This window comes from Megalobrama amblycephala, linkage group LG1 (genome assembly GCF_018812025.1).
Source record: "Megalobrama amblycephala isolate DHTTF-2021 linkage group LG1, ASM1881202v1, whole genome shotgun sequence".
NCBI lineage: Eukaryota > Metazoa > Chordata > Actinopteri > Cypriniformes > Xenocyprididae > Megalobrama > Megalobrama amblycephala.
The window spans coordinates 64868858-64940946 of NC_063044.1; the positions used below are offsets into that span (position 1 = coordinate 64868858).

At 37.6% G+C, this 72089-nt stretch overlaps 3 protein-coding genes across 4 annotated transcripts; all 3 read right to left on the reverse strand.

Annotated features, from left to right (window-relative positions):
• Window positions 1–7264: 7264 nt before the first annotated feature.
• LOC125279723 (apolipoprotein B-100-like) lies at window positions 7265–25393 on the reverse strand. Its single transcript, XM_048209708.1, has 26 exons — window positions 25205–25393; window positions 24899–24937; window positions 24191–24303; window positions 23938–24083; window positions 23460–23604; window positions 22556–22708; window positions 22354–22478; window positions 22159–22244; window positions 21611–22061; window positions 21076–21193; window positions 20844–20990; window positions 20523–20734; window positions 20178–20406; window positions 18837–19016; window positions 18523–18726; window positions 18180–18344; window positions 15505–15710; window positions 15177–15350; window positions 14949–15079; window positions 14614–14815; window positions 14321–14493; window positions 14027–14202; window positions 13816–13931; window positions 13340–13713; window positions 8804–13221; window positions 7265–8642 (listed from the first exon to the last, which is right to left on the reverse strand). Exons 1-26 carry the CDS (start codon window positions 25257–25259, stop codon window positions 7479–7481), a joined length of 9702 nt encoding a protein of 3233 aa, XP_048065665.1. The 5' UTR covers window positions 25260–25393; the 3' UTR covers window positions 7265–7478.
• A 12255-nt stretch (window positions 25394–37648) lies between these two features.
• On the reverse strand, window positions 37649–39084 carry LOC125250367 (proline-rich protein 29-like). Of its 2 annotated transcripts, none has more exons than XM_048162889.1 (4): window positions 38629–39084; window positions 38395–38482; window positions 38050–38156; window positions 37649–37926 (listed from the first exon to the last, which is right to left on the reverse strand). In XM_048162889.1, exons 1-4 carry the CDS (start codon window positions 38713–38715, stop codon window positions 37666–37668), a joined length of 543 nt encoding a protein of 180 aa, XP_048018846.1. In that variant the 5' UTR covers window positions 38716–39084; the 3' UTR covers window positions 37649–37665. The 2 variants fall into 2 exon arrangements, with proteins under 2 accessions (XP_048018846.1, XP_048018855.1); XM_048162898.1 differs by having other exon boundaries at window positions 37649–37923; window positions 38629–39007.
• Window positions 39085–40122: 1038 nt separating this feature from the next.
• LOC125272822 (transmembrane protease serine 9-like) lies at window positions 40123–59104 on the reverse strand. The gene is made up of 12 exons (XM_048198005.1): window positions 58994–59104; window positions 47091–47111; window positions 46819–46987; window positions 46170–46438; window positions 45952–46094; window positions 44570–44875; window positions 42866–42935; window positions 41641–41661; window positions 41291–41459; window positions 40944–41212; window positions 40707–40846; window positions 40123–40607 (listed from the first exon to the last, which is right to left on the reverse strand). Exons 1-12 carry the CDS (start codon window positions 59046–59048, stop codon window positions 40323–40325), a joined length of 1917 nt encoding a protein of 638 aa, XP_048053962.1. The 5' UTR covers window positions 59049–59104; the 3' UTR covers window positions 40123–40322.
• Between the last annotated feature and the right edge of the window lie 12985 nt (window positions 59105–72089).

The window sequence follows — 72089 nt, forward strand, 5'->3', positions numbered from 1 at the left end:
ACTCGCAATCTAGAACGCAAATGGAGACAAACTCGTTTAGAGGTCTTCAGAATCGCGTGGAAAGAAAGTTCGTCTCGTTATAAAAAGACTCTAAAAGCAGCCAGGGCCGAGCATCTCCGCATACTCATAAAAAATAATCAAAACAATCCACGGTTCTTGTTTAGTACAGTGGCTAGATTAACAAATAAACAGACATCACCAGAACAAAACATTTCATTACAATTTAGTAGTGATGACTTTATGAATTTCTTTACTGAGAAAATCAAAAGTATCAGAAATACAATTGTAAATGTACAACCTTTAACAGATTTTTATGATTCAGCCTCAATTATCGCCCCTCAAGAACAGTTGCAGTGCTTTACAACTATAGGACAGGAAGAGCTAAATAAACTCATCACTGCGTCAAAAACAACAACATTTTTTACTAGATCCAATACCCACTAAACTACTGAAAGAATTGTTACCTGTAGCAGAAGAGCCTCTTCTCAATATTATCAACTCGTCTTTATCGCTAGGTCATGTCCCACGACCGTTCAAGCTAGCAGTTATTAAGCCTCTCATTAAGAAACCACAATTAGATCCAAACGTATTAGCAAATTACAGACCCATCTCAAATCTTCCATTTATGTCTAAAATACTAGAAAAAGTAGTGTCGGTCCAATTATGCTTCTTCTTGCAAAAAAACGCTATCTATGAAAAATTTCAGTCAGGATTCAGATTTCATCATAACACAGAAACTGCGCTCGTTAAAATTACAAACGACTTACTTCTAGCTTCTGACCAGGGCTGTGTCTCAATACTAGTGTTACTTGATCTCAGTGCTGCGTTCAACACTATAGATCATAAAATACTCCTAGATCGACTACAAAATTACACTGGTATTCAGGGCCAGGCATTGCGGTGATTTAGATCGTACCTATCAGACCGACACAATTTTGTTTATATAAACGGGGAAAAATCTAAGATCATGATAGTAAACTATGGAGTGCCGCAAGGATCAGTGTTAGGCCCTCTGCTATTTTCAATCTACATGCTACCACTCGGCAACATTATAAGAAAACATGGAATTAGTTTCCACTGCTATGCCGATGATACTCAGTTATATATTTCAACACAACCAGATGAAATCTCTAAATTATCCAATCTGACAGAATGTATTAAAGAAGTAAAACATTGGATGACTAGTAATTTTCTTCTATTAAATTCAGATAAGACTGAAGTATTACTTATTGGGCCAAAAACCTGTACACAGAATCTCGCAGACTACAATCTGCATTTAGAAGGATGTACTGTTACTCCATCCTCGACAGTTAAAGACCTGGGTGTTATATTAGACAGCAACTTGTCCTTTGAAAATCATATTTCATATGTTACAAAAACAGCCTTCTTCCACCTCAGAAACATTGCTAAGATTAGGAATATGTTATCTATTTCTGATGCAGAAAAGTTAGTTCATGCTTTCATGACGTCTCGACTAGATTACTGTAATGCATTATTAGCTGGTTGTCCTGCTTCCTCAATAAATAAGCTACAATTAGTACAAAATGCAGCTGCTAGAGTTCTTACCAGGTCAAGAAAATATGATCATATAACACCAATTTTATCATCTCTACACTGGTTACCTATTAAGTTCCGTATCGATTATAAAGTATTGCTAATGACCTATAAGGCTCTAAATGGTTTAGCTCCTGTGTACTTAACCGATCTTCTATCACCCTACAATCCTTCACGCTCTTTAAGATCACAAAACTCTGGACTTCTGGTTGTACCTAGGATAGCTAAGTCCAGTAAAGGAGGGAGAGCATTTTCACATTTGGCTCCGAAACTCTGGAATAGCCTTCCTGATAATGTTCGGGGCTCAGACTCGCTCACCCAGTTTAAATCTAGATTAAAGACGCATCTCTTTAGCCAAGCATTCACATAATGCATCTCATATCAGATCAATTGCACATGACTATCTTTGCTTAATGTTATGAACAGCAGCTACGCTAATTATTCTCCATTTGCTTTTCTGTTTTGCCTCGGGACACCCGTCCCGAGGTGACTAGAGAGGACTTCAGCTTCAGTTTGGATCCAGCCTCTTAAGAAGACCTCAGATGACCAACACCTATGAAGAGACGGCGCCAACTCCTGCGAGGACTTCAGAAGACGCAATCATCTGGATCAACATACACATTGCACAATTTCTACATCCTAATTATTGTTAATATGTAATTCATTTTTCCAGGAACTCATTGCTTCTACGTTCAGTTAAACTGCTAACAGTGATTGTAAATTAATTGCCTAAATTATTACATTATTTGCTAACTGCATTCTTTAAATTGTAATGTTGACATGCATTCTCTGTAAAGCTGCTTTGAAATGATATGTATCATGAAAAGCGCTATACAAATAAATGTGAACTTAATTGAATTGAATTGAATTTCCTGTATCGCTTATCCGCCATATTCGTGTCTTAATATATATTATATATGTGTGGTGTACTGCAACTCTTGTCCTCAGATGAAGAGATTTGTCTTTCTGAATAATAAGGAGACAAACAACACCAAATAAGACACACAAGATAACATAGAGCGCTTTGTTGAAGACACAGAAGCTGGCGTGCTCTGCATCCGGGTATACTTTATAGTTTCCTGGTCCGTGACGTCACCCGTCTCTGATGTCTCGCTACGCGATTGGTTAGATACATGAGTGCTTCAGTGACGACATCACGCAGAAGGTTCCCAATGCGTTACCACGCAGCGCCGATAGTTCCCACGAAAGGGAACTGGGCGTGTTACGTCTTGGTAGACCCCACCTCCTTAAAAACCCCGAGGAAAAGGATTTAACACCGGAATATTTAAAGAATAAAACTATGTTGGCTTTTCAAAATAAAAATAAGATAAAAAAATAAAAAAAACAATTGCATAGGTTCATCCGTCTTTAAATAGATGCGTTACAATTTTTAATAATTATAAAACCGTGTACATCTATTATTTACCTAGAAAGTTTACTGTTTTTGTTCAAAGGATGAGATTTAACAAAAACCTTTAAAATAACACATCCAATTTGCCTATTGTATTTAGGGAAGCTTATAAAAAGTTCTTTTATTGATTCTCCTTTTCCTGGGGGCAAAGGATATTTTTGTATAGATATAAGTAGACATCAGTAGACCTTGCGTCTGCAACATTGATGTTAACAAATATTAAAACACATTCTAACAGACATACTGGCTGCATCACAGCAGGTAATTGATAAGAGAAACTAAGTTTCTGGTGCTCATCCCTGCTGAGGTCTCAATCTAAAAATGCAAACATGAAAATGCAGACATCTTGCTTCCTCAGCATGATTTAAGATAAGAGAGAGCTCTGTACTGCTTCTCTATAAAGTCAATACTTTAGATGAAACAACACTTGATTTTCACTCCGAGGTGTGAAATTTGCTAGGGTGACTTTCACCCCACAATCAAAGGAAAAGATGGCCACCATCAGCTCCCAACAGACTGAAAGGAGCCAGATACCCAGGATTCACTAAAATGTCATAAAAATGCCAAATCTGGGCTGAGATACAACCTCCATAAATTTACCCATATATCTAACTATAAATCCAACTTACACTATATCTCATTGACACTCTTGACCTGCCAATCAGGGGACAACAGCCATAAATTCAGCCATAAAAAACAGCCATTGACAACCACTGACCTGCCAATCAAGGCTCACAGCCCTTAGCCATAAATTACGGTAATAAATCATCATTCTGACACAAGGTGTATGATACTCTACTAGCTTGGTTTCCTTTAGCTCTAGTTGAGCTAAGTAGCTACCTTGTTTGTTACTTGGTTCTATTTTGCTCCTAGAACTTTAGTGGCTGCTAGCTGACACCGCATGCGACGGGTAGGCCTTAAGGGCCTCCTTTGGGAGCATGCTGGCATTTACCTTTCTTGAGGTTTTTTCTTGAGGACTATTTTACTGAAACAGTAAAGGGATTTGTGTCGCTGGCTGGCCAGGGCTCGGGCTGACTGATTACCTCCTTTGTAGTTGGTCTGTTTCGCCTGAACCTTGATAACACTACCACGAGCTGATGCCACATGTCTGCTGAGGTTATAGGCCCATGGGGCCTTCTTTAGCACGTGATGGCGTATGCTGTACTCCTCTTGCTTAAAGAGTAGAAAGGTGCTTTTACCAAGTACACTGCTCGTTGGATTGTGTTGGACGGGCTGTTTCGCAGGCACTCACAGCTACCTAATTACTTGGTTGGTCATGCGCTCAGCATGCTATGTTTTCAGTCGAATGGCCTTTTGGGCCATCCTGAATACCACCATATGGATTGGGTTCTTGTTGTGATATTAGTTCATTTATAAGAACTTTAGTTATTGTAGCGAAAATTAACTCAAAGGGGAAATATTAATAATTATTCATAACTCATTATGATTATTAATTATGATTAATTATGAATATGCAAATCCGTTAATCAGATTAACTGGACGTAGCTACATATAAAATTAACATTACAATCAGTTAACCTGTTCGTCCAGTGAACGCTCAGTGTTGATTGTTTATTAATTCTAAGAAATGTCAATTTCCAAGTTATGGAAAAATAATATTTCTTATTGTACTGTACTACTCAGAGCACGTAGTCCGGATCTATCACTTAAGAGGCAATTCATTAGCAGACGGAGTCAGAACCAAACGTGTATTGTGCACAATCTTTATTAACTAACTCACAAACACATAACTAAACTAACAAACACATAACATAACATACATAAAGGGTCACACACACACACACGCACGCAAGTCAGAATGAGTAATGATAGAGTTGAACCGGAAGAGATGCTGTTACTAGAGCTACATGAAATGTCAAAGGCAATCTGGAAAGGAATCATCAGTTTCTTCAGCAATAGCAAGGTAAGTCTTACAAATTAATACTAACTCGCTGTTTAGTGTTAAAATGCACGATACTTGCAAGATGCCCTTAGGCTGAGGAGCATCGGCTCTGCCATCTGAGGAGAGATCTTGGGTGATTCAGTCCGAAGTTATTGCCAGTCTTTTCCATGTGGGATGAGGAGCACATGGCTCGTTTGTAGGCCGAGGCCTACAGGCCTTGCAGGCCTGGCCTAGGCCGGCCGCAAGGAGATCGATTCGGTCGTTCAGAAGCAAGGAGAAAAAGAAGGAGTGGCACTGTTCGCTGGTTTTTAACCTCTGGTCAAAGTCACACCTCTCAGTTGTTGACCGGACCAATGAAGATGTTGTAATTCTGGGTGGCAACACCCCTCCTGTCAGGGCTTTTACGACCCAGAAAGATTAACAAGCTGAGTTCTTGAATCAGAACTATTAAATATTCTTTTAATACTGATGTGTTGCACAGGTATGGATGTACCGCATACACAAGCATTTAAATCTTCCCGCTACGAACGTATAGACACTAAACATGGCATGATTGAAGTTACCGTGCAGGTCATAACATTTAACAATCATCAAACATGTAAATACAATGAGTACAATACAACATCAGTAATAATGGATACCATTTCCTGAGAAGGATTCATTTATAGCACAGTCTGTCTATACATTAATGCCATAGACTCTGTGTTCTGTATGGAAAATGCAGGGAAGATGCAGATTTTCTGTGTCTCTACTCTGTTCTCCATGCGGCAACCACATTCCTCAGCGCAATAAACTTGTAACTGAAAACTTCCCGGGGGATGGGGACAGACTCCAGAGTGAGCTTAAAACTATTGGTTAACTAACCAATAATTGTGTCTGATTTGCCTCAGTCATTACATTATGTTGTAGACCCCTTCTGGTCGGCCTCCATGACTTCGTGCCTACGGTATGGTCTGTCTGTTAGATTGAGCTTTGTACTTCCCTTCGGGTTGACTGTGTAATTGTGCTTAGCTCCCTAAGCTGGTCATTGGTTGTAGACTTCTATGAAGTCTCCCGTTCAGACTAGCCCCAGACTGGTTTGTGCTCCCCTGTACCAGGGTTTTTCTAGCGCACAGCCTCCTCAGCGCTCAGCCTCCTCAGTGCTTTAATCAGAAGCTGATCCTAGGATGAGTGGTTTATACTCCCCTCAATACGAGGGTTTATAGCGCTCAGCTGAGTTCCGCTCTCCAGGATGCCCATCTCTGCGCGTGGGTTCGAGTTGCCTTTTCACAGGCGCTCTTATCTGCTCTCCTCTTTTGGAGTTTGCGCCTTGGAGATTCTGTATGTCAGACAGGGTTGGCCTAGACTATGTTTGTCTTTCGCTAGATTAGTACGGCCTCCTTGTTGGCGTTGGGGGTGATTTTATCCCCTCTAGTGACTGGCCGGGATTCCTTTTGGTCTCCTAGCCACATTCCCTTTAAGGGACCACTTTCCACGGGTTGTTGGTCCCAGATGCCTTAAGCAGCCTTGGCAGGCCTTTCACAGAAGGCCTCTTTTAGGTTCAGCTTGGGCTGTTGGCCATAGGGAATGCTGTCACTAACAGCCTTGGAGAGTTGCTCCAGGTTTTTCCCTGGAACTGCCGGACGTTTGTCCAGACATTTTGGGCCTGTACTCTCCTCTAGCATGGCGGCGTGGGTATATCATTCCCCAATGCGATTGAACACAGAGTTGAAATTCCCTTTCGAAAGGGAACGTCTCAGGTTATGCATGTAACCATGGTTCCCTGAGAACAGGGAACGAGACTCTGCGTTGCCCTGCCATGCTTCGGGATGCCTGCTGAACAGTCCCTCAAAGACGAAAAGGTGTTGACTGCTTCCTCAGGCGCTCCCTTTATACATCACGGTTCACTCCGTATGACATCATAGGCTGTCGCCGGCCAATAGGATTGGAGTGTTGTGATTCTTGGCATTTCGAACACCTGTCACGAGTGACGGTTCCCCAGTGCGATTGAACGCAGAGTCTCGTTCCCTGTTCTCAGGGAACCATGGTTATATGCGTAACCTGAGACGTTTTCTTACATTTCGATTTTTAATATTTCTAATATTTCTTTCTTTATTATTATTCAGTGTATCAGTTTACTATCAGACTAGAATCTGAGGAATTTCTGATCAGTGTTACCCTGTCTCCTACATTTAAATGAAGTGTATCTTAAATCTTGTCTGTGTTTTCCCCTGCTGTATTTAGTGGCACACAGTGGTGAGTTTATGGTCAACCTATGAAATACAGAAAATGAAGATGTACATAGTACAAAAGAATGAATAAAGAAAACAATAACTGTATATAAGAAAATGCAATGCAAGTGTGTTAAAGTATAAGTGGACATCAGTAGTTGATTATATACAACACAGAACACCTTATGCAGTACAAATGTTTTTTATTGATACTTTACCATCATTGCTTATTAAATAAAATAAGAGAGATTATAACATTCCGCTATTTACTTTAAAGAACACTATTCTAAATTAATCATTTACAAAACAAAAAGAGAGAACCAAAGCAACATAGGGTAAATATTTTGAGGGCATAACACTTTTAATGAAGCAATCTTGATCATTTCTCTTGTTTAAGAGTTTAGCTAATTAGTGTCTTGATACAAGGATAAGAAATCATTCTACTGAAGAAATCCCATATGAATGGAAGAGGAATGTCAATGTCCATCGCTGTGTCACTTACTCTGACATAAAACTGGATGTTCTTGATGGCATCTTTGAGGGTCTCAGTAATTTGGTTCATGAGAACTTCCAGCCGGTTTATTATAGATTCAACCCAAGCTTGGATGTCTTCAATCAGTTGCTCAATGGTCATCTCAGCAAAAATGTCCTGGGCCTTGGCTTTGACAGTTTTATAGTAGTCTTTAATAATTGTCCTGGACTTCTCAGCTTGCTTATTTATTTCATTAAGGATACTGGAATTGACAGCATCAGAAAAGACTTTAGAGATCCAGGATGAAAGCTTGTCGAGGTTTTGAAATTTGATCGTGTTAAGGAGCTCCTCTGCTTTCTCCACACTTAATTTCAGGATTTCAGACAGCTTCTGCACAATGGTTTCAAAGCTAACATCTCTTAGACCCTTCACAATGGTGATCATTTGGCTTTGGATCTTCTGAAATGCAACATGGAAGTCATCCAACATATCTCTTCCAGTGATAATATGGGTAGACCCAGGAATTGTGACTTCTACTTCTCTAATATGTTCAATGACAGCTTTAGTATATGAGGTAAAGATCTCTGGCACCCTTGTGATGGCCTCCTCAATGACATCAAAAATGAAGACACTGATTTTATTGTAGACCTCAAGTCCAGAGAGTTTCTCAAAGTGTCCAGGAAGCTGGAACTGGGTGTCCCTCATAAATGAAATGGCTGCTTCCAGCAGGGCTTGAATATTCTTCTGGTATGCTCTTAGGATCATTACAATGTTGTCTGAAATCTTACTGCTGATTCCTGCGAGGTCAGCAGCAGCAATCTTTTCAGCTGCTCTCTTGTACATGACTTTACCTTGATCCTTGATGTGATCAATGGTACTCTCTAGCTTCTCATACTTCTTGCTGATGCCATTGTAAACTGCAGTAATGTAATATGTTATTGTGTCTTTCAAATCCTTTAATGAAGCAACTTTCTCCTTCAGCCACAAAAGAATCTGACTAGGGAGCTCCTGGTTCCACTGTGTCTGGAAGCTCAGTCTGTTAGACTTCTTTATCACAAAGTCAACCTTCAGAATGTCCACATTATCCTCAGACTGTAATAAAGAAACAGAAAATATTATAATCATGTCAACTTGTAATAGAACGTTACAAAGTATTATTAAGGTATCAACAATTGATTGATACGTAAGATACACTAAATGTATTTTGTAATGTATGTAATTATAATATTCTAAAATGATAAACAAATTCTTACTGGGTTTGCACCAAAAAGTCTTCCTGTATGGTGGGATAAGTTCTTGCTCTGTAGCTGAAGACCAAGGAGTCCAGCAGATGGGGAAGATACAGAGACAGTAAAACCTTCTTCTGAATTTCCAGTGAATTTGTGGTAAAGCATAAATTTCACATCTGGCAGATTTACTTTGGCAGTATTTGAAATAACAGCCTTTGAGACTCCTGTGTTGGCTTCAAGAAGTCCATTATAGTTGTTCTCAAAATATGTATGCTCCACAATCAGATTGGTAAACAATTTCATCCCTGACTTCATGTTAAAGGTGGCAGAGCCACTGGTTTTGCCATTAAAAACACCAAACTCAGACGTAGCCTGAGTTTCAAACTGGGCAGCAAGTTCATCCTGATTAAGGATCTTAGCCTTGGTATTCATGGTGATCATAGCAGTTTTCACAGAAAAGTCATAGGTCAGGTCTCCCATGACAGGGATCATAATTGATTTCTTTATACTGGGAAGAGGGATCTTGGCCAAATAAGGACATTCGTATATATCAGATGAGATTTTGGCAGTTGCAAAAATGGGTATTTTAATTTTCCCAATAACAGAATTGAGGACTGGCTGAATGTTGAACATCTCATTGTTCTTCACATACTTAAGCTTTGCATCCATATCAAAAGTCTGCTGAGGTGTGATCAAGATTGTTTTAAGGCCTGTGTCCTCCCATAAAGAAAATTTCTCTACATACGGTGTTTCCTTGTTGATGAATGGGATAGTCAATTTAGGAATGTTAATTGGCAAGGTCAGCACATTAAAGTCAGCCTCACCATTGACTGATGCAGAGATCTGAATTTCCTTCTCGCCATTAGCCATACTCATATAATGAGAGTATTTATATTGATTGAACCTAGCAAGAACGGTCCAGCTGGCCTGTTGCCCAGAGGGACTCAGAGTTAATGTCATATCGTTTTGCAAATCAACTTTACTGGACAACTTAAAGGGAAGCATCAGCTTTGTGTTTTTCTTGTTCTTGGTGTCAAAGATAATTTCAAAAGGCACAGCCTTGAAGTTAATTGAATTGGTAATGGTGCCTTCAACCTTGCCAATCAGTTCAGCATCATGAAACCCACTCAGCTCAAAAATTAGTTGCTTCAAACAAATCTGCCCTTTCACTGCTGCAATGCTTCTCTTGATGAAGGGAGTTTCTGTCTCTGAATGCACATTAAACTTAATCTGAGTCAAACCACTGGACTCCGCATCCACTTTCTGCTTCATCTTGAGAAGACTACTCTCAGTATAACCATCAAAGATGAGTTTTATGGACTCCACATTCATCACAGTCTCCAAGTTACTCTTATGAGTTCCTTCATCAGAATAATCAAGGATAGTGTATTTTCCTTTGGCATCATTTCCAAGGGTGAGAGTGAATATGCCAGATTCCAGCTGAGCAGCAGCTTTTTGGGTCATTGTAGCTTCACTGAAGATGTTGGCCACTGGCATGTTTACACCGTGGTTGTAAGAGGTCTCCAAAGTACATGAGAAGCCATTCTCTGTGCTCAGAAATGCATTGTTCACTAAGTCAGCAGTGTATGGTTCTGTGGTTGCCTTAGCTGTGGTCTTGGAAGATACCTGGGCAAAAACACCATTGATGGACATTATTCCATGGTGATCAAGAGAGAAAGCCATGTGATTGGCTTTCACTGTCTCAGTCAGGGACAGCTCTTTTATTTTAGGGATGTTAAGGTGAGCAGTGGCATCAAAAGTATAGGCCAGGAGATCAATGGGAGTCTGAAACTGAGAATTCAGGTTAGCAGTGATCTTGTCTGTTGAGTTCTTGAGTTCAGCATTGGCCTTCAGAGTGTGCTCGGAGGATTTTATCTCAATCTCACCGTGCAGCATTCCAAAGCAGGGGACTCTAATTAGGTCAGTGGCTATCTGCTTTACTTCAGCAGCCAAAGTGTGAAAATCATAAGCAATCATTTCATTGATTTTGGTATTTACTTTGGTATTTAGTTGTTTTGTCAGCTCATTAATGTGTCTGAAGATTCTTTCAAATACTGGTTTTATGTCAAGAGAGTTTAGGTAATTTGCAGCTGATTGCATTGTTTCCCTTAGCTCGTATTGTTTCATTAAATCCACAGCATCATCAATGATTTTCTCAACCATTGCCTCAATCTCATATTCTGCCAAAAACTTGTCAATTTTGCTGAAGATTTCATTTATCTTGATGATAATGCCAGTTCTTTGGTCCAAACTGTCGATCAAGTTCCTTACAGATTGCAGATTTTTGCCCATTTCCGTTACTACAGCTGTCATGTAGGAGGCGAAAAGTCTCACATCATCCAAGAACATATCTACATCAAAATTTTCAATTACCTGTGAAAGTTCAGTTCCTTTGGTGTTAAGAGTGGCTGTAATATCATATTTATCATCAATGCCATGAAGCAGTTCAATGCTACGATCTTTCATGGTGAGCATTGAACTTTTAACCTCCCTTATGAGAACAGGCAGCTTCTCAATGAAAGGCAGGTAAATAAAATCACTGTTCTTCTCATATTGCAGAGCACTTGTGATGGCAAATTCCTGATTATCATTTACTTTGTTCAAGAGGTTGGTGGACAAGGTGCCTTTCAGTGCAATACCTATGTTCTTTGGAGTGTTGAAGATTTCCAGGGAGTGGTCAAAGGCATGGTCATTCAGTGTAGATTTCATATTCATGTTAAAATTTTGCTGCTGAGGGGTTATAGCGCTGGTTATTTTATGCTCTAAGTTAGTTTCAATCGAGTTTCCATTGTTCAACTGGTGAGAGGTTGAGGCCTTGCATTCATGCTTGTGTGAGTAAGACTTAGATTCAGCTTGAATGAGCAGCATGCTTTTCACCTGGCCACTGTGTTTTCCATACAGGTTGAGCACTCCATCAGAGCTGAAGGAGCTCACAACATTCATACTAAAAGGTTCTGCTTTAGTGAGGATGTTGCTCTCCAGTCGGAGAGAGGGAGAGATGAAGCGCACCTCATTGTTGAACTTTGTGGAAAATCCAACAATCTCAAACGCAGAGTTCTGAGTCATTTGAGTGCCCAAGAGTTTTCCATTGGTGCTGCACTTTGCAGTGGCTGTCTGGTCAACATAGGTAATCTCATATGTATGTCTCAGTTCCTCTTCACCAAATGCCCCTTTCAGATTTCCAGTAACTTCCATTTTGTAGGGCTCTGCCATCATCTGGGCATCACTGTTAAAGTTGACACCAATGACTTTAAGTTCATTTTTGACATTTAAAGATGCTATAAAATCATGTAAGTCCACTGCAATGTTGTGCTTGTAGAAGTTGTTCTCATTCAGAAAGTTGTCAGACTTAGAGCTGATGACCAGAGATTTGAGGTTAAGTATCAGAGAGTCTGTGTTTTCTATTTTCATCTCCTGATGTGATGCAATCAAGTTGTTAGAGAGGTTCAGGCCATCTTCATTCAATTTGAAATGTATCCTGTTTCTAGTGATAACGTTGAAAATGTCACCCTCATACATACTTTTTAGGTATACCTCTGAACTTGCAAGTCTTCCCTCAACTTTGAGTTCAGCACTGTTCTCGTGGACTGTTCCCTTGGTAGAGACAGACATTGTAGCACCAGTGGTTGTAATGCCACCATGGAAAATGTTTTCAAAGGTCAGTGAGCTGGCCTGAGCAGTGGTGGTACAGCTAGTGGTCAGGCCATCTTTGGTGAATGACAGGGTGCCCTTGTTGGAGGCATGGTTGGCAGTGAAGCTGATAGTGGTCTCAGTATTGAGCTCCAGTCCCTGGGTGTTCAGCGATCCGGCAAGCTGGGAGAAACCTCGGTTTGTGTCTTCATCAGCCTGAGACTCAATCCTGAGAGTGACTTCCTTCATTGTTGCAGTGAAGTCTACCTGGTTTTGAAGCTTTCGCTTATTAGCTTTGGTGACAGAATCAGACTTAATGGTTAACTGAGCTTCTTTCAGTTCAATGTTGAACTTGGTGGTGTGCTGGACTGGGTCATTCACTATGTCAGTGTTTGACTCAAATGAAAGTTCTCCATTGGCCGCTGCAGCTTTCATCTTGTTTACAATTTGGAGAATGGGACATCTGACTCTGAAAGTGGATTCAGCTTTTGCCTCTCTGGTTTTGGGTTGAAGTATAAAGGTTTGGGTAGCAGTGGTGCTAGCTGACATTGATCCTACTTTTAGTGATCCATCTAAACTTCCATCACCTGTGATTTCAGAAGAGACTAAAGCCTGGGTTGTGTACATCATGGACATCTGCATACCCAGAGGGCTGAAGGCTTCAATCTTGTACTTTCCTGTTGTTTTCACTGCATCTGTGATTTGGGCTGTTTCCATTAGGCTGAAATTTGCATCTAAAAGCTTATGCTTCAGGTAAGAAATTATGTCGAACTTCACAGTGTCCTCTGAGATGCGAGCAGTTTGTGCAGTTCCTGTATGTAACAGATGTGGAAATTACAGAAATTACAGAAAAAATATAAAATCTAAAAAATCATGTAAACTAAAACTAAAATCATGTATCATGTATACTGAATGTATGCATGTGTTTACCTTCCACAGTAAAGGCAAGAAGTTCCAAAGGGCTGTTAGCAACAACTTTGTAGCCTGCAATGTAGCTGGACTCATTGACAGTGTTGTTGCCACCAGAGAAAACCGCCTCTATATCATAAAAGTTAGTGCTCACTTTTGCAGATACCTCTACCATTCCTAGAAGAGGTATTGAGAGATCATAGCTGGAGGGGATGGAGAAGGCGGGTAGACTGAACTGTTTAGAGGGCAGCATTAGACCAATTTGAGGCATAGTTAGGTCAGGGGTGGCCATGGTGGGAGGGATTTTCAGGTCCTCAGATGTCTTTCCACCAAGAGGCAAAGGAATGGTGAAAGTGATACGATCTTTGTTGAACTTGTATTTGAACATGCTCTCACTGTAAAGAGAATAAAAATTATTTGGAAGTGAGTGGACATGCACCTTTGTAGTTGGATTGTTTAGATAAAAAAAAAAAAAAACTAGCTAGCATTAATCTTACGTGTTCATGAACACCCTCTCAGGCATAGATGGAATAACCAACTCAGGAATGTTCTCTCTTAGTGTCTGAAGGTAGGGCACATCAGAAGCAATCTTATCCATCCAAATGTGGTAAGCCTATAAAATTAATGAACACACTGGTATGAAAATCATAAAATGTTTTATGTATGTATTGAATACTGTTTCAAATTGAAATTTCATATCAATCATACCTCCCAGAGTTTTGCATAAATGTGACGGAGCTTCATGTCAGTCTTGACAATTTTATGTTCCATGATGTCATCAAAGACCTGATCCAGGTGACTCTGAAGAGGTGTTGCATTAGGCATCAGCTTCTGTATCTCAGACTCTATGTCAGACTTCATCTCCATCTTCATCTCATCTTTAGCTGTTATATAAGCAAGAAAAATATTTACTCATTGATGATTGATTAATTTAATACAATAAAGATTTTAAATGAATAATTAAGGGTTTGCAAAAACAGTGATAAGAAAAGGATCCAATACCATATTGGAAGGTAATCCTCTGCACAGAGTTGGTCTCTGGGAGCTTGATGTTACTCTTGAGTTCCAAGGTCAAATCTTCAACACAGTTCAGAGTGGCAGTAAGAGTACCCTCAGTGTTAAGTGAAGGCACAATCAACTGAGCTTCCAGCAAACCATCTTTCATGGTCTCAAGCCTGTTATTAGCAGAAATAAATAAGAAATAAATATATTTTGATAATAAGAATAATAAAGGATCTTCTTTAATAAGAATTTTGGTTGTCCATCGACAAAAAGTTATCTGTATCTATACTTACTTTGCACGACCAATGAGAGAAAACTGGTGAATATTTTTGTTGGAGATATCAATGGTGATCTTCTTTCCCTTGGCAATGCTGTCAGTGACACCAACTTTGATTCCAGCCTCAATATCATAGTCTGGAATCGCAATGCTGGTGGTGAGAATATTCTTGTTCCTGTTGTACTTAATAGTAGCAGATGCCTCTGTGTGCTTATCACCTTATGATTAGAAAAGAAAAATTAATTAACCTAAAACCCATTAAAAATCTCCACATTTGAACAGTTTAGAGATGTGGTTTATTTAATCTAGTGAATTTAAAATTTAAAATTCACTGTGGTTAATTATACATGCCTTCTGCTTTCAAAATCATTTTCAGAGAATCAACTTTCTGGCGGCCTTCCTTGCCCTCATTCAAGAGTTCGTAGGCAATAGTTGCAGTGTACTCAGTGATGTCACCGGTGGGCTGGATACCCAAAACAAAACTGTGGGAAAGTAATAATTTTAGTATAACGGGAGTTGAAAAAGGAAGTAGATGAATTATTAAGTATGTTATTTGCATGGGAAAAGTTTGATTCTTACTTGGACTCTCCATTGAGAGGAAAGTATGGAGAATTTCTTTCAGCTCTAGAGTTAAGTATGGTGGTGCAGTAATTGATCCCAGAGATAAGGGGGCTGCAGTGCACTCTGGCAGTCCTGTCGCCTGTGTCAGGAACAAGTGTGACCGTGGTTTTGGACACCATCACCAGCTTGTTGCTATTTGTGAAAAAATGACAAGAGGTTTCCTATTATGTCTTTGTAAAACAGCTGACTCTACCAGATTTGTTGAAAGCTGATGCTATTTTTTTCTGTATATTTTCTTTATTTGTATAAAGAGTATACATTTAAAATAAAGCATTATAAAAGCTACCTGACTCTGAAGATTTCGGTAGTACCCTTAGGTGCCGGGATAGACAGCTTTATTTGACCATCGCCTTTAGTGATTTTGGCATTAAAAGAGCTTTCATGGAACATATTAGTGTGCATTTCCACAGCAGAGACAACAAACTTGGGGATATGGACTCCCATACGGGTGACAAATTCTACTGCCATGGAAGGTGAAAAGGACAGTTCATGCTGTGAAAAGAAAAGGGAAACATTTGTAATGCTAATAAACAGACAGTAATAAGATGAAGCATAATTTGTAGCATTTTTTATACATTAACCATAGGGGTGTGACGAGACAGGTAGCTCACGAGACAAGATGAGACTCGAGTTCACGAGAACGAGACGAGACAAAATTTTACACACTTTTTTTAAGAAATCCTCAATGGCGAAATACATGACTAGAAAAAATATTCTGCAGGTGCATTTGAAATGTTTTAACTAATCATCTTGTAATGAATGTCATTTCAGTTTTACTTTCTGAGTATGAATTATCATATGCAGTAAAAGACAACAATACTCAAATACTGTAAAAGGTTTTGCCACTAACTCAACTGACTGGCTTCTCTTCTGTATGATTTCAGTCTCTTCAGGCCTTACTGTACATGATTTATGAGCTTCTACAACAGGCACGTGCACACATAGACAAAAAAGGGGCTTGAGCACCTGCCCTTTTTCTTCCTCGAGAGAAAGTGCCCTTTTTTCTGGGGTGTTTTTTTTTTTAAATAAATGAATATATATTCCTGTTTGCGCACAGCTTCCCTGTCAAACAAATATATTTACTGAATAAAACAAATTAAAAAATACTATATCATGTCGGCTTTGTCGAGTTCAGCAGCCCTCCCTCCGTGACACGCCAATCATTCCCGCATGTGCGCACGCCCCGCCCCACCTCATGTTTGCTGCTGGCTGAAAACTTGTGACAACTATTCCTGGGAAAATACAACTGCTGTCTGGTGATGAGAGGCGAAAAACATAAAAGCCCCAGATGGATCCATCCCATGCATTTCTTTCAGGTAGACTAGGCTATGCTCACAAACCTGAAAGTTTTGTTTGATGACCAAAGCATTTCTATCAAAAAAAAAATTATTAATATAATGGCCGATTATTATAATTTAACTAATAATATATTTTTAATTATGGTGGTTGGGTTTAATCATGGATTTGATCGTGCTGTGCTATGTAACAACAAAAATCAGCACGCTTTTGGCGCCCTCTGCAAGCATTTGTTATAATATATAATGTAATTATAACATTTCAGGGGAAAAACTCTTGATGTGTTTAAATATGCAGATTAGCTTGCTTTGGTTAATTTAAAATAAATCTACAGATGCAAACAGACAGATGGTAGTAAGCTTAAAACAAACACCATCTAAATGTGTAGGGTTAGGGTTAAGTTCTTTCCATTAGAGTAAAAGAAGACATTAAAGCAAAAATAGACCAAAATCTTAAAATTGTCCACTACATGAAAGAAGTATTCCAATAACCAAAAGAATTAAAACAATTTATTGATTTGTGCAAAATAAACAAATTATTAGTGAAACTATGTCGCTCTCCACGGTGCAGTAATTTATTCTAAATATATAGCTACTTGAAAGTTGCTGTTGCCTTCTCTTGTGATAAACCTAGTGAATACTAAAGAAGATCAAGGTCTCTGTGTGAACTGATTATTTTGTAGAAATCTGTGGAGTATAAAACAATTGCGTGAGTGTAAGGGAAGTCAGAGTTGTCTTAATATATTTAAGGGTTAATTATTTTTTTAAATAAATAATTATGAGAAGTGCCCTTTTTTCACTTGAGTCCCTGCCCCCCAAAATGTCTGTGCACGGCCCTGTTCTACAACATAGAAATAAAAACAGTATAAGTAAAAATGGTAACACTTTACAATAAAGTCTCATTTATTAACATTAATGTATTAACCAACATCAACTAACAATGAGCAATATATTTGCTACAGTATTTATTAATCTTTGTTTATGTTAGTTAATAAAAAATAGTCATTTGTTGTTAGTTCATGATAGTTTCTGGTGTGCAGTTTCTGGTGTGCATTTCATGACAGTGCATTAACTAATGTTAACAAATGAAACCTTACTGTTTGTACTTAATAAGATTAAGAGAAAACTGTTATTAATTTTTATGGTAACACTTTACAATAAGTGCAACCATAATCGCACTCTCTCAATATTCAAAATGCAAATAAGACCAAATTTTTCGTTGATACAGACCTAAGAGATGGTTACAACTACACTGCCCAGCCTAAAATAACTTTCATATTAAGAGATATTTGCATGCATCAGTGAGCCGCTTTCAAAATGCGGGGTATTGAAATCGCGTTTGAATGTGCGCTTGCGTATACTTTCACTTTCGCGATTGCGCGTACTCTGTAAATATGGAGCGTTGGCAACCGTTATCCAACTGAATTAAATGTTTTTTTATTTAAATACAAAGCAAAACGACAGTGGAGGCGTAATGTAAAGGTAGCGGTGGTATATTCTTTCCTAATCATCCTAACCACTCTGTCAAGGCAACATCATGAGACTACTTGACGAGAAATCTCGTCACATTTTAGTATCGCAAGATCGCGTGACACGAGATCTCGTCACACCCCTAATTAACCATATAGCTATTGAACAAATAGTAATCAGGGGTAATATTTATTACCCTGCCAGGCTCCATGCGCAGACCACCCTCAACACCAGGTGCAAAAGTCCCAGACAGAGCAAACTTCAGGGGGAATCCAGAGGCAGTTGGAAGGAAGAACTCATTATCCATAAAGATGTAGTGAGCAAAGATGCTTTGATCTCCAGACATTAATACCTTTGTAATCTATTGAAACAAGAATAATATGTATGATTTTGTACCACCTTTTGTTGCGTTTGTAGCACCTGAAAAGCAACCATTCTTAAAGTTTCACAAAGCAAATCTTGACAATATGTTGTCCACTATATGAACTAATACAGACATATGATATGTATGTAAAATGCAACATATTGTATATACATACCCAAGCAGGTGAGTACTTGAGGGCCTGAATATATGTGGCCATCCTATCAACAATAGCTGACAGTTCATTGGTACTCTTGATGTATCCCAATTCATTCCCCATGATCCTTAAGTAAGCCATGGCCTCTGGGGAGTCCTGGTTGTACAGGTCCTTTGCAAGCTTGTTAAAATTGCGCACCATCTCCCTTATAATGTTCTCAGAAACCTGTCAAAGAGAAGGTCCTGATATTATCTAGCCTTTGACACATGCAGCAAAAACTCAATCACGTAAATAATCACATTGTTAGGATTGGAATAAGCAATGGATATTAGTACCTGTCTCTTAGTTTTTTCTGTTCTCAGAGGGTCAACCCATTCTTGCAGAACCTCATTGATTTTGTTTGGCATTTTGTCCCCAACCCAGTACATTGCCTTGGAAATTGTATCAGGGAAGAAGCCATTGCTTCCAAAGAGAGTCTCAACAGTTGGCTCAAATCCTTTGCCATCCATGCCAAACTTGGTGACCAAAAAATAATAATAATTTTAAATTCTAAAATTTACATCCAGGTAACACTTTATAATAACTGCACACTATGAAGCATTAGTTAAGCATTAGTTAATAGTTAATTAATCACTTATAAAGCATTAATAGACATTAGTAAGTCGTTTATAAATACAGCTATAATTGCTTTATTCTTGATTTATAAACATATCTATAATGTGTTTAATAATTGTATTTTCATACTTTATTAATTATCAATTTATCATTTCTAAATTAAGTATTACATTATTTACAAACCAGTTGTTTACGAGTTGTCAGTAGTTCATTTAGGAAGTGTAAGTAAATGATTAATAAATTATTTAAACATTCATTTATACATCTTATTATTTAGACACATAGTAATAGTTACTTAGTGTGTTAGTAAATGTTTTATTAACACATTCCTACTGTAATTCATGATTAATTCAGATAATTATAAAACATTTAGAAGCAGTCAGTTAACTATTTTTGTGAGCTCATCTAAAGTGAGGACTGTTTATGCTTTGTAAAGCTTTTATAAATGAGATTTAAAGGTTCAGTGATCTTCTGCACTGCTGTTCTTTAATGTTTTAAAGTTAGTACTGAGGTAGTTTTGACACTGGGAATATGTTTTAATAAAGAATTTAATAACACACTAAGTAACTAATACTATATGTCTAAATAATAAGATGCATAAATGTACATTTAAATATTTTATTAATCATTTACTTACACTTCCTAAATGACCTTATGAACCACTGACAACTCCTAAATAACTGGTTTGTGAATAATGTAATACATAATTTAGAAATTATATATTGATCATTAATAAAGTATGAAAATACAATTATTAAACTCATTATAGATATGATTAGAAATCAAGAACAAAGCATTTATATCTGTATTTATAAACGGCTTACTAATGTCTATTATTGTTTTATAAATGATGAATTGACTATTTACTAATGCTTAACTAATGCTTCATAGCATGAGATTCTAAAGTGTTACCCATCCATATGCAACAAGTACAAAAACAACAACAACAACAACAAATCAAAAATAGGTACAAACAATTACTAATACTTATTAGTAAAACATATAACAATAGAGTTTCACAATTAACTAATTACAAGTACATAACGCAAGAAGATTCCTACCTCCATAAATTCAAGGTTGTAACTGAAGGCTTTTAGGGTTGTCTCAAGCATAACCTCTCTGGGCAGCTGGCTGCTGGGATCAAAGATGATGCTTCCCTGCGTGCTGGAGCCCATGACATCCTTTCCTGGCATAAATATGTCCATCTTATAGTTACGGGAAAGCAGAGTGTAGTTTGAGTGGGTAAGCACCTCATCATCCTGCATGACCTCAACTATCCTTTTGCCCAACCTGGGAAGGAAAAAGGATTGTGTTAAGAAAAGGATAAAGGGCAAATTGAAATGGTAGACAGCAGATGTTATGTTTTGAATGCAGTCTAAATAAAGCTAACAAACTGAGTAACATACTCTTGAATTTCAGGATCCCTGGAATGAATAATGTTGTAGACATGAGAAGCCACAAAGGACTTGACTTGCACATTCTGGTCCTGGGTAAGGATCTTCTTCACAACCTCCAGGTCGCTTGACTCTGGCTTTTTCATCAAGAGAAGATATGCAGCAAGTCTCTTCTGAACAGCACCTTTGGCATAAAGGGCCACTCTCTGAATGTTGGAACGGACCTGAGCATAAAAAAGATTGAAGTGTGAAGTTGGTTAGTCTTAGTATGTTAGTTCCACACAATTGGTTCTTAAGAAATATAAATAGTTGAACAAATCCAGCAATACTTACCTCAGGAGTCACAGACATACGTCTAAAAGCCTGGATGGCAGACATCTGGACGGATAGGGTGGTGGCAGGCTGTCTCATGCACTTAAGCAGAGTGGTCTTAATGTTGGGATCAGCTGCTTCCATAGCCTCGCCCATGTTTCCAATCACCTAAAGAGAGCAGGTTATAATAAAATAAGATAATTTGTTTTCCCAGAGTGAAAATGTCCAGGAATATAGATGTTCAAACACACACCCTTAAGGTCAAGTAGGTCAGATCTTTCTCGCCAGCACAGTCAGCACCAAGGATGGAGGTAATGAAGTTATACACCTCAAGAATCTCAGAAGTGAGCTGGCCCTCAGTTTGGAAGTGCCTGAAGGGATGTATTATACATTGTCAGTTACAGTGGACACATCCTGACAGAAACATTTTGGATTGTTGAAAGAAGCAGTATAGCTGGTCACCAGCATATGTTGTATTTTAGATTCTGGTGTACAGATGTTCCCATCCAGCTTAATTAAGTAGCTTATAGTGCATGATTACTTCACTAGACTACTTCACTACTGCTTCACTAGAAAGACCATACAGGTAACAATTTTCACCAACTATGTTTTGCAGCTGACATCATGGTGATGCTGGCAACATTTAATTAGAATGAACAAGCCTGGACAAGCATGGAAAATCATGCTTTATGTTGGAAATTCATGTTCTGTGCTGGTCTTTTAAGCAGGGAAGTGAAAGATTTGATAATAATGTAAATTGTCTAGAAAAGGAAAAAGAGTTTACTTACCGCCTTACAGCATTGCTGAGAGCATACATTATTGGCTTGCTCTGCTTGGTGTGGGCAATCTCCAATATGTCTTTCACCAAGAGGCCAGTAGGGCTGTGCATCATTCCTAGAGCATAGACAGCAGCATCTACTTCGATGGCATCAGTGTCAAAGGTCTTCAGGATACTGAACATGGCACTACCACACTCTGGGGTGCCACACTGAGTCAAAGCCTGCCAGGTCAAGAGTTTGTCCTCCTCTACCATCTGAGTAATGGTCTGCTGCAAAACCTCATGCTCAAGTCCACGGAGTTCAGACACCAAACTCTGGAACTTGCTGGCCCTCAGCTGGCGATCTGGTTTTTCATTCATGGATTTCAGCTCCCTGAAGATGAAGAGCAGAGCCTCAGAGGTCTGGATTGGGGCTTTATCCTCTATTGCTTCTAGAGCCAAGTCCTTGGGGTAAGCAGATCCTGTATTGTAGAGAGCAGAATGATACGTGAGTGAAAGGCTACATAGTTAGAATCCAAGATATATTTTCAGATATACAGTGAAACTAGGAATACTCACGGTAATCGAAAACTCTGTCATTGATCTTGCTGGTTTCCTGAAGAGTTAGGATTTGTTTCACAAGAGAAGAGATACCATACTTATTCCTGCAAAGGAAATGAAATACATTTGAATGAATCAGAATATGATGTTCCACTTATGCATGCACATTGCATTAGGAAATGTAGCTAGTGATATGATTTCAGTGTCACTCACTGGTAAGAGAAGGGAAGGAATATGTGCTTCTCTGTGCACGTAGCAGAGGTCATGTGCTTCTTCTGGTTGTCAAACTTATAGTTGCAGGTCTGGGTACTGCCAATCAGCTTGGACAGAGGGTATTGCTGTTGACAAACAAATATAAATTTAAGTACATTATCTTTTTAGGCAGAGGGTATTATAAAAAACCTGATTGTCTCACCAAACCAGTGATGATGGCAATAGGGCTGGTGTGGCTTCTTTGGGTTTTGAAAGTATCACATCCTGACAGGTCCCTAGTGATGGTGACATCAGTGCTCATATCTTCCTTGGTATTGACCTTGACATCAGTGGCACAGATTCCATGGACAGTAACCTAGATGAAGTAAGGAAATCTAAATCAGTGCGAATAAATGTTTGTGCATAAGCTTACAACAAACTTTTACAGATCCCCACTTCATTCACTGTTTGCAATTTTGTTATGACAGGATTCACTCACATATATACAGACAATGTACTCAAGTGATATTCCACTGTTATAAGTAATTATTATTTCCCTCCTCATATTATTTTGATTAATTTACTGTGCCATATGGCCAAAGGTTATGTAAAACTAATATTTTAATTACAATTTTCATTTAATTTTATTACTACTAATAAGTAAAGTCAAACTACTCTAAGATTAAATACAGTAATGGTGTAGTGGAGATTGTGGGCTCTGTTAGAGAAAGGATATTGTTTAATTACTGCCTTTGTTTTATATAAAATTATAATAATAATTGTAATAAGCAAATATGCAAAAGCTAGCCTCAATACTTTTCACCAAATCCTGAGATTACTAATATAATTGTTTTAAACCTGTCATAAAGATATTGATGATGTAGAGATAATGTAATGGATATGATCAAATTATCTCCTAGCACCTACGTACTTAGGTCAAGTACTTTGTTCATTGGAATTTATTATTCCAAATAAGGAAATGCAGTGCTTCTCTGCTTAGCTGTTAAGTGGGTGTCCATAACAACACTTCTTAAATTAAATTAATCTAACAAGTTCAACATATAATAAAAGCAATTAATACCTTTACAGATAAGGACCTTAAGGAAGAAGTAAACATGTTTATGTACCATGTCTTTGCTCTCCTCCTTCTCCATGACAGGCACAATCAGAGCAGAGATGATACCCCTCTTGAAGTTCAAAATGTTGGTTTCATCACCCTCAGGATAGAGTGTCACACCAGTTTCACCCTCAACTACAAACTTCAGTACATTCCTGTTCAAAGAGAATTAATGGCTGTTGAATTACTTGTTGAGTTTCTGGTAAATTTTAAAATCAATTTATTATAAACTGGAGACCAAAGCCTAGTTCACAATGCCTCAACAAACACAAACTTCAATTGTTGTTGGGTCCAAAGGCAACTTTAAAATATTTAAAATGTTACTGTTTGTCTGGGCAGTTTAAACCAGTCTTTCAATGTATAGTTTTGGAGGATTTTTTGTTTTGTTTTGTTTTCCATAGGCTGTTTGTATAATTTAGCTAAACTGGCTGTGCTTATTTTGAATATTTCTGAACTTTAATATTTGAGTCAGTTTCTCTTAAACATACTTTTCCATGGCAGATTGGAAGGCTTGGGCTTCAGCAGCAGGTGAATAGATGGGCGCCCCATTTGCATCTGTTCCAACCACCTCAGTTAGGGAGCACTCACTTGTCTGGAGCTCAAAGCTGCATGCCACAGGCACATCAATTTCGACCTATGAATGGAAGGGTGTTAATAACTTTAAGGAATGAAAAAAAAAAACCCAGAAAGACATACTGAGAAACTGTATAGTTAGATATGATTTCTCAAACTTCGATGTACCTTGCAGGACAATTTGGGGCCGTTCATGAGGGGAGAGGTCCCAGTCACCCTGTTTTGGATTTCTGCTTCATACCGATATGTATATTTTTTGTAGATCTTAAATCTTTTAGATACTGTAAATAAAGTAAATACAAGGACAGTTCAAAAAATTATATATTTGAAACAATAATCACACACTGATAAACAATCATATTTTGGTAACATTTTACAATAAGGTTTGTAAACATTAGTTAACTACATTAGTTAACATGAACTAAGAATGAACAATAATTCTACAGCATGTTCTAGGCTTAGTTATTGTTAATTTCAACCTTTACTAATTCAGATATTGTCTATATATATATATATATATATATATATATATATATATATATATATATATATTAGCAGTTTATCAGATCATTATTTAAAATATTACTTATTATATTGCAATACATTGTATTGTTTTATCTAATCAAGATGAGCAATAAGAAATATGGACTCTGACATCCTGACTAAAGAACTGTCTGTTGTTGATAAAGAGTACATGGTAGGCCAGGTTACAATGGTGATCTCATTTATTGAGGGTTCAAAGTAAGTGACAACAATAGGTACAAGGTCTGGATAAATTATAGGGAACATTAACACATGTGAGTCATAAACAACTCAAATACAAATTCAAATAAAATTTTATCAAAGGATTAGAAATAAAGAAAGAAAAATACTTACAGTGACATCCTGGATGAGAACTGGACTCAATTTCTTGCTCTGGTGAGAAAGTCATTATGTAATTACATTAAACATTAAAAGATAATGTATTTAGAAATTTTTAAAGAATTAAAAAAAAAAAAAAAAAATTAAGATGAATTTAACCATTTAAACATCATTAATAAAATTAATAGCCTTGAAAGTATAAAAAATGCTAAAAACAGGATATAGGATACATAGGATGAAGTAAAATTAAAAAAAAAAGAATTTCAGTGCATGTACACTGTATCATTAATGCACCAGAATGCAAAGGAACTTTATACTCACGGGCTATGGCATAGGTGCCAAGCAGCAGCAATAGGTAGAGCTTCATACTCCCCATTCTGGGTCAGAAGAAGCTCAGAAGTCCTGAAACTAAAGCGAGTCTTCCTCCAAATGGAGACTGACGGTGATCCTCTGGCATGCATCTTTTATACTCTGATCTATTCAGTCCACTGTTAATCAAGGGTTGCAACAGGTCCAAAGTTCCAACAGCCAGTGTGGCAGGCCAAAGGCAAAGGCTGTTTCATAAACACCACCCAAGACTTGCCCGTCAGCAATAGAACTGATGGAACTCACTGATTGCGTCAGTCAATCAACCACAGCTTTTAAACCTTGATTGATTTTCTGTTCTTTCATTTGAAAATTTTGCATAGGCCACAGGTTGTTGCTGGGGGCCATGATGTTTTGTTTATGACTGATGTTTTGTTTATTTTTGAAAAGTTTTGTTTATGGATAATATATGAATAATCTTTCAATGTAATTTAAATGTAAGACTAAATCATTAGCAATACAAGGACTAAAGGGCTTTAAAGGAAATAAGCTTTCATGAAAATGGTAAATAGTTATCTTCTATACAGCCTCTAATTGATTTACTGTAGATTTAAGATGATCAGGTCATATCCCTCATAGCTTTTACTATATATTGTAATTTAGCATGGCAAGAATATTGTATCGACTAATCATTCAGCATCCAGGACTGGGAATATAAATTTTATGATTTTTTTTTTTAAATTATCATAGCAGAATTATTGGAGCAGAAACCCTGATTCAAATCACACCCAAATAGTTAGCTACTACTAAATACCATTCTCTGTGGTGACATGTGAGTCATGTCCTAATCATAGTTATTTTCAAAGAACATGCCCTTTCCCAATTTACAACTCTTATCTTTGAAACCAAGTCAGTGTGCAAAAGTTCAGAGAGCCTTTCAACCATTCAGGATAACTAATGGACTGTGCTCGGAATTATATATCCTGAATTATCAACAGCATCATTAGCACAAGATCTGAATATTATAGAAAAGAAAGAAACTACATGCATTTTTTTTTATATTTTATCATGCTTAACTTCTCATGTTTCAAAAACTACCTTTAAAATCAGAATGTTGTTGGGGGTTAACTTATGGTTTGTTGACTTAGAACATGAAGAGATAACTTAATCAGAGAGAAGCACATCAAGATAAGTTGCATAAGTTATTCCTTGCCACTGTTGTTTTTGGTTTGCTCACTGGTATATATTCAAACCAGGAAAGTGGAGTTCCAGTGATGCCCAGTGATGAGAGGATGGACAGAAGGATCCGATAATTAACAATGTCCAAAGCTGCAGATACTGTAGATCTAGTAGAATGAGAACTAATGATTTGGAATTAGTGGCTGCATAAACTGACTAGTCTTACAAGATAATCTTTTTTTTTCTTCAAGACTGGCCATAACTAAAGTCAGTTACATAAAAGATTGGTCTAATTTGAATTTGAAAAAAGAAAGACTGATTACCCCTTGGTTAACTGCTAGTTAGTCAAACTAGTTCTTAAGACACAGTCCCAGCTGGCCCCAGCTGCTCTTGCAATCTGCAGAGCCTTCGTAACCAACAGCAAGCCAGTATCGGTTGAGTGGCCACTTTTAAAGCCTGATTATAATCCAGCTGGTTGTTCTGTGAAAGGAAAGATGATACCTGGTTGAAAACAACTCGCTCAATGAGAGAGAAAGGTCTGTAACTTTCTATAAGTTAAGTGTTTAATGTATATTTTTTTAAGCAGTGGGGTTACCAGGGCCTGCTTGAAGGTAATGGGGAAAATACCTGAGAGGATAGATGTGTTAATGATGTGTGTGAGTGATGGAAGAAGTATGAGAGAATAAAATATAAATAAAATAGTGGGTGGTGATGTATGGGGGCAGAAGAGAGAATTAAACTTTTTGAAGAGTTTGAGTGTGTCAGAAGTACTGTTGATCTTTTTATGATATTAGTTATGAAGTTTTGGTAGTGTGAACCTTGACAGAATAAGATGAAAGCAAAGACAATATATAAATTAGAATACATATAAAATACAAATAAACAGTAAATGAATTAATCCTTCCTATGGCAGCAAATAATAATCTAAGCGAGAGAAACAGAAACTGGGTCTTACGTGCTAATCACTTCTCCTGTAAATGGAGTATACAAATAAGTGGAATACACAAAACAAAGAATATTTACATTCTGAAGCCGAAACAGAATGTATATCTGAAATGGAAAAAGAGGTGTCAAATGAGAAGTTGTTAATTTGTAAACCTTTTACATAGACAGTAAATCGATTATAAGCATAATTAGATTAGTTTAGCTATAATTCGATCAAATGTGTGTGAGTGATGGAAGAAGTATGAGAGAATGGTAACACTTTATAATAACTGCACACTATGAAGCATTAGTTAAGCATTAGTTAACAGTTAATTAATCACTTATAAAGCATTAATAGACATTAGTAAGTCGTTTATAAATACAGCTATAATTGCTTTATTCTTGATTTATAAGCATATCTATAATGTGTTTAATAATTGTATTTTCATACTTTATTAATTATCAATTTATCATTTCTAAATTAAGTATTACATTATTTACAAACCAGTTGTTTACGAGTTGTCAGTAGTTCATTTAGGAAGTGTAAGTAAATGATTAATAAACCATTTAAACATTCATTTATACATCGTATTATTTAGACACATAGTAATAGTTACTTAGTGTGTTAGTAAATGTTTTATTAACACATATTCATACTGCAATTCATGATTAATTCAGGTAATTATAAAACATTTAGAAGTGGTCAGTTAACTATTTTTGTGAGCTCATCTAAAGTGAGGACTGTTTATGCTTTGTAAAGTTTTTATAAATGAGATTTAAACGTTCAGTGATCTTCTGCACTGCTGTTCTCTAATGTTTTAAAGTTAGTGCTGAGGTAGTTTTGACACTGGGAATATGTATTAATAAAGCATTTAATAACACACAAAGTAACTAATACTATATGTCTAAATAATAAGATGCATAAATGTACATTTAAATATTTTATTAATCATTTACTTACACTTCCTAAATGATCTTATGAACCACTGACAACTCCTAAATAACTGTTTTGTGAATAATGTAATACATAATTTAGAAATGATAAATTGATCATTAATAAAGTATGAAAATATTATTACAATTATTAAACTCATTATAGATATGCTTATAAATCAAGAACAAAGCATTTATATCTGTATTTATAAACGGCTTACTAATGTCTATTAATGTTTTATAAATAATGAATTGACTATTTACTAATGCTTAACTAATGCTTCATAGCGTGAGTTATTATAAAGTGTTACCTGTTCTTTTTTTTTTTTTTTATTAATTTATTTATTTTTTGTGTCTATGCTGGAGTGTATTTTGGTGTTTCCAATAAAACTGCTATGTAAAAGCTTTTTGTACTAAAATCATCTTGACTGCTGGTTTATTCCATACATGATATAGGCCTACCTGTAAGCTCATTATGTGGGCAAGGTTACAATCGGAACGTTGCAAAGAGCCAATTGGCTGTGAGGAAGAGCGGACTATTATTATTAACACTGGAATAGTAACTGCATTATTTGTAAATCACGGGCTTGTTTTGCAATGTCAATGAACCGTTTTCTAAGGTAATATAGTTGTCAGAGATAGCGCTGGAATTATACTATCTCATTAGCCCTATAATAATTTACGTTTATGTTTTTCATTTTGTCGTAATGTTGATAAATTGTAATATCAAAGTGATATATCAGGCAGAAGTTATCTGGTGTAGGCAATTTTTTAGATTTTAAATGTTTAGGGAGGCGGGGAGGAACTCTGGGTGGTGCTGAAGGAAATATAGTTTCACGTCAAGCAACAGCGGATTCGACTAGGAGCAAGTACAATTCAGATATCTTAAAATATAATTGTGACTAGTCGAAACCAAATTAGAGAAATCTCTAATTACCTTTGCAGATAAATGACGTGTCTTTTAAAGATATCTATGACATCATTACAGATATCTTAAAGGTCCCGTTCTTCGTGATCCCATGTTTCAAACTTTAGTTAGTGTGTAATGTTGTTGTTAGAGTATAAATAAAATCTGTAAAATTTTAAAGCTCAAAGTTCAATGCCAAGCGAGATATTTTATTTAACAGAAGTCGCCTACATCGAACGGCCAGTTTGGACTACATCCCTCTACTTCCTTCTTTAATGACGTCACTAAAACAGTTTTTTGACTAACCTCCGCCCACAGGAATACACAAGAGTCGCGTTTGTAGAGTGTGTTTGTCGCCATGTCGTCGAAACGCTGTTATTTTCATCCCGCAGTCCAATCACCGGGTCTGATTCCAGCTCAAATTGATAGGGTAAAATTAAAGACATGTTTACAATAACACTGAGCCCATGCATCTCCACGTTATGGTAAGAGGCGTGACTTTTCCGGGCACGGTGCGCTCAGAGCTGTTGAATCACAACACAGGAACCGCTGGCACAATCAGAACTCGTTACGTATTTCTGAAGGAGGGACTTCATAGAACAAGGAAGTCATCAGCCCGTTTTTATGACAGTGGAAACAGCGGTATACAGATAAGTAAATTATGTGAAAAATACTGTGTTTTTTTTACACGCGAAACATGAACACATGTTATATTGCACACTAAACACAATCAAAGCTTCAAAAAACCACGAAAAACGGGACCTTTAAATTGAGTTTTGACTAGTCAAACTATATATTACAGATATCTCAAATCGGATTTCTTATTTATTATCACTCGTCAAAATACAATTGTTACTATCTTTAAATATATTTATAGATAGTCAGAACAAAGGTTTAAATGCTAAAACGGCTTGCCATACTCTCCCTCACAGCCAGTCATCACAGTGCAGTGATCTTTGAGTCGCGCCACCATTGTGTGCAATGTATCGGAAGCCAAACGCACCAAAAGTGGGTTGAGTATGGTGTTCCGAAGGGCTCAAATATTTGACTTTGTATGGAGTTCCGCTGGTTTAATTAATTTAACGGCTGTTACAATCACTCGTCTCACTGAACGTGACGTCTGCGTCTGTTGCAAGGGTTTCCAACACATTCCATACACTTATTCGTGCTTTATTATACCTGTTTATTTTCTATTATTATTTTCTCTCATCCTCAATTATGTTTAATTAGCAATTAAGTGCTTTTTACCTTTCTTATGTATAGATTTATTCCAAATGGTAAATATTTATACAGATGATATAAATTATGTATGCCATTGCTTCATATCCACAGATACCCACATGAAAAAAGTACACTCTAAAAACTAATTCAGGGGACCTTTAGTCATTACTTAAATATATATATTGTTGTGAAATAAAAAATCAAGTTCTGAAATGCTGTTAGACTTTTTTACTTGTAATTGTTATTTTATTGAGCTTGGATGACACACAAATTATGCCTATTGATTCGATATACTATCACGACTTGTCATAGTTTAACATTTTCAGTTAATCAAAAATGTATTTAATTTTAAGTTCTGTTAATGTAAAATACAATCTGATGACGTGTAAACGTGATTCATTGTTTTGAGTTGTATGAACACTTCTTTTAATTTAGACGAACTTAAGTTAAGTGAAACTGGGCTGGGATTTATATTTCCCATCATGCTTTGCCCATGGCACTTGAAAGGGAGAGTAAATGCTAAAATTAAGTGTTATACAATGTTTTTTTTGCACAAGATTAATGGTAAGGGAGATTTAGCAGTTTTTAGCAAATTTTGTTATGCTAATTAGGGGCCAAGCCCCAAAGGGGCTGTAGCCCCTATTGTAATTGAGTTTCCCTTTTATTAGGGGCCAAGCCCCGAAGGGGCTTAGCCCCTATGTAATTGTACGTTTTCCCTTTTATTATTATTATTCTTCCTCCCGAATGGGAGTTTGGCAGCCCTATCAACGGAACATGAGAAAATGATGAAATTTGGCACCTTGTATGATGGTCATGTCTAGAAATCTGACAATTTTGGAGTCTCTAGGACCAACTCTATAGCGCCACCACCAGTTCAAATATTCAACATTCTAAAGTTTATAACTTTTGAACCATTTGCTCTAAAAAATACAATTTAGTACATCTGATTCGTTCTTCATGCTGATTCTATTCAAATTCTTACATTAAGCTCCGCCCATTACAGTAGCGGCCATTTTGAAAAGTACAGTATTCCGTTTTTTCGTCCCTCCTTCAAAATTTGTCCAATTTTGCCAAACTTTGTCAGGTTCTTTGGTCTGACCGCACAGAAATGACTACAGATTTTTTTTATTCATCTTTGTTCAAAAGTTATGATGTCACGAAGTTAACGAGGTGACCCAAAATTGCTATAGAGGCTGTATCTCGGCCAAACTTTGAGCAATCAAAACTAAAATTGGTATACTTGATCAAGACCATGATCTGAGGTTCCATGCCAAATTTGGGAACAGCGCCACCTACAGGTCATGAGATCTGAAAAATGGCTATTTTGGCCAATAACTTTTGAACACTTTATTAGAAAATCAAGATCTTGGTGTCTATGGATTCCCTGTGCCATGCCGAATCCGAGGATATCGAATTCGTCAACATCGGATGAACCACGTGTCCGCCATTTTGAATTTTGTCATAAATTGCAATAACTTTTAAACAATTTGACATATCTTCACACAAATTGGTATGTATGACCTTAGAAGGTCCTGAAGGTACCTGAGAAGTTTCAACACAGCGCCACCTACTGTTCCACAGATGTAATGATTATTGCAAAACCACTTATAACTTTTGAAAACACTTTCCAAAATGTGTATGCTTTATGTCATTTTATTCCCTGGCTTATGCCGATTCCGACGATGTGTCATTTGTCATTTTCCTTAAATGTACCTGTCCGCCATATTGAAATAAATGGAAAACAGTTTTTTCGCTACTCCTCCTACAATTTTTGTCCAATTTTGTCCAAAATCAGCTCAGGTGATCTTTGGACCGAGCCGCACAGAAATGACTGAATGGATTTTTGATATTCGCTACCATTCCCAAGATATTCATCTCTGAATGTGACCTTGCTTGTGTTTGTTGTCTTATGCTAGTTAGCTTAGCATGCTAATTGCTTAGCATGCTAACCAGTTGTCATTCTCTTTAATGTGGCTCTTCAGTTATCAAGTTAACCATGAGCTTCATTAGCATTAAGTTAGCTTAGCATGCTAATATGGTTAGCATGCTAAGTAATGCTTTTTTTGTGAATTCTTTGTTAGACTAAAAGGTTTCTTCCACAGTCTGTTGAATGTGCATCCTCAAGTAGCTCAATGTGTAAAGCCAGTTATCTGAAGAGCCCTGTATCCGAAGTTAGTGGGTTCGAATCCCAGGTGGAGCGGTTTTATAAAATAGTGTGTTTTGATTCCTTTACTGCCTCTTGGATTAGAAATAAATGCTTTTTGTTTCATGCTGTGTTCATTTTCATCTAAGCTTATGTACATTCTGAGTTCATTCTTGCCCGTAATTCTGAACCAGCTGTTTCATGTTTGTTCATTTTCTGCTGTTTTTCCTCTTCCTGCTCTGTATTGCACTACAGCATGATGAGCTGCAGAATGATCTAAAGTGCAGCTTTATAAGAATTCTTCATTTTGAGTTCATTTTCACATGAACTAATAAACTTCGGCAGGTGTGGAAACATTCACTTGCACAGTGGTGCAATGAGATGAGAAATGGACCTTGGACCCGGAGGTCGTGGATTCGAATCTCGTGTGGGGTTCCTTTATACAATTGTGTGTAATGAGTCATTTTGATACCTTTTTTATCCAAATAAGGATTGTGCTAATCTTTATTCCTCTTCAATGAGATACAAGTATTTTAGTTCATTCCGTGTTCGTTCTCTGAACTTCTATTGATTTTCATTTCATTTCCACCTGTCCTTCTGAACCAGATGTTTTGCATGTACATTCAATTTCTGCTGTTTTTGCTCTTCCTGCTCCGTATTGCGCTACTGCCCCTACTGGGGCTTGGCCCCGAATTGCTGCTTGCAGCTATATTTTAGAAGAGTTTCTGTTAATGTGGGTTTTTGGAGATTTACCATCATGGTGACAAGCGGTGTTTGGTAAGTTCATGTTACAAATGCGTTTTATTGTGTCCAAAAAGCGTCTTCACCTTACTTAAAACATTATGTTGGATCAACTTAAATAGTTACATTCATGTTGACAATTATTAAGTTCATGTTACTTAGAAATGTGTTTTTTTTGTGGCAAAAAAACATCTTCACCTTACTTAAAACATTATGTTGGATCAACTCAAAATATTGCTTTGAATTAATGTAATTCTCCCAATTGGCTTAAGTTAGAAATTCTAGTGGAAAATGTTAACATATTTTTTTTGTTGAACCAATGTTTTATTTTTTAGAGTGTACTATAGTAATTTATACTATAGTAAAGTGTATTATACTGTATATATTATAGTATTTACAATACTTTGTTAATGAATACTACTGCATACTGTAGTACTATTAACAACAGTGAACTGATAATAAATACTGTACTTTAGTTTTTACTACAGTATTGTAGTGTATTGTAGTATAATATACCCTTTAGTTGTAGAATATGCAGTACAGCATTGGATAAAGTAATTTTATATTACTGTAGTTGTTCTATTATCAAAGAAACTATAGAATTACCACAACAAATTAATTCAAGTACTTCAATTCAAGTATAGTATGGTTCAAAAACACTATTTACTAGAAATTTTTTTCTCATAAAAAAGTTGTTCTAGCATGTATACACCACTAGGAGTCTCTATAACACAAAAGAACGCATTTTTAAACATTGCTATAAACAATATTCGTAATTTCTAATTTTAGAGTTGTAATATTTAGTTTTAGAGTTTCGCCAAAGTTTAATTGACAGGCAATCTGACAGAATTATACTAAAAGACATTTACACCTCAAAAGACAAAGGCGAGGACACTTTATTATTATTATTATTATTATTATTATTATTATTATTACTTATTTATTTTAATTTTAACTAAATGTTTTTGCAGTGTCTCCTTAACCTTTGGAGCAACTGTAAGATAAAAAGTAAAAGCTTTATATCTTACCGAGGGTTCAACATCTCCCTGAAAATAGCACTGATAATCTCCTGTGTATAAATTATTTTATAAATAAGTTGGTTAATATACACTTACTATTGAAAAGATCAATATTACATATTTTTTAAAAAAAGGAATAGAAACGACGGGCCTAGACAACGGATCAGAAAAACTGCAGGCCTACTTTACATTTTCCCAGGACCTCCCATGATCATTAAGGGACGCCCCCCCCCCCCCCAACACCCCCAAAAATGCCTTGAATATACTAAAATATAATTGAAACATGAAACTAGTGAAAAAGAAAATTAAATGAAAAAATTCGATTGCTAATTGCATGTATTACTGTTTTTACTGACTGCGCGAGAGTGTGTTCTTTCACTGCATGGTTCAGTCTCATAAAATGCATTTAGCATGCTCACAAAATTCAAGATATGTGGACAGAAAATGTAAGCCTATATACTTATTTCATAATATCACAAAGACTGCACAAATGTGATATTGATTTTATACAACAGTTAAATAAACAAGAAGTTAATATTAACAGACTTACGTTTTTGACACCATATTATTGCCTATTTTTGCTCTGTTTCGCCAATAAAAATAGCTAATTCCAAACAGAGCCCCAACGCTGAATATTTTATAGCTAGGAAGATGCTCTTCCACTGGGGGATCCTCACATATCGTTGCTCACACAGTCTCTACGCATACAAATAGTTTGAATGCATGGGAGAGACTATACAAGCGGAACATAAATTCCTCCATTATCTTGACACCTCAATATGGAGACATAGAAGGAATAAAAGGCTCACAAACAAGCCTGCACTGGCCCTTTAAGGGCCCACTTAGGGCAAGCTGCCGGTGCAGGGCTCCTGAGAATTTGCTCATTGGCAAAACGTTGGCTCCTTAGCACTGGCCCTGCAATTTTGTTCTGCTTTAATATTTTGAACATTTTTAAGTCATTATGCAGAAATTATTTGGACAGGATCATGTAGACACACACAGACATCAAGATTCAGCGTATGAACTTCAACAATGGTGACAACATTTTCAGCTCAACAGATCAACTCTGAACATCACAAAACAAGCCAATAAAGTCACAAAAAAGCTTTTTGTTGATTGTCACCATTGTTGAGGTTCATACGCTGATTCTTGATGTGTGAGTCTAAAAGACAAACCGGAGAACACGTTCTATATAATGAATAAAAAACTCAAAATATCTGATTTATTTATTTATTTTTCTATGATAATTTCATATCACAGGGCTGTTGTAAAGCTGCAAAACTAACAGCTAATTGACTCAGTGATCAAACTCTGGATGAGATCAATGAATCATGAATAAATAATCAACCTCATCTGACCAGAATTTCTCTAACATTTTTTGCTATAATAGATGTGTTTCAGAAACACTTACCTCCAGAACGGTGACTTTAAACTTTATTATTTTCAATAAAACATCACATCTAAAAATTTTGTATGAAATAAAGTCAAACTGGATTGTAATAAGTGAAGATGCAGAGAGCTAAACAGATCTGTTAGTGTTTAATGTTCTGTTGATCAGTCATGTGACAGTGTTTTCAGCTTCCTTAAAAAGGAGATTTTACTTTAATTTTATGTTTTTTGTTTGGCAGCCGTTGCTGCCAGTCATTTGACCATTTTATCATCTAACAGTTTTGTTATATTTTGTACAGATTATTTTTGTAATTTTACATACATTTGTATGTAATTTAAGTAAATAGAAAACTACAGTATAAAAATGTGAATTACTGTAATTTGTCATTAATTTGTATTCCATCTGTGCAGAGTTATAAATTGAAGGTCTTATTGAATTTCACATTAAATTTTAAAAAGCAGTCAAACGGAGCATGGGAAATGAAAGTGGGCTGCCTACACAAAACTTGCATGGGCCGAAAGGTACAAAAGTTGCTCTGGATCCAAATGTGGGGAGTCCACTAGTGTGGGCTGCTCACAGAGAGCCCGCAGTGAGCTCAAAGCTGTGGGCCTCGCCTGGGCAAGCCCGCACTGGGCCTGTTTAGGTTTGGTGGGGGCTGGCCCTAGCCCACTGTGCCTGCAAAAAGCCAGCATGTTTGCAGGGAGAGGATCCGGATTATTAATAACATCCATCTTAACTCTCTCTGTATCTAATTCCTCAGAATTAGACACATCACATTCATCAGTCAGGTCAGAAGCAGCCACAGAGCAGCTTCCTGAACCAACATGAAAACGATATAGCAAGAGAAGCCCAAAATGAAAACTCCCTTCAGGCTCCTCTCTATGCTTTGCCTACAACCTACGTTCCAATGCTCGACTCTCATTCCTCAAGAGAAAGTCAAGCATGGTTGGAGCTTCCCACAGCAGATACATCACAATGAATGCATTCAGCTTCCTCGAGAACCTCAAGATCTGACGCTCCGTGCAGACGCCAAAATCGAGCAAGTTCTTACCGCTATGCAATGCAATAGCCGCTTTTCCACTGTCGGGCCAGTGCGAGCCAGGGCTAACAGCGTGCCGGGCTGGGCCTATGGCCACAGACCTTAGGCACCGAGGCCAAAATCAAGCTGCGTTTCCACTGTCGGTCCGCTAGCTCCGCAGCGCTGATCTAAAAACCACCCTTAAACACACCTTCCTTGATCAAACGTCACACAACCCAACCCATTTCAGCATGTAGATCATCACCTGACTACGATTAGCTCCGCCTTTCACCTCGACCGCGCCTCAAGCCCCAGCTGGCCCGCTTTGGACCAAGGTTTTCGGCGGGCCGAAAAACCCGTGCCTTTGGCACCGAGGAAGCACCGAAGAGGCACGATCAAGCCCTGGAAGTGACAGTGGAAACGTGACCGGCCCTGGCACGCACTAGCACGCCCGCCTTTGGCCCGGCAGTGGAAACGCGGCTATTGAGTGCCTCTCTAGCTCCCTCGAGAGCTGAACGCTCCAACTGACTCTTGTCTTACCCGCGCATACAAACAAGCGGCTGCTGAAGACAAAAAAAGCTGATGACGTGTAAATCAGGCGCCCTTTTATGCTCCGCTTTTGACGTCATGGACTGCCATCTGACAATGACTTTTGGATTTCGTTTAACCGTGCCTGATGCCGTTCCCCACTTCAAAAGGGAACGTCTCAGGTTACGACTGTAACCATAGTTCTCTGAGAAGGGGAACTTCAACACTGTGTCAATACCAAGATGCAGTGTTGAAGTTCCACTTCGAAAGGGAAAATTCTGTCCCACAATGGTTTAGTCTGTACAACAAATAGCCTACTACCATGATGTATACTTATAATTGTACTTTACAATTTAAATAATACATTGTTTTGTTTTATTCACTCATTGTCTTAAATATAGGCTTCATTTCTTTTTACAAAATATAATTTTGAAAAAAAAAATTCTTGGGGTGAAATATGACCCAGACATTTCTCAGCGTTTTTTTATATATTCACCCAGATGTTTTAATGTTATTTTAAATAGTAATTTGTATCTGTCTAACCTGCATTTTGTGTGAACTGGCTGTGCATGTCGTGGTGGTTCCTGGATGTTCTGGAGAACAGGAGGTGGGGCCTGGATCAGTTGCTGGGGTAAAGGCACGCAACCTGGGTAACAGAAGCCAGGCCCAGGTGGGTAATAATGGTGGTAAATGTCAGGTTCTTCCTCTAAAACCATATTGATTCTTGCATTCTGCTGAAAAATGAATAGCACAAACGTATATACATTAGATGGTGAACATGGAAACATTCACATTTTACATGAAACAAGTATCTTTCTGCTTATTCACAGTGTTGTATGTGTATGTGAACACATCACCTCTGGTGTGTGTGTATAGTTGAAGGTGTTGAGTGCAGACATGCTCATACTATTCATGATGATTTGATGCATCTGTGCATTCTGTATCATCATCAGTTCCACAAGGTCTAAAAACACACATACAAACACAAAGAGACCAAAAAGACCCTGACCTTGCATATAAAACAAACTCTTTATGATGTGTGAAGGTGCCATAATGAAAACTCTTGCTAGGATATTCCTCAAAACATCACCTTCCATTGAAGAAAGAAAGTCAGGTTTGGAATGACATGGGGGTGAGTAAATGATTACAGAATTTTCATTTTAGGTGAACTATTCCTTAAACCTCTCTTTGGCATATCTTACCCCCTCTAATGTGTCCTGGACGCACAGGGGCAAAAGGTGACGCCACTGCTGCTGAGAACTGCTGGAAAATAGTGGTAGGCTGAGGAGCCTGTGAAGGACAAGGAGATGGTTACAGAGGGATGGACAGAGTCATTCTTTTGAGATCAGTCACATATTGTTGTTAATTCAGTAAGTTGATGAAGAGAGAGATTTTTCACTAATAACAAAACATTGTAAAACACAAAGAGAACTCACAGGTGGTTGGAGGATCTGTACGTTGGATGGGTCCTCTGGTATCTGCAGACTTTGTTTTTCATTTGAGACTGTCCACGACATCATCATCGGCTCTTATCATAATATAGAGTTAAAAGGATAAGAACATGAGGACACACAATATGAAGACGCTGTTGCAAATGACACACCTGTGTTGGTGTGTTTCCATGACACTGATACACAAACTGTCCTCTGAACTGCATTCCCGATGCCAGATAACAGAAGCCATGTAGATTTATAGTGGGACATGATTTCTTTGGTTTTCGTCTCACATCACATGTCTCATGTTTTATCTCAATCATGCTATTTACTCACATTAATGTCTCCTTGGTGACCAAGAACACTTAGCTAAAAATTACATTTTTAGGGAAAAACCTGTTGGTCAAGGTGGATATTTTGCCACGAAGTGGTAATTCTTGTGAAAATTAATATAAATCACAAAATAAACACTGAAATGGTTTCTGAAGAAACATCTAGAAGTAAAGCAAAGTGAAAGTAAAAAGTGAAATAATAAAAACTAAAGCAACAAAATATTTTCATTTGGTCATAAATCACATTCTCTTAAAAAATTATGACTCCATTATGTGTTTAAAATATATTTAGAAGATCCAGCTCTTCTCTGCTGCTTTTAATTCTCCTTAGCTACATAAGGTTTGCTTATTGTTTTGTTGTGCTTCTTGGTGTGTATGTGTATATGTTTTGTAATTTTGGGTCTGTAAAGCACTAACTGGTGAACCCAAATTAACAATAGATTGAAATCATTTGTTTTAATTTCCCATTTTAGACGGCATTTTATTTATTTACTGTGTATGTACTGTTTAGATATCTTGTACCAGTCCAAACGAAAACCCTGCATGCAATTTGCTTCTTAACTCATAATTCAAACATTTTCCCTCATGTATTCTGTTGATTTAACATGGAACTGGATCAAATCAAGTGCAAGTTTTCAGAAAAATTATAGCCTACATCTGGGACCAGTGTGTGTGTGTGTAAGTTACAACGCTTCCCTGTTTGTTTCAGAACACAATTTGGCTGTTTTGAGTTTTCAAAATTAAGGACAGAGACAAAATAGGCTATTAGGTTATTGCACACAGTTCTTCAAAACTTTATTTAGATACAGAAATGGCTTTAGTGCATTTGAATTGCTTCATGTTAATTGAGGTTATCTAGTCGTTCACAGTAAAGTGTAGCTTATACACTGCTGTTCAAAAGTTTGGTATCAGTGAGATTGTTTTAAAATGATTAAGAAGTCTCATCAAGGCTACATTTATTTGATCAAAAACACAGTAAACCAGTAAAATTGTGAAATATCATTACAATTTAAAATAATTGTTTTCTATTTAATAATTTAAAATGTAATTTATTCCTGTGATGTCAAAGCTGAATTCTCAGCATCATTACTCCAGTCTTCAGTGTCACACAATCCTTCAGAAATCATTCTAATATACTGATTTAGTGCTCTAGAAACATTTCTTATTACTATCAATACTGAAAACATTTTTTGTAGAAAACAAGATACTTTTTTTCAGGATTCAATGATGAATAGATTAATTTAAATGAATCTAAAATTAGAATATATTTTACTAACCCCAAACTATTGCACTGTACAAGTTTATACTTTTAAGCATAACCAAAATCTTTTAATCAGCAAAAATCAGAGAATTATGACTCTGTCTTTAAGAAAACAGATACAAGGAGAAAATCAGAGGAATGATGGATGATGTGAGAGAAAGGGAAAATAAGAGGAGACTGGGTGAGCCTGAGCTGGATTCAAGGGAAGTGAATGAGACATATCCAGGCTGGCTGCTGCTTATTTTAGAGTTGATCCAAGACTGGTATTCAGACACTCTGGTGTACACGCCAGGAAACTTGGGTAGTCCACAGTCTCGACCGAAACTCACAATACCAGACTGAATCCACAGGGAGTCATTCTTATTGACCATTGGACCTCCAGAGTCTCCCTGCATAGATAAAACTTAATGTTATTATGTCTTGACAGTTTATATACAGTAAGGAACTGTAAGCAGACATTGAGTGATATCTGCATGAAACTGATATACCTGACACGAGTCTTTCCCACCCTCATTCACTCCAGCGCACAGCATGTTGCTTGTAATGATGCTTCCATAGGCTGTTTTACAAACACTGTTGTTCACAATTGGTATCTGCACCTCTTGCAGTGTGTTTGGAAGAGATGTGTCTGTAACATAAATCAGTGGAAACTGTCATAATTTAATCATTTTCTTGTGACACGTTATCCAAATTTTTGAATCGTTGACGTGTTTGATTGAACTCACCTCCAGAATTGAGTTTGCCCCATCCAGTGATCCAACTCTTAGTGCCTCCACCCAATACACTACCAGCAGCCGCCAGACAAACAGGCCTAATATAATCAGTGAACGTCACAGGAGAGGAGAGCTGGAGCAGGGCTATGTCATTGTTTTGGGTAGATGTGCTATAGCTGGGATGGTTGATGACCTGAGTCACTGTCCTGGAGATCTCATTAGGGTTTGAGCCCGATTGTTGCTGGCGTCCCAGGTAGATTTTTATATTAGACGCGGTGATGCTGTAAATAGAAAAACATATATCAGTTTTAATTCCTCTATCTATCTCCATATTCAGTGTATATTATATCACTTCATACCTCTGGAAGCAGTGAGCTGCAGACAAAACCCAGTCTTCGGTGATTAGACTACCGCCACAGAAATGACTTCCAGATGAAATTCGATGAAGGCTTGCTTGCCAGGGCCAAGACCCCTTATTTGCATTTTGTCCTCCAACAATCTTAGTGTTGAGGGGAGCTTGACCACACACTGAAGAAAGAAAAGAAGATTGCTGGAGTTAAATGACCTGAAATCAACATAAAATATATATATATATATATATATATATATATATATATATATATATATATATATATATATATATAGGCCTATATATATATCCAATTAATTGAACATGCGTTTGGTTTGTATTAAGAGTGTAGAATCTTACCGTCTAACTGACAGAGTGAGCCTATAACAAGAAAAACAAAGAAATAATGAATATTTAGAGTTGCTAAACAGATTTGAGACTTGAATTTTACTATTCTGTGTGTTAGTTTTCTTGACACCAGAACTGGTTGGCACAGATATGCAGATGCAGATGCTGTACGTGCTGACAGAGCTGATAAACTGGTTGTTTGAGCCTGTTGTTTCCTTTTCAGTCAACATTGTCAAAGGGTTAGATGACGCAAAACTAAAAATCTTTCACTTTAATTATCATTCAGAACTATCTGACTGACTTCTGTCTGTGGAACACATATTTGGAATCATTTACTGGTTACATCCAAGATGAGTTTTGTGAACTGAATCAAACAATTTATTAAAAAGATCTGACTCAAAAGAATGATTTGTTCTTAAATTGGAGAGATCGCAACCCCAAAAACTCACACATACCAGAAAACTTTATCAAAATAATAGAATTAAATTTTAATTCTGTTTAAATAAATTAAATAAATTAAACACTAACAGATTTCCCCTATATTAATATTGAGCAAAACACATGAAATAACACTTGATTTTAACATTTACTCTACTTTAACTGTCAGAAGCAAAGCATGCTGGGAAGAAAAAGTCTGTGGTAACCACTGATTGTAATATGATATGTACGTGTGTTCAATACACTCACACTTATATAGGAACATATATATAAATATATATATATATATATATATATATATATATATATATATATATATATAGGTTCTTGGAATGTTACAAATCAATGTTCCTAGAATGTTGAATTTTAAAAGTTGAAAGAACGTTTGAGGAACGTCATACCTTTTAAAATGTGTTCCTCTAACTTTATGAAAACTGGACAGTTTTTACATTCTCAGAACCAACACTGAATATTTGGAGAACGTTCTTATAACAAGATTCTGTTAGCTGGGATATTAAATAGATTTAGACATTAAAAACAAATCGGTCATGCTAAGAAAAATAATTCAAACTATGGTGTTCATAAATGATTCCATTTATTTTAAATATTGTCATATTATTTATTGGTCTAGACGATTAGTTTTAACAAAGATGTACCATTCGTTTAAGGTATTAATTTTAGGTGTTACAAAGAAAATAATAAAAGTGTTCTAGCTGTGATATATTATAGACCAACATAATTTAAACAAAATCACAATTAAACAACATTATTTTAAGATCTGGCCTGTTATTTATCTTACCTATTATGTTGAAAAGTATGACTCCTGCAACACAGACAGCTTGACGCATCATCCTCAGGTTCTTGTCTGTCTAAAGACACGTAAAGCAAGTGTAGCCACATTCAAAGGGACTGAACGTTTATTTAACCTCTGACACACCTTGTTTTCTGTAGTCTGCTGCCAGTGTTTTTTAGTACACACCCCGCTCACCTGCATACTTCTATAGGCTAATGGTTTTCATTTGAGTAGAATGTCACTTTCCCACATACTTCCATTATTAATTAAAACACTCCTATGGCAATATTTACTATTTTTGTACACTCGTATGGCAAGTTACTAATTTTATACACTCCTATGTCAATCACATAGGCTATTATTAGGCCTACTTAACACATGTGAAATTGGGGCTAGTTGTCACACTTTTTACTCCAGCTATTGGTGGCAAGGTATAATGGAAGTAGGTCTATAAAGCAGCTTGTTTTCACCACAAAATAAAAAATAAAAAGATAATTTTCTCTTACACTTCTGACTTTTTTCTCGTATCCTGGGAGTTTATAACTCACAATTTTAACTTTATTCTTAGAATTGTGAGATATAAACTCTTATTTTTTTTATTCCGTGGCGGAAACAAGCTTCCATAACTAGACTACTATGTGAGTGGTTGAGTGTATAGTGTGGATATCATGTTGCCACTAGATGGCATCAGTCTCTTGCAGGAAATCATTTTCCCTGCCCCAAATGGCACGTGTGTGTTAAGTCCAAAAGACAGAAGGGTGTCCCGTTTGTCATTTTAGGTTTCAGAAGGGTGTTCAAGAACACCCCTTTCGCGGCCGATATGCGCTCTCGATGCGCACTTACATCGAAGCGGCATTCTTTTTTTTTTTTTGAGGAAAAGGAAAGTGATGTGAAGGCAAAGTATGCATTTAACTCATCCAAGTTAATGCACACACATTAGGAGCAGTGTGTAGTGAACACACACACTGCAACCCGTGGATCAACCCACGTCCAACTCTCACAACTTCCCCCTAATGTTTACCCCTCAATGGGTAGAGAGATGGACCCCCTAATGGAGAGAGAATGTTTACAAATCATAAAAGAAATGGAAGGTAAACAATATATGGACTTGCATGTGCATTAACAATCTCCTATAGCAAAAAGGTTATGTAATTCATGCTTCAGCCTCTTCTGCTACTGGGAAAGAATGAGACAAATGACTCGACTGAACTTTGAAGTCACACTGTGAGATATAAAATCACAATTACAAGAAATCATGTGGCGGAAATGGACATGTATAGTTTTGTTAAACTGTGTGACTACAACATGGTAACTGTTTAAAGATCATTTAATTTTCAATAACCAATATCTCTGATCACATTCCAAGGCACACATGCTTTAATTACAGATATTCAGACAGATTGAGTGTTATTGCAAATAATATATCAATACAAAAGTGGCTCCAGTGCATTTGCAGTGAAATACAACTAGTCAAAATAAATTCAGTAGTCTCTAAATATCAGTTCACATGCTTGCTGAACTTCATTAGTGCACAAACTTTAAATGTAAACAATGTATTCAGTCATAAAAGTAGCTTTCCCAGATTAGTATATTTTTAAATGATAAAGAATAAATGACAATATAACAAAATACCTGCTCTCTTCACATATGAGAACTTGTACAGTACAATTGCTCAAAGAACCCTGAGTGTTGTCATTCAAATGATCTCTATGAAGAGAGAAATACGGAGCATATGAAAGGAATAATGGAGAATGTGAGAGAAATGGAAAATAAAAGCAGGTTAGGTGAGCTTCTGAATCCATCGGAAGTGAAGGAGACATATCCAGGCTGGTTAGTGGAGGAGACATATCCAGGCAGGTTGCTGCTCATGTAAGAGTTGATCCAGTCCTGGTACTGAGACACTCGGGTGTACACACCAGGAAAGTTGGGTTCAGCACATCCTTCACCAAAACTCACAATGCCAGACTGAATCCACAGGGAGCCATTCTTAAAGACTATTGGACCTCCAGAGTCTCCCTACACAGATAAACACTTAACATTTATATATCTGAAAATATACAGTTAACTGTTAAATTCACCTTGAAATCAAAATAAACAATTCTTATTTTTGCAGAAAATTGCAGTGTTTATTATATATGATTTATCTGTGCATTTTTTTTTTAATTTATGTGCCCTTGTAATCTTTAATCAAAATAACTTCCCCTCCCACTTGCAGCGACATCTCTTCTCTTCTCTGATGATGTGTTTAGGGACAACCTGTCACTCACATGACATCACATCACATGACAAACCACAGCCATCCAATCAATTCCCCATGGACAAAATCAAGTCCCACCCAACATTTCTTCTTGTTTGAAAAGCTGCTTCAAGAAAAGATTATCGCAACTTCTGTTTCATGCCAAGTTTAATTGGTTTGTGGAAAAAAAATCGCGTAGTGAAGAATCACAAACAGTTGTAGTGCACATGCATCAAACCTGCCAGTGCAGTGGAGCATTAAATGAGTTTAACCCTTTGAATCTATAGGTTGCAGCGTTGCTAAATCAGTGGTATTCCCGCTGAATTGGTCTACTTTAAAATGTTGCTGCAGGGGTTTCTTTCCCCCGTGGGGTTAAAGGTTAGACATATTGCATACATTATATCCAACTGAAATGCTTGTATTGAACTATTTTACACATTTCATATTCTAACAATGATAAAACTGTGCTAGATGATGAGACAGAGACTGCGTCCGAATAGAATGTGAAAAATGCTACGGCAAAAGAGGAGTATGTCTGAATTTATATATTCGACAAACAGTAGGTGAAATGTATCAGATGACCTGCTACTTCCGTCAAGATTCTGGAGTGCACATTCGACAGACTGTTTACTGTCACATAAAGCCATGTGACAGGTGTTTTGAATAGCAGTGAAGCGGTGCAACTGACACTAGGACACTGCAGTATGTCTGAATTGCATCCATATAAGTGACAGTAAATCTATTTTACATGTGGGAGTGGCATATTTTGAGTTTTAATGTTTGGGTTAGGGTCATTGGGTCATTTTTTTGTAATATATAAATTTAAAAAGGTTCAAATGAATGGTTGATGTCATACCTGACATGAATCTTTCCCTCCCTGATTCAACAATCCAGCACAAATCATATTGCTTGTGATGCCACCTCCATAAGCATTATTACAGTCGCTGTTGCTCACAATTGGTATCATCACCTCCTGCAGAATGTCAGAAATCTGGTTGCCTGTGACATGGATGAGACAGCCATTTACAGTAAATTGTTGAGCTTTACAGAATTTGCAAGTAAGTATTCACTCACCTCCAGACTGTAGCACTCCCCATCCAGTGACCCAGCTCTCTGAACCTGCAGCAAATGTACTACCAGCAGCAGCCAAACAGACTGGCTTAATATAATCAGAGAAAGTCACGGAGGAAGAGAGCTGGAGCAGGGCTATGTCATTGTCATCGCTAGGATTGTTATAGCTAGGATGGGTAATGACTTGACTCGCTGTCCTGTATACCTGATTAGGGTTTGAGCCTGATTGGCTCTGAAGTCCTAGGTAGACCACAATGGTAACCAGGGAGGAGCTGTAAAGAGGTAAAGTCAGTTTTAATTCCACTGCGATCCATTTGTAATTGTGTCTTGAGTTTGGTTTAAAAGGATTAGAACCACCAAAAATGAAAATTCTGTTCTTGAAAATTAAAAACAAGTTATTAGTCCTATTTTTGGACCTTCCAGCCTGTCATACTAATGGGTGGAGCTAGAATATCCAGCCACACCATAACCCTACCCAAAATTGGAGTATGAGGTCTGAGAATGAAAATTCTTTCATTCATCTTTGAAACACAAATCTTCATTTGTGTTTCAAAGATGAATGAAAGTATTATGGGTTTGGAACAACAAAAGAGTGAGTAACTGATGACAGAATTTTCATTTTTGGGTGAACTAACCCTTCAAACTTGAATACCTCTGGAAGCAGTGAGCAGCAGACAAAACCCAGTCTTTATTAATCAGACTCCCGCCACAAAAATGGCCTCCAAAGCTGGCACTTTGAATGCTGACTTGCCATGGCCACGACCCTGCCGCTGCATTTTGTCCTCCAACAATCTTGTTGTTGAGGGGAGCTTGACCACACACTGATTATAGGAAAGAAAATGTTTGAATTCTAAATTAAAATCCCCTATAAATAAATAAATGTAGAAAAAGAGTTTTATGATCATTAAGACTATGACAACTTACCATCTAACTGGCAGAGAGAACCTGTCAGGGAGACAGAGACCAAATATTTGGTCACAAACTGGTTTCACGTTTTAATTGTTGACACATATTGGAACAAATGAAGATGATACTTCCACATGAATTATAGCCATGTTGTCAAAAAGATTTAATTGTCAGGACAGTAGTAACTGAACATGTTAGTCCTGTGAGATAAGCCTGTTTCACACCATGCTAGCAGTGTAACTACAGCAGTATGGTGTAAATGAGCACTTATTGTAAAATGATAAAAGCACTTATTGTAAATGATATTATCACAGACAATAATCTAGATGTGCTGTGTTTGACAGAAACCTGGCTAAAACCGGACGATTACACTACTTTAAATGAGTCCAGCCCTCAAGGTTATGATTATCGACACAATCCTCGACAGAAAGGAAAAGTGGGAGGTGTTGCTGTAATTTATAGTAATATTTACAGTATCAGTCAAAAGTCTTTCAAATATAATTCCTTCGAAGTGATGGTGCTTTACGTAAAATTATGTAAGTTGACATTTGTGCTGGCTACTGTATACAGGCCACCAGGACACCATACAGACTTTATTAAAGAATTTGCTGATTTTCTATCAGAGTTAGTACTAGCTGCAGATAAAGTCCTTGTTGTTGGTGATTTTAATATCCATGTAGATAATAAAAAAGACTCATTGGGATTGGCATTTACAGACATTCTAAACTCTATTGGTGTTAGACAACACGTGTCGGGACCCACTCATTGTCGTAATCATACTTTAGATCTAATATTGTCACATGGAATCGATATTGATGCCGTTGAAATTCTGCAGCAGAGTGACGACATCTCAGATCATTATCTAGTCTCGTGTATATTACATTTGGTGAAAGCGGCTAAACTGCCTCCCCGCCATAAATATGGTAGAACCATCACTTCTACCACTAAAGATCGCTTTATAAATAATCTTCCTGATCAGTTTCATCGCCTTAGCATACCAGACAGCTTAGAAGACCTCGATGTTGCAACAGAAACTATTGCCTCTGTCTTTTCCAGCACATTAGATTCAGTTGCTCCTTTGCGTTTAAAAAAGATTAAGGAATTTAATCCAATGCCATGGTACAGTGAGCACACTCGGGCCCTAAAAACTGCAGCCAGAAAAATGGAGTGTAGCTGGAAGAAAACAAAACTAGAAGTATTTCGCATTTCGTGGAGAGAGAAAATGATTGAGTACAGAAAGGCCTTAAAAACTGCTAGATCTGCCTATTTTTCAAAACTCTTAGAAGAAAATAAACACAACCCTAGGTATTTATTTGATACAGTGGCTAAAATAACAAGAAATAAAGCTTCAACTTCTGATGTTTCCAAAGAGCACAGCAGTAATGACTTTATGAACTTCTTTACTTGCAAGATTGATAATATTAGAGAGAAAATTATAACCATGCAACCGTCTACTACAGTATCGTGTCAGACATTGCATTGTAGTGTCCCTGAGGAAAAATTCATTTCATTTACTGCTTTAGGAGAGGAAGAATTGTCTAAACTTGTTAAATCATCAAAATCAACAACATGTATGTTAGACCCTATACCAACTAAGCTATTGAAAGAGATGCTTCCAGAAGTCATAGATCCCCTTCTTAATATTGTTAATTCATCTTTGTCATTAGGATACATACCAAAAACTTTTAAGCTGGCTATTATTAAACCTATTATTAAAAAACCACAACTAGATCCTAAAGAATTAGTCAATTATAGGCCAATCTCAAATCTTACTTTTCTGTCAAAAATACTAGAAAAGGCAGTTTCATCGCAACTATGTTCCTTTTTAGAAAGAAATAATATCTGTGAGGATTTCCAGTCAGGATTTAGACCATACCATAGTACTGAGACTGCTCTCGTCAGAGTTACTAATGATTTGCTCTTATCATCAGATCGTGGTTGTATCTCTCTATTAGTGTTACTGGATCTTAGTGCTGCATTTGACACTATTGATCACAATATTCTCTTAAATAGACTTGAAAACTATGTTGGCATTAGTGGAATTGCATTGGCATGGTTCAAATCATACTTATCTGACCGTTATCAGTCTGTAGTAGTAAATGATGAGATGTCATATCGATCACAAGTTAAATATGGAGTACCGCAAGGCTCAGTACTAGGACCGTTGCTTTTCACTCTGTACATGCTACCCTTGGGAGATATCATTAGGAAGCATGGCGTTAGTTTTCACTGTTACGCTGATGATACTCAGCTCTATATTTCTTCGCGCCCTGACGAAACTTACCAATTCACAAAATTAACAGAATGTATAGCTGATATAAAAAACTGGATGACCAGTAATTTCCTACTACTAAACTCAGAAAAAACAGAGATTCTAATTTTTGGACCGAAAACTTCTTCACGTAATAACCTAGAATATTGTCTAACACTTGATGGCTGCTCTGTTAAGTCTTCGTCGTCAGCTAGGAACCTGGGTGTGCTCTTTGATACCAATCTTTCATTTGAAGGCCATGTTACTAGCATCTGAAAAAACGCATTCTTCCATCTTAAAAATATATCTAAACTACGGCATATGCTCTCAATGAAGAATGCAGAACAGTTAGTTCATGCATTCATGACCTCGAGGTTAGATTACTGTAACGCTCTACTGGGTGGTTGTTCCGCTCGCTTGATAAATAAACTACAGCTCGTACAAAATGCAGCAGCTAGAGTTCTTACTAGAATTAGGAAGTATGACCATATTAGCCCAGTTCTGTCATCACTGCATTGGCTTCCTGTTAAACATCGTATAGATTTTAAAATCTTGTTAATTACTTACAAAGCACTAAATGGTTTAGTCCCCCAGTACCTAAGCGAGCTCTTAATGCATTATAGTCCTTCACGTTTATTGCGATCTCAGAATTCAGACCAGCTGATAATACCTAGAATATCAAAATCAACCGCAGGTGGTAGATCCTTCTCCTGTTTGGCACCTAAACTGTGGAACAATCTTCCTAGCATTGTTCGGGATGCAGACACACTCTGTCAGTTTAAATCTAGACTAAAAATGCATCTCTTTAACCTGGCATACACATAACACATTATAAATTTATATTTTCAAATCCGTTAAAGGATTATTAGGCTGCATAAATTAGTTCAGCCGGAACCGGGAACACTTCCTATAACACCAGATGTACTCGTTACATCAGAAAAAGAATGGCATCTACGCTAATATTAGTCTTTCTGTTTATCCCGAGGTTTACCGTAGTCAACCGGATTCGGGCCGTATCCAAATGAGACCGAGGACCGGCGCCTTGATACGACCACAACGCAGCCCTGAAGTATCAGCAGAGATCGAGTCGACTAGATCATCCATTGTGAAGGCCTCATCGACACGACAGCCAGTGCCACAGTTTCCTCAAAATTATAATCACGATTATTAATTACGTTTATTCTATCAAAAAGAGTAATGTAATTATGGCTATTTTGCAAGTTCTTTACCAACCTACAATTCACCCAAAAGGCCTGTAGGTGGCACAACGACTTAATTTAACCAACTATGATAACTTGGTTAGATGGTAAATCAATACAAAACATGGTTTTGGTGAGCGCTTTGTACGGTGGCGCATTGCTGCCACATACATATTATTTTTTCCACTCAATTATGTCGTTCAAACGACATCTTTTCTCGTTCAAACGACATTTTATGTCGTTCAAACGACATCTTTTCTCGTTCAAACGACATATTATGTCGTTCAAACAACATCTTTTCTCGTTCAAACGACATCTTTTCTCGTTCAAACGACATTATGTCGTTCAAACGACATCTTTTCTTGTTCAAACGACATATTATGTCGTTCAAACGACATCTTTTCTCGTTCAAACAACAGATTTATGTCGTTCAAACGACATCTTTTGCCGTTAAAACCACATATTTTGTACGTGACGTGTACGAGAAATACCTTTATCTGATCTAGAGAATTTATATAGCCTAGATCAGTGCCTTTATCACACTTCCGCACTCGAAAAGCAGAAGCAAATATAGTGTAAAATAGGCCTACCTTTCGATGCCTGGATCGATGGCAGTGCAAAGTAATGAACACAATATTATTGTTTTATTGGCCTATATGCCGTTTCTAATAGCCTAATAAAGCACATTTTTATCATTTAGCATTCCTTATTTTCTGGAAAATATAGGTTTATTGGCCTCAATGAGTCTGAGACTCCCGGTCAGAGATTGTGTCTCAGACGACATTAAATATTTTGTGAATATTTGTAAACATTCGTGGCATAACAGGTGGAAAAATGACTGTACTGCAGTTCTGTGGATGTTTTGCCTAGGCAAGGTTATTAGCCTTTAGTTAACTAAAATAAATAAATAAACTATTAAAATATTTATGCTGCAATATGAGAAAATATAAATATTAGTTGAAAATGCTATTTTTAATATAATTTCGTTTTTTCCCCCTGACCTTCAACCGATGCGATCCTTTCATTACCCAACAAGATTGTTAAATTAGAATTAAATGAAATTAGAATGAAGAAAAAAAATCCCATGGGTTTAGTTTTAGGCTATACATATAGGCCTAGATGAAACAACAAATCATGAGGATTCTTTGCATCACATGCAGCGCTTCTGTGAAAGGAATAAATAGCCTATTCCTATAGCTAGGCATACACAAAATATATTAAACCTAAATAATGAACATATTAAGAAAATGAAAGAAAAAAAACTGCGACAAGTAGGCTAGACCATCGATTCATTTTTGAGAAGCAAGTCCACGGAAATGAATTGCTTGTCTTTATTTTTCAAGCAATGTTATTGTGAGTGTACAAAAATAATAGTTATACCTGCAGATTCGAATGGTGTTACTCTTATGACCATAAATGTCTGAGTATTTTAATTGTTTCCGCTGTTATAAGAAAATTCAAATGAACACACCAGCGCCTCACGCGCACACACAAGGCTCAGTTTTAGTAGCTACTTGACATCGCAGCCTGTTTATTGTCAAAATAAAATACAGTCAGCCAAATATAGAAAATGTTACTCTGTTAGTTTATAGTCTGTGTATAATCAGAACGTTTAGCTAAATAATAAATAGGCTATAGGCTATTTAACATCCAAAAAGTGCACATTTGGATTTATGCCAAATGGGTTTCTATTTCAGTTTAGCTTTAAATTAATTCGTTTTGGCTTGACGTTTATATATTATATTTTTCATTCTTGTTCTGTTTTTCTGAATACCATTAAATTGAAAAGATTTGTAGCGCAAGGGGAACTAAAATAGCCTATGTAGTGATGCCCCCTATGGGATTAAAATGCCAACCTGGAACCGGGCCTGCCGGTAAAAACGAATTTTTTACAAAAAATATGCAAAACATGCAATTTAGGCTATTTCCACAACAAATCCTTTAAATTGTTCTATGCAAATAAAACTAATTATATTGGCATTCATTAACCTATATTTTAAGCGAAACAACAACAGCCTAAAATTGCTAAATTTTGTTATAATATTCATTCAAATTAATTTTACTGTACAAATGCAGAGTTAAAAAAAAATAGTGTTTAAAAGATTACATATATTGGAAAAAATGGTAAGTAAATGTTAGCCACATAAAATATAGGTTAGCTAATGAATGCAAATATAATTTGTTTATTTTGACAATAGGCTGCGATGCCAAGTGCTACTAACTGATGGTGTGCACGTGAGGCGCCGGCGCGTTCATTTGAATTTTCTTATAAAAGCGTAAACAATTAAAATACTCAGACATTTATGGTCATAAGAGTAACACCATTCGAATCTGCAGGTATAACTATTATTTTTGTACACTCACCATACCATTGCTTGAAAAATAAAGACAAGCAATTCCTTTCCGTGAACTTGCTTCTCAAAAATGAATCGAAATGGTCTACTTGTCGCAGTTTTTTTCTTTCATTTTCTTAATATGTTAATTTTTTAGGTTTAATATATTTCGTGTATGCCTAGCTATATAGGAATAGGCTATTTATTCCTTTTATAAGATTTCATCTTGTTTTTTTTCTCCGTTCACAGAAGCGCTGCATGTGATGCAAAGAATCCTCATGATTTGTTGTTTCATCTAGGCCTATATGTATAGCCTAAAACTAAACCCATGGGATTTTTTTTCTTCATTCTAATTTCATTTAATTCTAATTTAACAATCTTGTTGGGTAATGAAAGGATCGCATCGGTTGAAGGTCAGGGGAAAAAAACTAAATTATATTAAAAATAGCATTTTCAACTAATATTTATATTTTCTCATATTGCAGCATAAATATTTTTAACAGTTTATTTATTTATTTTAGTTAACTAAAGGCTAATAACCTTGCCTAGGCAAAACATCCACAGAACTGCAGTACAGTCATTTTTCCACCTGTTATGCCACGAATATTTACAAATATTCACAAAATATTTAATGTCGTCTGAGACACAATCTCTGACCGGGAGTCTCAGACTCACTGAGGCCAATAAACCTATATTTTCCAGAAAATAAGGAATGCTAAATGATAAAATTGTGCTTTATTAGGCTATTAGAAACTGCATATAGGCCAATTAAAACAATAATATTGTGTTCATTACTTTGCTCTGCCATCGATCCAGGCATCGAAAGGTATTTTACACTATATTTGCTTCTGCTTTTCGAGTGCGGAAGTGTGCTAAAGGCACTGATCTAGGCTATATAAATTCTCTATTATAGATCAGATAAAGGTATTTCTCGTACACGTCACGTACAAAATATGTGGTTTTAACGACAAAAGATGTCGTTTGAACGACATAAATCTGCTGATTGAACGAGAAAAGATGTCGTTTGAACGACATAATATGTCGTTTGAACAAGAAAATATGTCGTTTGAAAGAAATAATATGTCGTTTGAACGAGAAAAGATGTCATTTGAACGAAATAATATGTCGTTTGAACGAGAAAAGATGTCGTTTGAACGAGAAAATATGTCGTTTGAAAGAAATAATATGTCGTTTGAACGAGAAAAGATGTCGTTTGAACGAAATAATATGTCGTTTGAACGAGAAAAGATGTCGTTTGAACGACATAATATGTCGTTTGAACGAGAAAAGATGTCGTTTGAACGACATAATTGAGTGGAAAAAATAATATGTATGTGGCAGCAATGCGCCACCGTAGCTTTGTAATATGTATTCACATTAGATTTTAAAGCAACAAAATTCGTTTGCAATAAGACAAACCAGATTCAAATTGCCCGGCAAATTTGTAAAGCAAAGAACAATCATTTCTAGCTGATCAACATTATGAAAACTGGTGAAACCTTTAGGAACTTCAAAAGATAAAACAGCGAAACTCCTAATATTACTTCCAATATTTCCGAATTATGTTCATTTTCATAGAGTGGGCCAATATCGTGACGATTATTTAAAATCAATCGGGAGAAGCAGATATCGTTATCGTGATTAAAATACGCAGCCCTAATTTAATATAATTTGACTTGACATTTGATATTCAACAGTATTCTTGACATTTATTCAACAGTGCTTTTGATCTGCCTGCATTGACACTATTCTTTAAAAGGAAAATTATATACCAATTATCAATGTAAAGCTGCTTTGACACAATCTGCATTGTAAAAAGCGCTATATAAATAAGGGTGACTTGACTTGACTATGGGCTCATGTGCTTTTACACTGACAGCATCTCTATACAGAAAATACAGTCAATCTCTGGCTTACTGGATCAAGTATGTGTTTTTAAAAATGGCCATAAGATATAAAATGGTTATCGGAAGCTGGCGACTGAGAACTACTACAAATCTGGGGTGCGTTTCCCAAAGCGAACTATGGTCGCAAGTTCCGTCGTTACCAATAGAGTTCAATGGGACTTACGACCATGGTTCACCAACGATGCTTTCGGGAAACGCACCCCTGGGCCGGTATTTATCAAGTTTCTCTAAGTGTAATGTACCAAAGGACAATTAATCTACACAGTGCGTGTTTGAAAACACCAAAATCCAGTGTGTGAGGTCTGAAAACGCGCTCCAGAAGTGATCTCTCGAGCGTATACGTCAATAAGTGTGTAATGAAGTGTCAACAGCGTGTGGATCCATTTGCAGCTTTTATTAAACACAGCAACAATACAGACAAAGGGCAGGGCAGCGTTTCCCAAAAGCATCGTAAGCTTAAGTTGATCGTAGCTCCATTGAAACCAATGGAGCTACGATCAACTTAGGCTTACGATGCTTTTGGGAAACGCTGCCCAGGGGTGCGTTTCCCGAAAGCATCGTTAGCCAACTATGGTCGTAAGTCCCATTGAACTCTATTGGTAACGACGGAACTTGCGACCATAGTTCGCTTTGGGAAACGCACCCCAGAGCAGTACCGTAAACTAGGACAGGCAAGGGTCGTGGCGGGCAGCAGAGAATCAGAGTCGGGTCACAGACAAGGATCAAGACAGGCGGCAAACAATCACAGATCAAGGTACAGGCAAGGTTCAGGGCGGGCGGCGGAGGTTCACAAGAGATAATCAGTCCAGGTAACAACGAGATATCAGTCCACAGACTAACGCTCATAAATGACCACCGTAGCAAATCAAGACTTCGCGATGTGTGAATTTGTGTGAGTGTGTTAAATAGTGTGTGTGTGATGCAGTTCAGGTGTGTGCGCAATCAGTCCCAGGAATGAGGGCCAATGGGAAATGGAGTCCGAATGGTGATGAATCAATAGAGGGTATGCATCGACGTCACTTTCCCGTCGGAATGCGCTCCCTCAGCTGGACTGAGTGGCAAAAGAACCTGCTGCGTGACTGGATTTAATAGGGAAAACTGCAAAAACGCGAGTAAAACAAACGAATTACACTAAAGGTTGGAATTGAACGTGTTCCTTACAACTTGTCAAATAAACCTAATCCATGGATATTGACATGCAGCCAGGTGTTTCCTGACATTTATATGTGCCTGGTTTGACGCCGGGGAAATACATAAAGCAAATCTGCCTGTGAATATTTTATATAACTACAATATAGGTAGGTTTAAATCCACGTAATCACTTATATCAATGTTATATCGTCATATTGTCCAGTCCTAAAACATATATCGTTTTATAGTATAGTTTTTGTCAGTGTTTATTTAAAAACACCCAATTATGCAGAATATAAGATGGAAAATATTTAATTGATGATTTGTCAACATAATATATAACAATACAATATATACGTTATGATTTTTACCTCAAAACCCAACAATTCGACACAAAATGATGACTGCAAATCCATGTTTCTCTGCTGGAGTCCAGCTGTTTCTGTGAATTGCAGTGATCCATTTGCTTCTTTTTTCGGCAGTCTTTAAATATATACCTAAGGGTTTGTGTCAAAGCTATTTGTACAGTCAATCACAAAGCTCTTTTCCGTTTTGGATGTGTTTTGTGTGTTTTTCGCGGCATTCACGCTGAAAACCAATGCTGCAGCTCAGTCTTTTGCCACTCAGCAGGCGTGACCGCAGTCGTAACGGTCGACGGTGACGTCACGTGCATACCCTCTATATTCCGGTGATGGCTCCCTCCGGCGGTCCGGAGGATGAACCGGAGGAGCTACATTGATTCGTGACAAAGTGCGAGAGATCACTTCTGGAGTCAGAGTGCATTCAGACCTCACACACCGGATGCTCAAGGCATTTGGACATAGTGGTGTATTAGAGGTAAAAAATGATATAAATACTGTTCGGTTTCTTGCTCAAACCGATCGTTTCGTGTCTTAGGACATCAATGTGTCGTCATGAGCCGCAGGGTTTAATTTGGATTTGTCTGTGCATGTTTTTTTGACTCTCATAGATGGAATTCCCATTGACATGCATTATACGACTGACAGACCGCAACGGTTGGAGTTAAAAATCATCATTTGTTTTCTACTGAAGAAACAGTCACCTACATCTTGGATGGCCTGGGGGTAAGCAGAAAAACATCAAATTTTAATTTTTGGAAAACTATCCCTTTAATATAAGTGACTTACATGTTTGATGCAATATTGTTTGTTTTTGGCCAATGAAAAAAGTTCCAAACAAAGATCATACCAGAAACGTTGCGCATCTCTGAGCAGCAGCTTTGTTTCGACTGATTCAGTGATTCAGTTACCCATTTAAGACATTCATTTCACATTTTATTCTTGAATGAATCAGCCATTTGAGTGATTCAGTTAAATGAATGACTCAATGACTCATGAAGACAGTCACTTGTCGCCACCTACTATATACAGTGGCAAGAAAAAGTATGTGAACTCCTTGTAATTTTTTTTTTTTTTTTTGCAGTAATTTGTCATAAAATGTGATCTGATCCTCATCACAAGAATGCCTAAACACTTTGATATTGCTTTGTATCCCTTAATGGTCAAACATTCCTTTTGAACATTTTGCAGGTCTGATCTAGAGCTACCAAAAGCACTTACTTGAAGTCATTGCTGCCAAAGGATTTTCAATTTTTTGTAAGGGGCCATATACAAATATGTCGATTTAAGTAATACAAAACACTGACGGAATGTTGCTTCAGAACAAATGACACACAAAAAGTTATTAGTCCTATTTTTGGACCTTCCAGCCCGTTGTACTAATGGGTGGAGCTAGAATATCCAACCACACCCATAACCCTACCCAAAATTGGAGTATGAGGTCTCTGTGGAACAAAAGTGGTTGTTTCTGAATTTGTGGGTGTTTTCAAACTGGTGGGTGTTTATAAATCACGCAATGAAAATGGTCCCCTTCACCCGACCCCACCCCTAAACCCTACCCACACTCTGACGTGGGGAAATCAGTAACGCTCTCAAAAACAGCCCTCTGTTTATGGCCTCCCCCACTGATCTGGTAACTCCTACTGTCCTGTCGAGACCTGTACTTGGAAAATTCTATCCTTCTACCCATTAGAAGTACAGATAGGTGTCATTTGACTCTGCAGTGACCACCACTTGGTTCTCACTCAGAACATTTACTCAACCAACTTCATGAGGTGCATTCTGAGATGCTTTTTTTTAAATAAAAAAATTAAATAAAAAATATGAGTTTATTTAGCTCATCCATTAATACAGTAAGCCTATATAATAAATACATTTTACATTGAAATTCGCCACCTTGAAATTATAAGGTTCTATCTGCATTCTGAGCAGTTTTGAGATATTGAGCTTCAAAGTTTTTGCATTCCATATAGCAAAAATTATATGGGGATCAAGTTTCTTTCAAACATGAAAATGACCCTAAATATATTCTAAATGAACAATATAAAAATACTCTCCAATCTGTAAATGGGGATTTTTGGAACAGGTCAAATGCAGATAGAACCTTCAAATTCTAAAGAATCAAAACATTAATTGAAGCAATATTTTTCAAGAAACACAAAAAGAGTTTTCTTATAATTTGTTTTAAAACATAAAATTAGTGTTGTAACAATGTGTCGACATGTTTGAGAAAATTCAATTTAATGCTTTCTAGTACTTTTTAGTAGTTTTGAATTTTGACAGTTGGAGTTTGAACAGTCTTGGCTCATTGGTCCTCTTGCATTTGAAGTGGCTCACATAGATAGAACCTTATAGAACCTTGTTAGAGTTCCACTTTGTAGATAGAATCTTTTTGTTTTCTAAATAAAAGTCCAAAAATGTACACAACTTAAAAAAATAAATAAATATAATATATATAATTCCAAGGTGACGATTTGTAAATTCATATGAAAACCACAATGTATTTTATCTCCACAAACCATTTCAAACATTTAAGCATAAGCCTTTAGATCAAAAGCTGTTTAAAATTATGACAAACGTAAATTCAGTCAAGTGGGTAGTATAACAGCCATTTCAGGTATCGGTGTGTGTGTATGAGTTACAAAGGTCCTTAGCAACAGGAATTCAGTTGACTTGTCATTATTAAACCATTTAAACATTATTAAATTTGTTTAATTTTATAGACTTTAGTAAGATCTTACCTGCTATGTTGAGAAGTAAGGTTCCAACAACACTCAAAGCTGTGTTAAACTTCATACTTGCTCTGGTCTGTGTTCTGACTGCTGTTACCTCTACCCTCAGCTCTCTAATGAGATGTAAAGCAGGTACTGTCGTGTTCATCAAGAGTTCTCAGCCCCCACCACCATGAGACTCTGACTCAACTTTTTTCAGAAGCCTTTGACGACAATACAGTACACACCCCGGTCACCTAGGTATTTTTAAGTATAACTTATTGATTTTTAAGGATTACTTATCGATTTCAGTTCAGTCACTTTATACTAAACGACATTTTCAGACACCATTTCAGGTGTCTGAAATGGTGTAATGTGTTGATCTCAATGTTGACGCTTGCAATTTAGGACCAAAAAAAAAAAAGCATATTGAATGAGCATGCTACACTGTATATCCACAATATGTTAAAAATACACAAAAGTCTCTTAAACCTCCCTGTCTGCCTGTCCCTTAATAAAAACATTAGCCTACATAAACAATAAAGTTATCCAGTGAGTCTAAGCCATATTCGGATGGTAATTGTTTCTAATATAGACATCTGTAAAAAATAAATTTGATTTATTCACGGTGGAGGAGCGAGTTTTGTGGGAGATGTGTTTAGTAGTAAAACAAACAATCTTACTGACCCCAGACTTTAGAAACAGTAGGCCCTGTATTCATGCATAAAGAACATATTTAGCTTATGTGTTTCAAAGATAAAAGTTTTGCTGGTGAGTTCATTAGGGCAAAGAGAATGTATGAAAGAAGAACCGGAGTCATGAACAGTAGCCTACTAGATATGTAAAAACTAAAAAATGTCCTGTCTAAAAATGTGAGCTTCACTGTGTGTGTGTGTGTGTGTGTGTGTGCGTGTGTGCGTGTGTGTGTGTGTGTGTGCGTGTGTGCGTGTGTGTGTGTGTGTGTATATATATATATATATATATATATATATATATATATAGAGCATTTATAGCACAAAGCATTTTTATCACTATTTCTGTTTCTGAGCAGCATTTAAATTTATTAAAATGTTACTGAAGATGACTGTTTTCTTGCTCAGTGATCTGGTTTTACCGGTTTCTTTTCAACAAATAGCCTGGGGAATTATGTCATATCATTGAATGTACTGAATTCATATGATGGGGCATTAGATTTTTCCAAGTATGTCACATGTTTCCTTGTACCAGAATTCTGATTACTGATGTTCTCACAGTTCTGAGAAAAGAAAAAAAAACTTTTTTGTTTTTATTCTGTGGCACGAACAAGCTTCCATATATAGTCTGGAATAAACTACAGGTAAAGTAAAAAGACAACCATGGAAACAACACATGCTCATTTACAGTTTTTTTTTTTCAATTGCTGGCATACTTTTGTCCAATCTGTAGTCATCTTCAAAACTCTAAACACATTTAGCAGAAAATCCGTCTGTTGTGGCCACACCATTAACACAATTCATGTTGTTTTCACACAAAATGCAGTCAATTAACAAGTTTCTAAAATGCTTACATTTTCTTTTCATATAAGCTTACCCCATACCAAAATCATGGATCTTTCACGTCTTATTTGCAAATGCTTAAACACAGCAAGTCAGAAATGAAGACCTAATGTTTCAATCTTTAAATATAGGATAAAACCTATACTTTTGCAGCAACAGTAGTACTGGAAAAGTACTGGAAAAAAAATATAAAACAAATACTGAAACAATTGATCGTTCATCTCTATGGTTTTCCCCCTTACACATGTAGAACATTTGAAAGCTTATTTCTACCATGAATAGAAAATTTTAAAAAAAGGTAATTGTGACATTTTATCTCACAATTCTGACTTTTTTCTCCCAATTCCTAGTTGACACCTCACAATTCTGAGGGGAAAAAAGTCAGAATTGTGAGATGTAAACTGACAATAGCAAAATAAAAAATATTTTTGATGAAAAGTCACAATTTCCTTTTATGCTTTTTTATTCTGTGGTGGAAAAAAAAGCTTCCATAAAAACCAAAGACCATTTATGTTGGATTTGTTGTTGATCAATGGCAGCAATTTCATGTTTTCATTACAGTAAAAGCTTCATACTACAACGACTCCACTTCCACTGTTCCATATATGCAGAATATGTGGCCTGCATAGGGCACTAGCTACCAAGGGGACACCGTACCACCCTCTATGGGAGCACCATCAACACCACACACCCAACCCCAGAAAGAGATTTCAACCAGGGGGGGTCACTGAAGTTCTGCATAGGGGACCCATTTGACCAGTAGCTGCCCTGAGCAGTTCTGTTACTTTCTTCTTCTCTTTTTCTACTGTACATTCTATAAAATAATGACTCATTTCTGTTGCCAAGAATGCACACATTCAACACTCAACCAAAAGTGTAGAATGGCTTACAGGCATATAATTTCACTGCAGTAAAAGGAAACTGAATTTTAAAAACTATGGATTTCATATTTTCTGCAGTTAGAACTAAAACATGACAAGTAATGCAGTTTTCATAATGCCATCAACTGTTAGTATTTTGACAGTTATTGCACTTTGATTGACTATATGTTCATGTTGGATAGAAAACTAGTGCTATGTTTTGACAGAACGACTCTATTTTGAATCAGGTTTGCTGTGTTTTGATAGAGTTACTATGTGTTGAAAAAGGTTTTTAGCATTTTTGAAATGTAGAGTTTGTATTTATTTACAGTTTTTTACGATTGCTTAAAGGGTTACTTCAGGATTTAGCATTAAGCTTTGTATTAGTAGAATAACACTAGTATTTTCGAATTACCGTGCTTTCCCCCTTCATATCAGCCCGAGATGAGAGATTTATGCATTTTTATTCTGTAAAAAAAGCCTCAGATGACGCAAAAATCGTCATTTTGCGTCATTGGAGGCTTTTTTGGCCAGAGGCTTAAAACTACAAAAAAACTACTTTGCTAAGTTTGCAGTTTTACTGCTACCTACAACACTACATATAGGCTACTGTGTTATCAGTCTAGTATCAGCGAGTCTTACCTCTAGGCGAATACGCTTAGTAGCCTACCTCATTGGTTCTTGCGCGCACGTTTGAGCTTCCGACACAGCCGTAATCATATGGATGTTTTTCAATAAATGGACATAAATGATGAGAGAATATTAAAAATATCTTTATTTGTTATCCAAAGATGAATGAAAGTCTTATGGGTTTGGAACGACATGAGGGTGAGTGAATGACGGCAGAAATCTCAATTTTGAGTAAACTATCAATTTGAGTTTCTCGTCTGGTCGTTCTCTTTCATATTTGGTTTTATTTTTTTGTTTTCCTTATCCATCTTATGTTGTTTTCTGTGAAAACTTACCACGATATGTATTAACAAATAACGTGTCCATGGCAACAGTAGAATTTTATAACGGCAAAACTTGGGTTGCTGTCGTGAAACACTTAACGGTTTCCCTTACCTAAGTGAACAGTTTAAGAGATTATATGCAACACCCTTAAGTCATTCCCTTAGTTAAGGGGAAATCACGCCTTAAGTGTCATACTTAAGGGAAAAACTTAAGGTGCTTTATGCAACCGGGCACAGATGCCCAGGCTGTTCGTCCTCTGGGAAAGTGAATATCGATGGTATCGCGGTGTCCTTCAGAATGGTTCTCTTCATTGCAAGGATATTTGGTTCGTAGTCCTCGTGCTTGAAATGGAGACTACATATTCTGCGGTTTTTTAGGTTTTCTATAACGGTGTCATCTCCAAACTTCGGGTGTTTGATGGCCCGCAGCCACTGTTTACATCGCTCCAAATCTTTAACTTAATCAGAAAATGATGGAAACTTACTTGTCCTTTTCTGGTTTTGGGTGTACATCCAGGTACAAAGCAATTTAGCACCATTTCACTGTAAATGTATGAACTAACTCACGATTTATAGAATTAATATGTAACAAAGCAAGCCTAGTTGTTTGAATTTTCCTGGTAATGCCGCCTGTAACCATTAGGCGTGGTTTGGGCGTGGCCTCGCAAGGGCAGCAAAACAAGTGCATTCTGGGAGTTGTTGTCTTTCATCCACATTAGTCAAAAATCCATTTTCTGCCTTTTCTCAGTCTAGAAAGCTCCAAATTCAAAAATAATTTCACATTTCTACTACATAAATGACCAATTTTAAATACACATTCATCTTTCCAGGGGTGAAGTACCCCTTTAAGCACAATTTTAAAAACAAGGCTCATTTTGTCAAAACACTACACACAATTCACAGATCCACACACACAAGTAACAAAACACTGCAGTTCTTTTGCAAAATGAAACACTTCATTCAAAACTTTACATTAATTTAACAAAACCCAACTTTGACACCGTATGGAACACACATGGTTCATACATTCTGATTCTGTTTGATTCATTTACACACTGCTGTGCTCAATCTTAAACACTTGTAACTTTTATACTTTTCTAATGATATAGTCTGGGTTTGATTTTTTCAGAGATATTGTTAAAGTAAAGTACATTAATATATTAATGGACACCGACTTCCTCCACCTATCGCTACACTGGGCATTCCCTGATAGCCCTGTCTGACCCCAGACCCAAGCCGCCCAAGAGAAAGTCCTCCAAGAGGTCTAGACAGCCCAAGAAGCCAGCCTTCCTCGAGCCCGCTTCTGTCTTCCACGAACCTGCTCCAGTCTTCCACGAGCCCGCTCCAGTCTTCCACGAGCCTGCTCCAGTCTTCCATGAGTCCGCTCCAGCCTTCCTCGAGCCCGCGTCTGTCTTCCACGAGCCCGCTCCAGTCTTCCACGAGCCCGCTCCAGTCTTCCAAGAGACCGCTCTAGCTGTCCCCGAGCCCACTCCAGCAGTCTACGAGCCCGCTCCAGCCTTCCACAAGCCTGCTCCAGTCTTTCACAAACCCGCTTCAGCCTTCCATGAGTCCGCTCCAGCCTTCCTCGAGCCCGCGTCTGTCTTCCACGAGCCCGCTCCATTCTTCCACAAGTCCGCTCCAGTCTTCCACAAGTCCGCTCCAGTCTTCCAAGAGCCCGCTCCAGTCTTCCAAGAGCCCGCTCCAGCTGTCCCCGAGCCCACTCCAGCAGTCTACGAGCCCGCTCCAGCCTTCCACGAGCCTGCTCCAGTCTTTCACAAACCCGCTTCAGCCTTCCATGAGTCTGCTCCAGCCTTCCTCGAGCCCGCGTCTGTCTTCCACGAGCCCGCTCCAGTCTTCCACAAGTCCGCTCCAGTCTTCCACAAGTCCGCTCCAGTCTTCCAAGAGCCCGCTCCAGCTGTCCCTGAGCCCACTCCAGCAGTCTACGAGCCCGCTCCAGCCTTCCACGAGCCTGCTCCAGTCTTTCACAAACCCGCTTCAGCCTTCCATGAGTCCGCTCCAGCCTTCCTCGAGCCCGCGTCTGTCTTCCACGAGCCCGCTCCAGTCTTCCACAAGTCCGCTCCAGTCTTCCAAGAGCCCGCTCCAGCTGTCCCCAAGCCCACTCCAGCAGTCTACGAGCCCGCTCCAGCCTTCCACGAGCCTGCTCCAGTCTTTCACAAACCCGCTTCAGCCTTCCATGAGCCCGCTCCAGGATTCCACGTGCCCGCTCTAGGCTTCCACGAGCCCGCTCCAGCCTTTCACGAGCCCGTACCAGCCTTCCACGAGCCTGCTCCAGGATTCCACGTGCCTGCTCTAGGCTTCCACGAGCCCGCACCAGCCTTCCATGAGCCCGCTCTAATTCTCCTCGAGCCCGATCCTAGTCTCCACGGACCTGTTCCAGCCTTCCACTAGCCGCGCCTCAGGCTTCCACGAGCCCGCTCTAATTCTCCTTGAGCCCGATCCTAATCTCCACGGACCTGTTCCAGCCTTCCACGAGCCCTCTCCAGCCTTCCACGAGCCCTCTCCAGCCTTCCTCGAGCCCTCTCCAGCCTTCCTCGAGCCCGCTCCAGCCGCCGACGAGCCCTCTCCAGCCCTCTCCAGCCCTCCAATGAGTTCTACCCACAAGTCCCTTCATACCACCACGGATTTCCCAAAGAAAATTTTAGGGGGTGGCCATGTACCCGTGGGTGGGGAACTCATGGGTGGGGTTTCGGACCTTCCATGGCCTGCCAAGGCTCCAGACCCGCTATGGCCTGCCAAGGCTCCAGACCCTCCATGGCCGTCCATGGCTCCAGACCCGCCATGGCCTGCCAAGACTCCTGACCTGCCATGGCCTGCCAAGGCTCCTGACCTGCCAAGGCTCCTGACCTGCCATGGCCTGCCAAGGCTTCAGACCTGCCATGGCCTGCCAAGGCTCCTGATCCTCCATGGCCGCCCACGGCTCCAGACCCTCCATGGCCGCCCATGGCTCCTGACCCACCATGGCGGCCTGAACGCCTGGACCCGCCCTGGAGACCTCCGTGCCCGTCCGCTCCTCTCCCTGCACCTACGTCCACCCCCCCTCCCCGGTAGTTCTATCTACGGCGCGAAGCCGCGCCTACTGGGAGGGGGAGGTACTGTCACAGTTCCCTCTGTTCCTGGACTCCATTTCCCAAGATCTTCCTGTTTCCTCACCTGCACTCACTTCCTCGTCATCTCCCCATCATCACGGATTACCTGCACCTGTTCTTGATCATCTGCACTCCCTATATAATGGACTCCCTTCACTCCTTGTCTGTTCTTAATGTTAATCTGCATGTGTTTGTTTGTGTGTTATCTCCTTCATTGTAAATAAATACCCTTGATTGTGGATTTCCGCGAACGTCTCATCTCTACCGCAACCATCCATAACAGCTGGATCTAGCCATAGCACTTCATCCACATCACAGGCGAATCCATCCTTGCACAGACCCTGCATCAATTAAGTCAGGCCTTCTCCATGGCTTGAATGAGGGATATCCTGACATAGGGCTGGAGATTGTAAACCTTCCATTCCAAACAAAAAAACAAAACTCCTCAATGCATTTAAGGAAGGGACAGTACGGTGGGATATATTGGAGTGAAAATTGTGGACGCTAATGAAACCAGTTTTGGACCAGAGCAGAGAGGTGTAAATTTACATTGTCCCATATGATAATATATCTCATCTGCTCTGCATCCATTTGATCTTCTGCTGTGACGATTTTGTGCAGTCTGTCTAAAATGTGAATATGTGGGCCATGTTGTAAGGGCCTAAGTTGGCATGCTGGTGGAGGACCTCATTCTGCATGATTGCAACATATATTGTGATGTTACCACCGCGTTGGCCCAGGACATTCAAAATGATGTTTTTCCCTCTCCCTCTTACTACAACATTGCCTTCCATTTTGTTGAAGACACATAAACTCACCTTTTGCCTTTTTATAGTACTTGCACCTGATTGTTGAGTTTACAGTTAAGCACCTAAGTGTCTGTTTAGTGTTGTGCAAAACAATGTGTGTAGTGTTTTGCAAAAAGTGTGAGGCTGAGAATGTGCTTATAGTTGTGGAGTTCTGGGCTGAGGTTTTGCTCCTTGAGTGTAGAGTTTCAGTAACTGTGTGTTATTTTTAATTTTAGTGTGTAAGCAATCGTAAAAAACTAAACAAAAAAACAAAAAAACAAAAAAAATGGTCTGGGGCAGAAAATTAACTATTTGGCTAATTGTGTGATGTATGTTTGCTGTGTTAAGAGTTTAGAAAAAGTACTTTAAGTATTGGTAAACGCTTGCAATTGAAAAAAAAACTGTAATGTCATTTATATACTGCTCTCTCGTTTATGTTTGTATGAATTATAATTTTTTTGTTTATTCCTCAAATACATCAACGGTCTTTTTCTGAAAAGATCCTCTTTTCTAAATTCTTATTCTATTCTATTACTACACACAGAGGCATCATTCACTTCCCCATTTTATTTATTAGATGATTTATGGAAACACACACAAGTCTTTTCTCTTTCGAGGTGAAACCAGCAGCTCATACACAGGGCTATATAGTATCAGTGAATGTACTGTCACTTTTTTAAAGTTCAGTGGTAATGGAAATTTTACATCATATTTATGAACCATGGCCTCAGTGCAGTGCATTTTCATGCCCCCATCATATATTTTTGATCAAACTGTATCAAAAGATACAGTGTCAAATTTAACACCAGTCAAGTGTATATGTGTCCACACACTACACAGTGTTACATTTACATTTTTTAAAGTGTTATTTTTTTAAAGGTGCCCTAGAACTTTTTTTAAAAAGATGTAATATAAGTCTAAGGTGTCCCCTGAATGTGTCTGTGAAGTTTCAGCTCAAAATACCCCATAGATTTTTTTTAATTCATTTTTTTAACTGCCTATTTTGGGGCATCATTAGAAATGAGCCGATTCAGGGTGTGTGGCCCCTTTAATTCTCATGCTCCATGCCCCAAGAGCTCGCGCTTGCCTTAAACAACATAAAAAAAGTTCAAACAGCTAATATAACCCTCAAAATGGATCTTTACAAAGTGTTCATCATGCAGCATGTCTAATCGCGTGAGTACAGTGTTTATTTTGATGTTTACATTGATTCTGAATGAATTTGAGGCTGTGTTCCGTGGCTAACGGCTAATGCTACACTGTTGGAGAGATTTATAAAGAATGAAGATGTGTTTATGCATTATACAGACTGCAAGTGTTTAAAAATGAAAATAGCGACGGCTCTTGTCTCCGTGAATACAGTAAGAAACGATGGTAACTTTAACCACATTTAACAGTACATTAGCAACATGCTAACGAAACATTTAGAAAGACAATTTACAAATATCACTAAAAATATCATGTTATCATGAATCATGTCAGTTATTATTGCTCCATCTGCTATTTTTTGCTATTGTTCTTACTTGCTTACCTAGTCTGTTGATTCAGCTGTGCACAGATCCAGAGGATCATGGCTGCCCTTGTCTAATGCCTTTCATAATGTTGGGAACATGGGCAGGCATATGCAAATATTGGGGGCGTACACATTAATGATCCCGACTGTTACGTAACAGTCGGTGTTATGTTGAGATTCGCCTGTTCTTCGGAGGTCTTTTAAACAAATGAGATTTATATAAGAAGGAGGAAACAATGATGTTTGAGACTCACTGTATGTCATTTCCATGTACTGAACTCTTGTTATTTAACTATGCCGAGGTAAATTCAATTTTTGAATCTAGGGCACCTTTAACATTGATTTTCTATTAATTCAACACTGTATATTGTTAAAAGTTTGCACAATTCAACACTTAACATTGTTGTTTTTACACCACACTGGTGTTAGTGTTAAATTACATTGTTAATGAGTAATACTTTTTATTTTACACTAACACAAGTGTAGTGTGAATACAACAACATTAAAGGATTAGTTCGCTTCAGAAGTAAAATTTCCTGATAATTTACTCAGCCCAATGTCATCCAAGATGTTTATCTTTTTTTCTTCAGTCGAAAAGAAATTAAAACCTTAATTTCTTTTCAACTGAAGAAAAAGTTAAAAAACATTTCAGAATATTTTTCCTTATATTGGACTTCACTGGGGTTCAACGGGTCCAAATTGCAGTTTCAATGCAGCTTCAAAGGGCTCTACATGATCCCAGACGGGTCTTATATATAGAAACAATCTGTCATTTTTCTAAAAAGGAAAGGTCACGTGTGACATAGGCAAAAAACTCCATCTCGTTTTCTCCTCCAACATCAAAATCGTCCGACATCATTGTTTTACCTTTTTTTGTAAAGGCCGTTTGACTTAATCTTTGCACGTTCACTTTGTAAACGTTCGGGACTTGCGCCTATGTCACGCATGAACTTTCCAACGTGATTATGCAATGTGTGGTGCATCTGTGAGCATTTGTGGTTAAAAAGTATATAATTTGTCATTTTTTTAGCAAATGGCTGATCGTTTCGCTAGATAAGACCCTTATTCCTCGTCTGTGATCGTGTAGAGCCCTTTCAAGCTGCATTGAAACAGTAATTTGGACCTTCAACCCATTGTATATGGTGAAAAATCCTGGAATGTTTTCCTCAAAAACCTTAATTTCTTTTCGACTGAAGAAAGAAAGACAAACATTTTGGATGACATGGGGGTGAGTAAATGATCAGGAAATCTTAATTTGAAAGTGAACTAATCCTTTTGTTAAAATACTGTTCAGCAATAACACTATTGGGTGTTAAAGGGCTAGTTCACCCAAAAATGAAATTTCTGTAATTTCATCCTCATGTCGTCCCAAACCCGTAAGACCTTTGTTTGTCTTCGGAACACAAATTAAGATATTTTTGATGAAATCCGAGGGTATCTGATCCACGCATAGGTAACAACGACATTGCACCTTTTGAGGTCCAGAAAGGTACTAAAGACATTGTTAAAATAGTCAACGTGACTGCAGTGGTTCAACCTTAGTGTTATGAAGCAACGAGAATACTTTTGTGCGCAAAAACAAAACAAAAATAATGACTTGATTCAACAAATTTGTCTGTCCTCTGTCATACTGCTATGCTATTTTCATTGTAATTAAAATATAAAAAATGTATGTAATTAAACATTTCTGCATTGATAAAGCAGATCAACATGTCTGTTTTAACTGTCAAATGATTGTGTTAAAGCAATGTCAGAAACTGCTTTTTCTGTAATTGCTGATCTAAAGAATTAAAGTATAAAAGTATAAAACTCAACCAATGTGGAAAGAAAACATTTGTAACACTATTTTTGCATTTCAGATGCTGGATGTTGTTGTCTGTGAGTGTATAAATAACACTGTCATTATTAACTTTCTGTTTAAAACCTGTTTTTGTGTCATTTATACACTCTTAACATTTGGCATATGAAACACAACAATGGTGACATGCTTCATGCCAGCATACAAAACACATTCGCAATCTTTTTTGTTTTTTATTGTCACCATTGTTAAGGTTTGTATGACGTTTGCTGATGTCTAGAATTCATTTCAGTGTTGCAAATGATTTTTATCACAACGTTTGAGTTTATTACTTTCATTTCAAGTAACATTTCAACTCCAACAGTAAGCAAACTTTAGGGGAAAATTGTTGTTTAAACCACTTTAATGTGGTCACTTGACAGTTAAAGCAAACATGTTGATCAACTTTATCAAAGTGGAAATGTTTACTGAAAACACCTACAATTGCTGATAAAGAAGCACCTCAACAAAAGTCAAGGTTCAAGAGCCCAACTAAAGCAAACACTGGTCACAATGATGATGACTTCAAACAAACCAAAAAAAAAAAACAACAACAAGACATCAATATCTTACGGAGCCCCTAAAGGGACATGGTGGTAGAAAAAAAAATGGGAAGGAAGGAAATTTTACTTGGTGGTGGAAAAAAAATTTGGGATGGGAGGAATTTTTTTTTTTCAAATCTTTTGCGTTCCCTCGCAAAGATTGCGTTCCCTCGCAAAGATGTTTTGCGTTCCCTCGCAAAGATTGCGTTCCCTCGCAAAGATGTTTTGCGTTCCCTCGCAAAGATGTTTTGCGTTCCCTCGCAAAGATGTTTTGCGTTCCCTCGCAAAGATTGCGTTCCCTCGCAAAGATGTTTTGCGTTCCCTCGCAAAGATGTTTTGCGTTCCCTCGCAAAGATTGCGTTCCCTCGCAAAGATATTTTGCGTTCCCTCGCAAAGATATTTTGCGTTCCCTCGCAAAGATTGCGTTCCCTCACAAAGATGTTTTGCGTTCCCACGCAAAGATGTTTGCGTTCCCTCGCAAAGTTATAATCGTTCCCCTTGCTGTGAGCTCAGACAAACACTTCCTCTTTAATGTCCCGCTGGCTGGCAGTAGTGTTTTAGTTAGTAACATACGTTAATAATGCACACAAATAATGCGCGGCTCATAGAGTTTGAACTTGTTGGACTCAAAAATGAATGCAGTCAGTGCTTATGTCAAGCAGTTCGGTTGGTAATATATTCACAGATTCGAGCTTCCCGGATTAATAACTCGTGAGCTCAACGTTGTTAAAACACAAATGCAGCTACTTCCAATCATAGTAGCCTAGACAACAAGCTACAACAACCCAATTTTCCTCAAATGTGTTTTATAATAATTGGTCTCTATGAGCAGGCGGCGGAGATACACGCCTGAAGGGACCGTCTGAAAAGTGCAAAACCCGAAACCCTTTTGCTCATTTTATATTTACGAAAAATACTCAATAACTTCACTGTAACATACTGTACTGGCACCAAATTCAGTTCATACATCACTGCTCTCCTGCTGGTTATAGGTACTACAACACTTAGTTTGGCAAGTAGCACTTAAAGGCCTTCTTTACACAAATGATGTTGGTACACAGCTTACATACAACAGCTTTTGCATGATAATGGCTTACTGGATTTGATGGCATTACAATTTATTTAATATTTTTACTAATAACAGTTAAGTTATTATTATATTATTTTATTTAATAATTAATAATCATAAATGTTATGCATTTTTTTTTTTTTTTATCAAACTAAGTGTTGGGTTTTGCACTTTTCAGACGGTCCCTTCAGGCGTGTATCTCCGCCGCCTGCTCATAGAGACCAATTTATTATAAAGCATATTTGAGGGAAATTGGGTTGTTGTAGCTTGTTGTCTAGGTTACTATGATTGGAAGTAGCTGTATTTGTGTTTTTAACAACGTTTAGCTCACGAGTTACTAATCCGGGAAGCTCGAATCTGTGAATATATTGCCAACTGAACTGCTTGACATAAGCACTGACTGCATTTCTTCATTTTTGAGTCCAAGTTCAAACTCTATGAGCCGCGCATTATTTGTGTGCATTATTAACGTATGTTACTAACTGAAACACTACTGTCAGCCAGCGGGACATTAAAGAGGAAGTGTTTTGTCCGAGTTCACAGCAAGGGAACGATTATAACTTTGCGAGGGAACGCAAACATCTTTGCGTGGGAACGCAAAAGTTTTGCGTGGGAACGCAAAACATCTTTGCGAGGGAACGCAATCTTTGCGAGGGAACGCAAAACGTCTTTGCGAGGGAACGCAAAAGATTTGAAAAAAAAAAATTCCTCCCATCCCAAATTTTTTTCCACCACCACGTAAAATTTCCTTCCTTCCCTTTTTTTTTTCTACCACCATGTCCCTTTAGGGGCTCCGTAATATCTAAACCTCTGTTAATTCTCAAGAAGAACTGCTGTAGACGGGTGACAAAAAGTCAGTAGTCAGTCTGGTTAGTAATAAGTGAAGCTGGTAATGCTGTTTGTGGAGTTGTTTAATCAGATC

What these genes read in the sequence shown, in the direction of transcription:
- LOC125279723 (XM_048209708.1), bottom strand. Translation starts at nt 25,259, where the DNA reads ATGGGGAGTATGAAGCTCTACCTATTGCTGCTGCTTGGCACCTATGCC. An exon ending in TGGCACCTATGCCATAGCCC is followed by an intron (nt 24,938 to 25,204) that starts GTGAGTATAAAG and finishes CTTTCTCACCAG; the next exon opens with AGCAAGAAATTGAGTCCAGT. An exon ending in TTCCAATCTGCCATGGAAAA is followed by an intron (nt 23,605 to 23,937) that starts GTATGTTTAAGA and finishes CTCTTTGAACAG; the next exon opens with GAATGTACTGAAGTTTGTAG.
- LOC125250367 (XM_048162889.1), bottom strand. Translation starts at nt 38,715, where the DNA reads ATGATGATGTCGTGGACAGTCTCAAATGAAAAACAAAGTCTGCAGATA. An exon ending in TCCAGGACACATTAGAGGGG is followed by an intron (nt 38,157 to 38,394) that starts GTAAGATATGCC and finishes GTGTGTTTTTAG; the next exon opens with ACCTTGTGGAACTGATGATG. An exon ending in ACTATACACACACACCAGAG is followed by an intron (nt 37,927 to 38,049) that starts GTGATGTGTTCA and finishes TTCATTTTTCAG; the next exon opens with CAGAATGCAAGAATCAATAT.
- LOC125272822 (XM_048198005.1), bottom strand. Translation starts at nt 59,048, where the DNA reads ATGAAGTTTAACACAGCTTTGAGTGTTGTTGGAACCTTACTTCTCAAC. An exon ending in GCTGCTCACTGCTTCCAGAG is followed by an intron (nt 46,439 to 46,818) that starts GTATTCAAGTTT and finishes ACCTCTTTACAG; the next exon opens with CTCCTCCCTGGTTACCATTG. An exon ending in GCAGCTCACTGCTTCCAGAG is followed by an intron (nt 41,213 to 41,290) that starts GTATGAAGTGAT and finishes TTCTATTTACAG; the next exon opens with CATCACCGCGTCTAATATAA.